The sequence below is a fragment of the Stegostoma tigrinum genome, chromosome 19 (genome assembly GCF_030684315.1).
Source record: "Stegostoma tigrinum isolate sSteTig4 chromosome 19, sSteTig4.hap1, whole genome shotgun sequence".
In the NCBI taxonomy this organism is placed as follows: domain Eukaryota; kingdom Metazoa; phylum Chordata; class Chondrichthyes; order Orectolobiformes; family Stegostomatidae; genus Stegostoma; species Stegostoma tigrinum.
This window is the reverse complement of record NC_081372.1, coordinates 10020645-10092733: the sequence shown is the minus strand read 5'-3', so window position 1 is coordinate 10092733 and position 72089 is coordinate 10020645. Positions and strand designations below refer to the sequence as shown.

At 44.0% G+C, this 72089-nt stretch overlaps 1 protein-coding gene across 4 annotated transcripts; it reads right to left on the bottom strand.

Moving 5' to 3' along the window:
* Nucleotides 1–30522: 30522 nt before the first annotated feature.
* Nucleotides 30523–67547, bottom strand: LOC125461518 (neurensin-1-like). 4 transcript variants are annotated; one of them, XM_048550396.2, is made up of 5 exons: nucleotides 67145–67547; nucleotides 65013–65079; nucleotides 55308–56645; nucleotides 48369–48569; nucleotides 30523–31151 (listed from the first exon to the last, which is right to left on the bottom strand). In XM_048550396.2, the coding sequence occupies exons 4-5, from the start codon at nucleotides 48558–48560 to the stop codon at nucleotides 30756–30758; spliced, it is 588 nt and encodes a 195-aa protein (XP_048406353.1). In that variant the 5' UTR covers nucleotides 48561–48569; nucleotides 55308–56645; nucleotides 65013–65079; nucleotides 67145–67547; the 3' UTR covers nucleotides 30523–30755. The 4 variants fall into 4 exon arrangements, with proteins under 4 accessions (XP_048406353.1, XP_048406355.1, XP_048406356.1 ...); XM_048550398.2 differs by lacking the exon at nucleotides 55308–56645; XM_048550399.2 differs by lacking the exon at nucleotides 65013–65079.
* Nucleotides 67548–72089: the final 4542 nt, after the last annotated feature.

Genomic DNA, 72089 nt, shown 5'->3' with positions numbered 1-72089 from the left:
GAGTTAATATTTCAAGAACTGACGAAGGATCATTAACTCTGTTTCTCCCTGTACAGATGCTATTAGATCTGCTGAGCTTCTCTAGCAATTTATGACCTGTAATTTTCTGCCTGACAGTAAGTGATATTGTAATTTTCAAAAAAACAAAGAATTGAATAAATACTTATAATAGAGGAAGAATAATTGCAACGCTATGGGAAAAGGACAGGAGAAAGTTTAATTAGACAAACCTTACAAATATTCTTTATGCTTCAATCAGAATTGAAGCATTATCACTAACCAATAATACTTCAACTTTGGGCTTGGTTTGGTATTTTAAATTCCTAATAAGTTTAACCAGTGTGGATGACATGTTGAATGAAGCAGGTTACTGATTAACAGGGCTGACTGTGCAACAGTCAACTCTGGAAAACTGACACAGCTCCTCATTCGTTGCCTCATGAGAGAGAGGTTCCTCACATCCTGCCCAGAGGCGACTCAGACCTGTGTACTCGTGGGAAGCTTTGGCAGCTTTCCAAAGGAAGAATCCTTCTCTGGTAAACCGGCATTGTGTCTCTCCACTCTCCCACTCCCTGCACACTCACATCCTCTTCCCAGATTCCAGTCAGCATCTCCCAGGTCACTGCAAGTTGCACAATCTGCAGAATGCCATGATGAAACGTTAACTCTGTGTGCAAACCACACACACAGGCCGTGTTTACTAAGGTGCAGAACCAGAACTTGAGAGCAAAGAGGAGGCTTAAACATAACATTCTTCAAAATCAGGAAGAGGCTTCATCAGAGGCTGCACTGAGGATGTTACCCAGCACGGTAACGAAACGCCTGCGGAGCAACTAAACAGCTCGGCGAGCCAACCAGCCTCAACAGGATCTGTAACAAGAGAAGATAGATTAAATAACAGAGTGAAGGATTTAAGAGAATTTTTTCTGCATGGTCAGTTCTCATATGTAACGCTCAAATTCAAGCAAAATATTTCAGACCTGGAAATCTGAAATAGAAACAGAAATTGCTGGAGAAACTGAGTAGGTCTGGCAGCATCTGTGGATTGAGACATTTAGAATCATAGAGGTCTACAGTGTGCGTTCAATTCCAACACCACCTGAGGTTACCATGAACAGCTGTCCTCAACCTATTCCTTCACCTGGGGCTAAACCTCTATCAGTTGTCTCACTTTAATGACAATCATCATCATCTCTCTCTCTCTCTTTAACAAGAGTGCAGCCCTATGGTCTGGTACAGCTATGGCAATTTTACGTTTTGCAACATAGAGAAAGACCCTTCAACCCATTGAGTCTGTGCTGGTTAAAAATAAGGGTCTAGGCCCGAAACGTCAGCTTTTGTGCTCCTGAGATGCTGCTTGGCCTGCTGTGTTCATCCAGCTCCACACTTTGTTATCTCGGATTTTCCAGCATCTGCAGTTCCCACTATCTCTGATACAACCTAACTATCCTAACCTATACTATTTGATCTACTCTATCCCTGATGAGTTAATGTTTTGAGAACTGAAGAAAGATCATTAACTCTGTTTCTCCGTCCACAGATGCTGCCAGACCTGCTGAGCTTCTCCAGCAATTAATGATCTGAAATTTGCTGCCTAACAGCAGCTTAGATAATAATTGAAAAAAAATTGGGTAAATAATAAGGAGGAGGAACAATTGCAAGGCTATGAGGAAAGGACGGGAAAGTTAGATTAATTGGATAGATCTTGCAAAGGAGCTGAACAGGCACATTGGCCCAATCACTGCCTTTTCCTCCAGGCCAGACTAAGATTCTCAGAGTTCTTAGACTGCACACACAGTGAAACACTTTTTAACATTTATAATGAGGTCCATAAACAATTAAGTTGCACCTAGAATAAATGACATTATTGATAGATATTGCCTCATTTTTGAGGTAAACAACATTCAGCACAGGAGATAAATATCTAGGAGAGTGGTCCCTTTAAGATGTGCTTATACAGGGTCACATGACAATTTTAAAGCAATGGCATAGTGCACAAATAGACACAGCAAAGGGAAATTAAAGGGATCAAAGGTGGCGACAACAATTTGTATCAAATTATTATTGAAGAAAAGAGGCATTTTGTCAAAAGCTTTTATCTTGTACTCATCAGGACATTTTACAAGAATACAAAACCAAGGAGAAATAGAGCTGAAACCTTGTGAGGGTAGAGCGCATATTGCGTGGTAAATGGACTATAGAGGCATTGCCATTGAGAATGCAGCTATCAGTGCTGATTGACAGTTAACTTCCAGGTTTTGTTAGAATTTTAAACCATGCAGATTGACTCTGATTGGACAGGGCATTGCCCTGAGAAATGAACCAATAAAAGGATGCTACCTATTTAACGGAGGTGAAAGAGGTACAATCTGTGTCCATGTTCTTTCTGACCAAATACAACAGGGCCCTGGGTACTAGTACAAGTAGCTACTCAAATTCAGGACACCAGAAACATCACTAACTAAATTCATTGTCAGTGCAATTCCTAACACTTTCAGGATTATCCAGCAAATGCTGACCAATTGCAGAATCACAGAGTGATTAGACACAGTGATGTGAGTTTTGCAAGTGTGTGCTGGTTGGGTGCAGTCAATGCCTCGTTTGTTGTGAACAGCAGAAGGGACAATCTTATGCATTTGTACAGCACCTTTAAATTCAGCGAAACATGCCAAGGAACATCATAGTAATCAACTTGACATTGAGCCAGAGGTAATGCTAAGATAAATGAACAAAGGTTATGTCAAAGAGTTAGGTTCTTGGGGATGAAGTCGAAGTGAGAGAGAGAGTTAGAGAGGCAGAGAGTGTTCGAGTGGGCAGTCAAAGTTCACACCAATTGGCACCTGAAGGCCCAACTGCATGGGTTAGAAACCGTGGGCTGAATGGTACTTTTATCAACCAAGTCTTGAGTTTATTGGAGAGATTTTCATTGCGAGACCCAGCAAGATTTCTCAATGCATCTTATCAACCCTTGCCTCATTACCTACCTTGCTCTTCCTCTGTGATGTCCCTCTTATCTGAATCTAGCTGCGTCTTACCATGTGCCCTTCCCAGAACAACTCACCACTCTGTGGCTGTCTGCCAAAAGACCAGCATCCCTCACTCCAGTTCCACCTGCAGCATGCTCCAGAAATGCACAGTCGCAGACGCTTTCCCTGGATATATTGGGCAGAGGGAATTCGATGCCCTGCTTTGTGAGCAGGGACCTGGATGTCCTAGTGGATGGGGTAGTGCAGATGTGAGACTTCCTCATCCCCTTGAATTAACAGTGAAGGTCATGGCACCAGACCGTGCCAACCCATCCAGAGATCAGCACTCGGGTCAGTGCAGTCTCAGCAGTCTGGGGGAACGCCCAGCTCTGTAGGAAGAAGGTCAATGGTCTTCTCCATTTCAATGTCTTCTCTCCGATATCCCAAACTCACTCTATCCCAGGTACTGTGCCCACGTCCCACCAAGGCTCCTGCTCTACCACTCTCTCTGTTGCCTGCAACATTGACCCCACTTGATATCATGAACCCTGCATACCCTCTACACTGCCTACTCATTTACTTTGGACAACTCCTCTCCATCAGTGCTATCAACTTTCACCCCTGTGACAACTGCCTTGGCCTCATTCCAGGTGGAAGGAAGCCCACAATAGGGCAGAAAGAGTCACATGGGTGGTGTACAGCTCGATAATTTTTTTTTTCCTTTATTCATTCACAGGATGTGGGCATTGCTGGCCAGGCAACATTTATTGCTCATCCGTAATTGCCCAGAGGTCAGTTAAGAGTCAACCACATTGCCGTGGGTCTGGAGTCACATGTAGGCCAAACCAGATGGCAGTTTCCTTCCCTGAAGAAACCAGGTGGGTTTTTCCAACAATTGACAATAAATTCACAGTCATCATTAGACTCATAATTCCAGATATTTATTGAATTCAAATTCCACCATCTGCTGTGGTGGGATTTGAACTCAGGTCCCCAGAACATTATTAGGGTCGCTGGATTAGCGGTCCAGCAACAATACCACTAGGCCATCACCTCTCCTGAGGCCTCATCTCTTATTTCGAAAGGATCCCAGATTCTGACTGTTCCAAGAGCCTCACTGTCTGTATCCAAGCCCCTGGACTGGTGTCAGGAGTTGCCATTGTCTGACTGTGTTGGGTCCCCCTCAGCCAAAGGCTTGGTTTGAATAAGGATTGATGATGACCTTGCCAAAGCTTCCTGGCTTTGTGTCTGTATTCAGTGGCATGGCAGTACAGCAATACTGTGGGTCGGATATCTCTAGCTCAGGGGCAAGGCACACAAAAGCTTGTCAAAGAATATATAAACTGTAGAAGGTGATTCAGCACCTTAAGCCTGTTCCACCATTCAATAGATCATGGCTGATCTGTGGCCTTTGGCCTGTATCCCTTACCACCTTTGCTCAACAAATATTTATCCATCTCGGGTTTAAAAGTAACAACTGATCCAGCGTCCAATGCTCTTTTCCTGTAAATGTCTTGAAGACTTCAATCGGATGACTCCTGAACCTTCTAAATCCCAGACAAAACATGCTTAATTTGCATAATCTCTCCTCATAATGTAACTCCTGAAGGACAGATAACATTCTTGTAAACCTACGTCGTACTCCCTCCAAGGTCAGTATAACCTTCCTGAGGTGAGATACCCAGATCTGCTCACAGTGCTCCAAATGGGGTCTAAACACAGTTTTGTATAACCGTGCATAACTGCTGCATCCTTGGCAGGGAAGCTGTTGTCATGCAGGTTGGCTTAGAGTGAGTGAGCACTGTGAGAGCAATTGAAGAGCCCAGAGAGGCAGCCTGGTCCAGTCCATGAGCTGAGTGTGTGTCCCTGAGTGCACATTCGTCCTTACTGCAGCATTACAATGAGACTTCCCAGTGCGGCCCAATGTAAATGTATCTGAGATTAGATTCCCCACAGTGTGGAAACAGGCCCTTCGGATCATCCCACCCAGACCCATCCCCCTAGAACCCACACACCCCTGAATGCTACGGGCAATTTAGCATCCACCTAGCCTGCACATCTTTGGACTGTGGGAGGAAACCAGAGCACCCGGAGGAAACCCACGCGGACACGGGGAGAATGTGTAAACTCCGCACAGTCAGCCGAGGCTGGAATCGAACCCGGGTCTCTGGCGCTGTGAGGCTGCAGTGCTAACCACTGAGCCACCGTGCCATGTAGATTCCTAGAGACTGGACTGCAATGTGGCTGGTGCCCGTGAAGTGTGCCCCGAGGAGCTGATGGTCAGTCTCACATAGAAGTCCCTTGGAGCAAGTGGTGACCTGTCATTCCCAGTTCCTTGTCAAGGATTCTTGCTGTTGAGCTTGTTTTTTGAGTATTGAGAGCTTGGAAGCTGAGTCATTTCATTAAAAATACAATTAACCATGAAAATTGCCCTTTAATTAGTAACATACTGCTTCCTCGTCAAAAATTTGCCACGCTGCTTGTCAAAGTCAAGATTATGTGAGATAGTCCTAACACTAAGATAGAACTTTGCGAATATCTTGTCTGATTCTGCTACAATTATGACCAGACCCCAGTTCATTCAGACTCTTGTAAGATTCCACCCACGGGGCTGTTGACCGTGGAGGGTCAGTGTCATCTCACAGAATGGAGAGAACTGAGTTACCACAGAAACTCAATTTTTCCAAGGTTGGCCCTGATCTCCAGCTATCCTCTGGCTCATCTCACTTTCTGAGAAGACAGTTGCGAAATCTCATATTCACATGGACAACCAGAGAATAGTGATTTAATGCCCATGCTCTGTAATGGATTACAACAGAAACACCGTTACTCAGGAGGTTAATTTGGTTTCCAATTCCTGAAGCTATTCTGTGATCAAGAGCTTGCATTATTTTGATTTTGCAATCAAATATAGCTTCTTATCATTATGTGAAAATGTTACACAACTAAAAACATTGCAGAAAGTCAGTTCTACAAATGCTACTTGTATCTTAAATAGCAAACTAATTTTTACCACACAAATAATTTGCCATCTATATTCACTAAGTTGTTTATTTGATGCTAGAATTCCAGGTCCCAAAGAGGCCACTTTTAGAAAACTGCGTTCAGTTCTGGTCTCCTTGTTATAGGAAGGATGTTGTGAAACTTGAGAGGGTACAGAAAAGATTCACAAGGATGTTGCAGGGACTGGACGGTTAGAGTTATTGGGAGAAGTTGAATAGGCTGGAGCTTTTTTCCATGGATTGTTGGAGGCTGAGGGGTGACCTTATAGAGGTTTACAAAATCTTGAGGGTCATGGAAAAAACTCGAGGGCATAGTTTAAGGTGACAGAAGAAAGCTTTGAAAAGGACCTGAGGTGTAACTTTTTTCATACAGAGGGTGGTGCACGTATGGAATAAACTGCTAGACAAATTAGTGAAGGCTTGTATTATGACATTTAAAAGGCATCTGAATGGGTATATGAATAGGAAGGTAGGCAAAAAAGAAATGATTGGAATGAAACCCGGTTGGGGAGAGGTGCAAAATATCTTCAAGGTGGGCATGCCTGGAAGAGATGCGACAGTGAGTTAATTACTAAGTAAAAACTGAAAGAACTGAGGAAACTGGCAATCAGACACAAAAACAGAAATTGCTGGAAAAGCTCAGCAGGCCTGGCAGCATCTGTGGAGAGAAATCAGAGTTAACGTTTTGGGTTCAATGAACTTTGCTCAGAATGGATCAGTTCCTGACAGGATGGATGTGGAAATGTTGCTTCTCCTCATGGGAGAGTCTAGGACCAGAGGACATTATCTCAGAATGAAAGGTTGCATATCTAAGAGAGAGATGAGGAATAATTTCTTCTCTCAGAAGATAACAAATCTGCAGAACTTTTTACTGCAGAGTGCAGTTGAGTTTGCATCACTAGAAGTATTCAAGGCTGAGATAGATAGATTTTTAATCGGTAGGGAAATCAAGGATTATGGGGAAAAGTGGAATTGAGGATTATCAAATTAGCCCTGATCTCATTGAATGGCAGTGCAGATTCAATGTGCTGAATGGCCTATTTCTGCTCCAATTTCATGTTGTCTTATGATCTACAAATGGTAGCAATGGACTGCATCAATATGCACGTTCCAAAGGAGTTTATTGCATATCTTTTAAAATATCTGTGTCTGCCTCAGTCCTGAGAGAACTCGCAGTAGGTCCCTGAAGCCATGAATGGATATACAAATGAAGTATGAATGTGGAGGAGTTGGATGTTTGGGGATATCTTACACATCTTCCCTTCCAAAAAAGAGTTTATGCAGAGCTTACCATGGCCATCAAATGTCTCCAGGCACTTCACAATCCAGTGAAATATTTCTGAAGTGTATTGTGAAGGTGACTCAAAACATTAACTCTGTTTCTTTCTCCACAGATGCTGGCAGGCCTGCTGAATTTCTCCAACACTCCTCTCTCTTCATTCGAAGATTAATTACTGCCGTAATGTAGAAAAGGTGGCCGCCAATTCGTAAACAGCAAGCTTCCTCAAACAAATTTAATAATGACCAGATTAATAGGTCTTTGTGATATTGTCTGAGGGTCATGTCTTTTGGCCAGGTGTAACTTCCCTCTATGAAATAGTATCTGTGGGATATAACATTCCCACTTGAGAGGCAGTCGATGGGGAATGATGGGTGGGTTTTCAATTTAATGTCCCATCCAAGAGGTGGTACCTCCATTGAGAACAGTACTCCCTCAGGACAGGATGTGATGCAGAGAAAATCATCAGTATTCCCTATTAATGACATCAGGGACCATCAATGGTGTGTGCTGGCCAACACACACACCTTCCACTATGCCACAGGATATTTCAATACATTTACAGTCAGTGGGCTTTCAGAGCATAATTGCTGATGTCATGCAGGAAAGGAGGCACAGCAAGATCCCACATAAGGGAACGATATAACAAACAAGTCTCCATAGAGTAGAAATCTTTTTCACGTTCGGAGGAGTGGGCACAAGGACCTTCGATTTGATGTCTCATCTGAAAACCTGCAGCTGGAGATGCATTTATAAACCAATAAACAACTTAGGGCTGTTTGTCTTTACTGTCTATGGGTATAAAACTATACATCGTGACTGTCACAGAGCAGCTGATTTCACTGTTTGTTTGCATCTCCCAGCAGTAAAATGGAGAAGCTCAGTTAATCAGGATTACAATGTTTACACTCACTCTCCCCACCCCAGCTCAGCTTGAAACAACAAGTCTTCAAGCTATCATTCTGTGAGTACCCACAGCCCATTTCAGACTGCCTCTAGGTCACCGCACTAGCTAGATGCCCAATGCTCTGCAACTTCGAGTTGTGAAATCCAACATGGTCATTTACATCTACCCAAAGGAGCAGATGGATCCACAGTTTAAAGTCTCATTCAAAAGACAGTATCTCTGACTCTGCGCCAGTGCTCTGGAGGGTCAGCATGAACTCAGTAAAATTCAGTGTTTACCCAGCCATTACCATTTATATATAACCAACCCAGATGAGCAAACCAATGCTAATCCCCAAGTTTGCTGATGACACAAAACTGGGCAGGATTGTGAGTTGCAAGAAGGATGCAAAATGATATGGGTAAGTTGATCGATGGGCTAATACAAGGCAGATGCAGTACAAAGTGGCTACATGTGAAGATATACACTTTGGTCTGAAAACAGAAGGGAAGAGTATTATTTAAATAGAGATATATTGGGAAATGTGGGCATATAAAGGCATCTGGGTGTTGTCATATACCAGTCAGTGATATTAGCAGGCAGATGCAGCAAGCAATCAGGAAGGTAAATGGTCTATTGGCCTTTATTGCAAGAGGAATTGAGTTCAAAAGCACAGACCACGCCTGGAATATTGTGTGCAATTTAAGAAAGAATATACTTGCTGTAGAGGGAGTGCAGCAGAGGTTCATTTGGATGAAACTGGGAATGGCAGCACTGTCCTATGAGGAGAGATTGGTTCAACTAGGTTAGCATACACTAGAACTTAGAAATGTATCAAATTCTAACAAGGATGGACAGACTAGATGCAAAGAGAAGGTTCTCCTGGTGGGGGAGTGTAGAACCAGGGTATGCATCTCAGGATACGGGGAGGACCATTTAGGAATGAGATGGGGAAAACTTTCTTCATTCAAAGAAGAGTGAACTAATAGAATTCTGTACCAGAGAAGGCGTTGGAATCCAAGCAACTAAATATATTCAAGAAAGAAATTGATACATTTTTAGATCTTAAAGGCATTAAGAGGTGTGGGGAGAAAGCAGGAATACAGCATTGAGGCAGAGGATCAGCCATGGTCACAACATTTAAATACTTGAAGAGAACAAATTGTAGGGGAGTAGCTTTTATATGAACACCTCAATCAAGCATAGGAGCAGGCCATTTAAACTTCCCACATCATTCAATAAGATCATAGCTGATCTGACTGCATTCTCACCAACTTCCGATATCGTTTCAACCCCTTGTTCATCAAGGATCCATCTACCTCTGCCTCAAAAATGTGCGAAGACTCAGATCCTACCACCTGCGGAGAAAGAGTTTCAAATATTCATGGCCCTCTGTGAGAAAAAAAAATTCACCTAATCTCTGTCTCAACCGGGCAACAACATACTTTTAAATAATGACCCCCTAATTATAGAAGTTTCATGATGAGCACAGACAAGGTGAATAGCAAAGGTCATTTCCCCAGGGTGGGGGAGTTCAGAACTAGATGGCATAAGTTTAAGGTGAGAGGAGAAAGATTTAAAAGGGACCTGAGGGGTAACTTTTTCACACAAAGGATGATGCATGTATAGAATGAGCTGCCAGCGGAAGTGGGTGCAATTATAACATTTAAAAGACAATTTCACAGGTACCTTATGGGTACATGAATAAGAAAGGTTTAGAGGGATGGGGCCAAACACAGGTAGACGGGGCTATTTTTACTTTGGGAAACTTGGTCGGCATGGATTGCCAATCTCTCCTCAGTTGGATGGAAGGGTCTGTTTCTGTGGTGTATTGCTCAATGGCCAATTCTTGACTCTCCCATAAAAGTTTTCCAAACCCAGCCTATTCAAACCCTTCAGCATCTCTCCACCCTCACCAGCCTTGCCACTTGCTGAGTTCTGGATATTTTCTAATCATCCTGCAAAGAGATTTTAACATATGCCTGTGGTGCAGGTGAGACTTGAACCTGGGCTGCAGGTATGGGCACTGCCACAGTACACAAGTGCCCAACTCCTTGAACCTGAAGTAATTCCTATCTAAACCTTTCCATCTCTCTCCCCTCCTTTAGGATTCTCTTTAAAAAAAATCCCTTTGTCTGGGTCTTTTGTCACTTGTCCCAATCCTTTGTGTTAAAATAATTATTGTTGATATGTTCATCCAATATCTTGAAATATTTGAGGAAGTGTCACTGGATCCGAAACGTTAACTCTGTTTTCTCCTTCACAGATGCTGCCAGACCTGCTGAGCTTTTCCAGCAACTTTGTTTTTGTTCCTGATTTACAGCATCTGGAGTTCTTTAGGCTTCTATCTTGAAACATCTTATGTAAAACCCAACACAAATTCAAGTTGTTGTTAACTTAATAATAACTTTAAACAAAAATCTCAGTATGAATGATGTGGTGTGGTCAGGGTAAGGGCTAGGTGGAAATTCATATTTTCACTTCTTTCTTCACCCGAACTACCCACTGCTTCCCTTCTCTCTTTACTTGCTGTCGTTTTGTGATGTGCTTGTTTCACAGTATGCAAAACAGAGTCAGTGCTCATGGGATAGAACAGGATGCTGCAGAAATCTCACAGATTATCCTCTGGGAACAGATACTTGGTTTCGTGTGAAAGTTCCACGGGAAAGCGAAGTGAAAACAAAGTGGGAAAGGTCACCAACACACCCCATTGCTTAGAACAGAGGTTGAAAGAACCATGCTGAGGACGGAAGAAAACAAACTATGGGCTAACGGCGATTTTTAGAGTCAGCGAAGCAGCTTTTCCTGCAACCGAATTTAAGAATCAATTTTGTTTTTGGCTCTTCGCCTAAAATACTACAGTAAGATGAAAATATTCACATCTTCGGATCAAATGCTGCTTCTGTAACTGTCCCTGCCAGTGGTGGCTCAGTATTGTCTCTTCACCATTAAACCATGGGACTAGCCCACAATATTCATGAAGTTTGTCTGATCTGACTACATTCCTGCCAAGTTCCGATAAATTTTCAACCTCTTACTCATCAAGGATCTATCTACCTATGCCTCAAAAATGTGCAAAGTCTCTAAAGCAGCTACCTTTGGAGGAAGAGAGTTCCAAAGGCTCCCCAGGTTTAAGTCTCACTCCTGAGAGCTGTATCAGTCCTGGAACTCCCTGTGCAGTTCTGAGGCAGGTACCATCTCTCAGTTGCGATGTTGAAATGATGGCTCTGTCTGTCCCGATAGGTGAAGATTAGAAAAAGTCCAACTTCCCACTAGGTTAAAGAAGAGCAATAGAGCTCTTCCTGGGCCATTATTTGTACCCTTCAATAACAGCATTTCATTGTCACACTGCTGTCTGTGAGAGCTTGCTATGCTTAAATTTTCATAGAGTCCCTACAGTATAGAAACAGGTCCTTTGGCCCAACAAGTCCATACTGACCCTCAGAGCATCCCACCCAGACTCATCCCCCTATAACCCATAATGGGTAATTGGGCAATTTAGCACAGCCAATCCACCTACACTGCACTTGTTTGGATTGTGGGAGGAAACGTGCACAAGGAGAACATGCAAACTCCACACAGATAGTCACCTGAGGGTGGAATTGAACCTGGGTCCCCAGTGCTGTGAGGCAGCAGTGCTAGCCACTGAGCCACCAGGCCACCCTCTGCATTTTTGACAACACTGACCACAAACCAAAATGCAATTTCTTTTTCTTTTCCGATCGTAAAAGTAAGGTCAAAGAAATTGCATTTGTATAGCACCTCCTGCAAGCACTCAATGACTCAAAGCCTTCATGGCCAATGAAGTACTGCTGAAATGTATTTACCATTGTTACGTGGCACAACAGTGGATCAAAGCTGTGAACTATTTATGAATATCTTGATCTTTTAATTCTAACAGGTATGTTTCAAGAAGTGCTTTTCTCCAGCCAAAAGCTGACTTCAGATGTAAATTCAGTGACTGGCATGGTCCTGCTTAGAGTCTTGGAATATCACAGCTGTACAACATCAGGGGAAATTCAAACAGAAATAATGAAAATGAAAAGAAAACGAGGGGACAGCTACTTCACCCCTACCTCTCACTCCAACAGGAAGCCATCTCCTGCAGACAGGATTGTGTTTTATCCTTCCAGGGATATCCTGAAATTGTGACTAAAAACTGACTACAACCCATAGTCCGCGTGTTAGTGGCCTAATGTACCAAAGTGTATATTAGTGGGCTGTGAATATCATAACTAGAGAACAGCTACTAAACACCCCTGTACTGCTGGTAAAGAGGAATTACAATATCACGCTGAGTTTTGTCAGCTTGCCACCACCAAAAGAATCTAGGGATAAAAGCATGTCAATTAATATTTAAAGCAAAGTTTCTTGAAATCAACTGCTCAGCAACCAACTTTTTTATTCATTCATGGAATGAGGGCATCACTACGTAGGCCAGCATTTATTGCCCATTCCTAATTGCCCAGATGGTCACTTGAGAGGCAACCACATTGCTGTGAGTATGGAGTCAAATGTAGGTCAGACCAGGCAAGGATGACAGTTTGCTTCCCTATAGGAAAGTAGTAAACCAGATAATAAAATGTGAGGCTGGAAGAACACAGCAGGCCAAGCAGCATCTCAGGAGCACAAAAGCTGACGTTTCGGGCCTAGACCCTTCATCAGAGAGGGGGATGGGGAGAGGGAACTGGAATAAATAGGGAGAGAGGGGGAGGCGGACCGAAGATGGAGAGTAAAGAAGATAGGTGGAGAGAGTATAGGTGGGGAGGTAGGGAGGGGATAGGTCAGTCCAGGGAAGACGGACAGGTCAAGGAGGTGGGATGAGGTTAGTAGGTAGCTGGGGGTGCGGCTTGGGGTGGGAGGAAGGGATGGGTGAGAGGAAGAAACGGTTAGGGAGGCAGAGACAGGTTGGACTGGTTTTGGGATGCAGTGGGTGGGGGGGAAGAGCTGGGCTGGTTTAGGGATGCAGTAGGGGAAGGGGAGATTTTGAAACTGGTGAAGTCCACATTGATACCATATGGCTGCAGGGTTCCCAGGCGGAATATGAGTTGCTGTTCCTGCAACCTTCGGGTGGCAGCTATGCCTGCCTCTTTGTAGGTTACGTGGAACAGTCCCTCTTCCGCACCTACACAGGCCCCAAACCCCACCTCTTCCTCCGGTACATTGATGACTGTATCGGCGCCGCCTCTTGCTCCCCAGAGGAGCTCGAACAGTTCATCCACTTCACCAACACCTTCCACCCCAACCTTCAGTTCACCTGGGCCATCTCCAGCACATCCCTCACCTTCCTGGACCTCTCAGTCTCCATCTCAGGCAACCAGCTTGTAACTGATGTCCATTTCAAGCCCACCGACTCCCACAGCTACCTAGAATACACCTCCTCCCACCCACCCTCCTGCAAAAATTCCATCCCCTATTCCCAATTCCTCCGCCTCCGCCGCATCTGCTCCCACGATAAGACATTCCACTCCCGCACATCCCAGATGTCCAAGTTCTTTAAGGACCGCAACTTTCCCCCCACAGTGATCGAGAACGCCCTTGACCGCGTCTCCCGTATTTCCCGCAACACATCCCTCACACCCCGCCCCCGCCACAACCGCCCCAAGAGGATCCCCCTCGTTCTCACACACCACCCTACCAACCTCCGGATACAACGCATTATCCTCCGACACTTCCGCCATTTACAATCCGACCCCACCACCCAAGACATTTTTCCATCCCCTCCCCTGTCAGCTTTCCGGAGAGACCACTCTCTCCGTGACTCCCTTGTTCGCTCCACACTGCCCTCCAACCCCACCACACCCGGCACCTTCCCCTGCAACCGCAGGAAATGCTACACCTGTCCCCACACCTCCTCCCTCACCCCCATCCCAGGCCCCAAGATGACATTCCACATTAAGCAGAGGTTCACCTGCACATCTGCCAATGTGGTATACTGCATCCACTGTACCCGGTGCGGCTTCCTCTACATTGGAGAAACCAAGCGGAGGCTTGGGGACCGCTTTGCAGAACACCTCCGCTCAGTTCGCAACAAACAACTGCACCTCCCAGTCGCAAACCATTTCCACTCCCCCTCCCATTCTCTAGATGACATGTCCATCATGGGCCTCCTGCACTGCCACAATGATGCCACCCGAAGGTTGCAGGAACAGCAACTCATATTCCGCCTGGGAACCCTGCAGCCCAATGGTATCAATGTGGACTTCACCAGTTTCAAAATCTCCCCTTCCCCTACTGCATCCCTAAACCAGCCCAGTTCGTCCCCTCCCCCCACTGCACCACACAACCAGCCCAGCTCTTCCCCCCCACCCACTGCATCCCAAAACCAGTCCAACCTGTCTCTGCCTCCCTAACCGTTTCTTCCTCTCACCCATCCCTTCCTCCCACCCCAAGCCGCACCCCCAGCTACCTACTAACCTCATCCCACCTCCTTGACCTGTCCGTCTTCCCTGGACTGACCTATCCCCTCCCTACCTCCCCACCTACACTCTCTCCACCTATCTTCTTTACTCTCCATCTTCGGTCCGCCTCCCCCTCTCTCCCTATTTATTCCAGTTCCCTCTCCCCATCCCCCTCTCTGATGAAGGGTCTAGGCCTGAAACGTCAGCTTTTGTGCTCCTGAGATGCTGCTTGGCCTGCTGTGTTCATCCAGCCTCACATTTTATTATCTTGGAATTCTCCAGCATCTGCAGTTCCCATTATCTCTAGTAAACCAGATAGTTTCTTTCCCCCTGGCAACAGCAATGGATACATAGTCATCATTAGATTCTTAAGTCCAGGTTTTTAATAGAATTCAAAATCCAACATCTGCCATAGTGGGATTCAATGCCAGGTCCCCAAAACATTACTTGGGTCTCTCAATTAATGGTCCAATGAGAATGCCATGAAGCTATTGCTTCCCCAAGGTGAATGTTAATGATGCCATCCGATGTAACATTTGCAACATTCTATTACCTGCTCTTCACACAGACTCAGAAGCTAAACAGTATATCTGTCTTCAACCTCTATCTTCTTCTTTGGACTCACTTCTTGCTAAACTCAGATTTTGTCAACACAAGCTGACCTGGTTAAATTGGCATCTTTCACATCATAAATTCATTTGGTCTGGGAGAAAGATATCAACGAGGGAAGGGCTCTTAACTTTGTTAACCTTGTTGTCACCAATGAAGGGGATGTGTGCATGAAGAAGGTGGGTGCAGTTCACCTATCCTCATCTGGGGACTTAACAATTTGACATATCCTGCCTGGACCTGTAACAACTTGTAGATCCTTGCCTGGAGATTGGCTGTAACAGATGTAGGCCACTTGGCACAGAGAAAGATCCCACAAACACCAATATGATAATGACCAGCTGATATGATTTCTGATTGACAGAATTTGACCTTGACACCAAAGAAAACTTGGAACAGGAGCAGATACAAACAAGCTCTCTCAGCACATGCAGCTGGATTTCAAAAACGCCTTTGACTAACTTATCACAGAAGGCCCTTCAAAAAGGTATACCCCTGGGAATGGTGTGTAGACTTTAGGGCTGATTGTCAGTTCATTCTGTTCAAGTCTGAAGATATGCAGGTTAATTGGATTGGCCATGCTAAATTTCCCATAGTGTCTAGGAACGTATAGGTTAGGTGGATTAGCCATGAGAAATGCCGAGTTGGAGGGATAGAGTAAGGGGTAGGTCTTGGTGGGCTGCACTTTGGAAGATTAGTGTGGATTTGATGGGCTGAATGGCCTACTTCCACACGGTAGAGATTCTATGATTCTAAGTGGGTACGGGGTATTTTTTTGACAATGACAGCTCATAAGCTGGAGTTCCACAATGATTAGTGGCAGGCTCATTGCTTTTTCAGGCTCTGTATCAATAATTTGGTTGTATTGAAGGATTAAAAGTTGACATGGTTTCTTTTATTTTTCTTGCAGCACAGAAACAAGTCATTCAGCACTATAGATCAAAGTTTGTGCTGCAGATGACAGTTCTCCCATCTTAATTCATCCGACCCTGTCAACTTGTCTATCTCTTTCTACCTCATTGTAAATTCCTGGTTTCCCTGACAATGTAACGAATCAAAGTAAGAGAAGGCCACTCCATCCCTTGAGCTGACTCCTCAATTCAGTTGGATGCTGGTTGACCTTCCACCTCAACTTTACTATACCACCTGATCCCCATCTATCTCATGCTCCAAACATCAAAAATACCTCCATTGAACATCCATAGTTCTCTGCAATAGGGAATTCAAAAGATTCACCATCTTCTGAGTCAAGAAATTTCTACGTGTTCAATCTCAAAAGGCTAATCCTTCTGCCTGAGGATTTAACCCCTTAGATATAAGCTCTCCAGCCAAGGAAACATCTATACTATTTGTTGTCAGCTACTCTTTGTGTCAGTGAGCTCCATGTTTTAAATGGTAAAACATTGCAGCATGCTGCTGTGCAGAGGGACTCCGGTGTCCTTCTGCATGAATTGCTAGAAGTAGGATTGCAGATGCAGCAGGTAATTAAAAAGGCAAATGGAATTTTGTCTGCCATTGCTCGAGGAATGGAGTTTACAAACAGGGAGCTGCAGCTGTATAGGGTCCTGGTGAGGCCACACCTGGAGTACTGTGCACAGTTTTGGTCTCCTTACTTGAGAAGGGATATACTAGCACTGGAGGGGGTGTAGAGGAGATTCACTCGGTTGATTCCAGAGTTGAGAGGGTTGGATTATGAAGAGAGACTGGGATTATACTCATTGGAATTCAGAAGAAAGAGAGGAGATCTTATAGGAATATATAAGATTATGAAGGGAATAGATAAGGTGGAGGCAGGGAGGTTGTTTCCGCTAGCAGGTTAAACTAGGACTAGGGTGCATTGCCTCAAAATAAAGGGAAGCAGATGTAGGACTGAGGTCAGGAGGAACTTCTTCACCCAAAGGGTTATGAATCTGTGGCATTCCCTGCCCAGTGAAGCAGTTGAGGCTACCTCGCTGAATGTGTTTAAGGCAAGGCTAGATAAATTTTTGAACAGTAAAGGAATTAAGGGTTATGGTGAGTGAGCGGGTAAGTAGATCTGAGTCTCAAAGAGATCAGCCATGATCTTATTAAATGGCGGGGCGGGCTTGAGGGGCCTACTCCTGCTCCCGGTGCTTATGTTCTTATGTTCTCACACTGTCTGAAATTTACACCTGACACAATGGTTTCTGTGAGAACTAGGACATTAACCTAAATAAATAGACTACAAACTGATCTAGATACACTGGGGCAGCAGGTTTATGTACAACAGCTATTTTGCAATATAAATAGCTTCAGCATGATGTATTTAGTTCGGGATCATTGCAAACCTATGTACACCATACTGGGTTATACATTTAAGCTTGGAATTTATAGATCATGAAGCATTGAGCATTCTTTCACACAGAGGGTGGTACGTGTGTGGAATGAAGTGCCAGCAGAAATGGTAGATGCAGGCACAGTTACAACATTTAGATGAAATTTGGACAAGTATATGAATAAGGATTGGGCCAAATGCAAAGAAAACTAGTTTAGCTTGGGCAACCTGGTCTGAAGGGGCTGCTTCCATGCTGTACATCTCTATGACTCTGACTGAAGCTATAGAACAAATGGGTGAGGCAATAGCATGTGAGGCTAGCATAATCCAATAACAAACTGGAATTGCAATCTTCCCATTGCATCATTACAGTAATATTATGTAGCAACTCTTACATGGTCTCAAGGCATTTCACAGAAATTATGAGCAAAGATTGAATAGAAATAGTCAAATTCCAAACACTGGGGTACTGAGAATCAATGCAGAGGTCAACAGTTGCTGAGTTGGGAATTGGTCTGGATTAGGACACAGGTATCCGAATTCTGGAACAGCTGGAAGCTGATGGAATGTGCGAAATGGGAGTCTGACTGGGAGAGCTCACAAATTGTCATCACATACTTGAGGAAATAATTCTTCTTGAATTAGTTCATGGATTGGTTGGCGTCAATTCCAGTAAACAAGAGTTTTCAAATGCAATCTTCTATTCACTTATTTATCGGGAATTTACACCAAAGGATTAGTAAGATCCTTGTGTTGCACAATAATTATGGTGAGTGAGGAGATGACCTAGTGTTACATGCACGAAGCTGCAATCTTCATTCAGAATCTTGTCACTCGCTTCCCCTAGTGGTTTTGTTAGGAAGCGCAGCAAATTGTGAGAGTTATACAAACAGCCTCAAGTTGATTATCAGGAGATGCTGAGTTAGCTGTTAACCAAGACAATGAAAAAAACTTACAACAGCTTCATTCACTTTGCTTGATAAAATGGCAAGTCAACCAGAGCTCAGAACCTGAGTTATGAACAGAAGCATGACAGAAACTCAGCAGGCCTGGCAGCATCTGCGCAGAGAGAAACAGAGTTAACTTTTCGAATCTGTGCTGAACTCAAAACTTTTCTCCAGATTTCAGATTTCCAGCATCCACAGCATTTTGCTTTCATTTGACTTGCATTATTCTGACCCTGTTGTTGGATGCAGAGACTGTGTGTCCTTGGCATTGTAATTCCTTCTTTCATCTTCAGATGACTGTACCCTGATACATAGCGTTTTGCATTGGTTGCTATTTCTTTTTAACCCGATGTTTTTAATCCACACCTTGCTGTTTATCTTTGAAAGTTGCTCGCTAATAACACTACCCTCATGCACTCGCAGTAACTGTGAAGATGAATACACTGAATTGCAGAGGCGACCAATAATTGTACTACACTGCCACCAACTGGCAAAGTACAAATATTACAGCTTACACTCCATTGAGCCTCGATTATTGATCAAAATAAATCAAAAATAAATTAATACAGGAAGTTTTATGCATGAGACGCTGAGCAAACACAGGATGCACTACCTCAGGTTGTGTTTAAAGTTTGTGATTATTGTGTAAAGTCAGATCTTGTTTCCTCCAATCATGAACAGCTGGCGACCTAAGGGATGGTACCACTGTTAATTGATGCAATCTTATTATTTCTGTACATTACACCACTGACAATGCATCGAATTGCACAGATGCCATTGAGAATATGCCAAGTAAAATTCTTCACTAATTGAGCACTGTGAATGCTCCCTGTGTCTGCTCAGAATTTGTAGGGAGTAGCAGGCCAAGCCACATCTCAGGAGCACAAAAGCTGATGTTTCGGGCCTAGATCTTCCATCAGAGAGTCTGAAGGGTCTAGGCCCGAAACGTCAGCTTTTGTGCTCCTGAGATGCTGTTTGGCCTGCTGTGTTCATCCAGCTCCACACTTTGTTATCTCGGATTCTCCGGCATCTGCAGCTCCCATTATCACTGAGCTTCATAAGCATCATCAGTGAGGACATTTGGGGCTTGGTTAGCACAGTTAGCTCGACACCTAGTTGGTAATAGAACTTGATGCCAACCGTGAGGGTTCAGTTCCCACTCTAGCTGAGGCTACCGTGAAGAGTCTCCTTCACAACCTCTCTCCTCACCTGAGGTGTGGTGGCCTTCAGGTTAAATCACCACCAGTTGTGTATGTGTCTGTCTGTAATGCAGCAGTGATTCCCACAGTCTGGAAGGGCTATGCTGACTTTGCCTTTACAAACCTTCCACAAATTAGTGCTGGTCTACAAGTCTGGGCCTAAGTTACCTGAGTGTGCAGCCAGGTGCAGCAATGTGGAAGACATGGCCCTGTCTGTATCAATGGTCCTGAGTTGGAGATGGTTGACAGCATCAAGTTTCTGGGAGTGACTACCACTGCCAATCTGTGTGGGTCCATCCATGTCAATCCTACGGCCAAAAAAGCCGACCAATGCCTCTACTTCCTCAGAATGCTAAGGAAATTCGGCATGTGCATAATGACCCTTACCAACTTTAATAATTGCATGATAAAAAGCATCCTATCTGGATGCATCACGACTTGTTATGGCAACCGCACTGCCCAAGACTGCAAGAAATTATAGAGAATTGTAGGAGCAGCCCAGTCCACCATGAAAACCAGCCGCCCATCCATTGATTCTGCATGTACTTCCCGCTGCTTTGGGAAAGCAGCCAACAACATCGAAGACCCCTCCCAGCCACATGATACACTTTTCTACCCTCATCTATCCAGAAAAGATACAAAAGTTTGAAAATATGTACCAACAGAGATTCAAGAACAGCTTAAAAAAATCCAAAAGAGCTGCAGATGCTGTGAATCAGGAACAAAAGCAAAGTTACTGGCAAAGCTCAGCAGGTCTGGCAGCATCTGTGAAGGAGAAAACAGAGTTACTGTTTCGGGTCCGGTGACCCTTCCTCAGAATTGTTCTGAGGAAGGGTCACTGGACCCGAAATGTTAACTCTGTTTTCTCCTTCATAGATGCTGCCAGATCTGCTGAGCTTTGCCAGTAACTTTGCTTTTGTTCAAGAATAGCTTGCCCCACAAATGGGCCTTTCATATATTAGAGTTTATCTTTCTCTGAACTTGCTGTAGCTATAACACTGTATTCTGAATTCTGTCTTATTACCCTGATGTACTATGTAAAAGATGATTTTCCTGGATAGCACACAAAACAATACTTTTCACTGTATCACAGTACATGTGACAATAATACATCGAGTTTTAAAAAATCAAATGTTCCTAGTAACTCACCATTCTGCCAGGAGAACTGTGCAAAATCATATAATTCATGATTTTTAACAAATGAAGCAAAGGATACTGGAGAAACTCAGCAGGTCTGGCAGTATCCGTGCAGAGAGAAACAGAGTTATACAGGACTCAAAATGTTAACTGTGTTTCTCTCTCTGCAGTTGCTCCCAGACCTACTCAGTTTCTCCAGTGCTGTCTGTTTGTTTCAGATTTCCAACTTCCTGGGTATTTTGCTGTTACTTGATTTTGAAAACGGCTGCCCATGCTCAGAAAAGTAGGGGTAGGCCTGATTTTAACCTTGCAAGGCAGAGATTTTGGGTAAGTTGAGACCTTGACCTGGGCGCTAGCTCTTCCAACATGGAATCCTTCACAATGGAGCTTGATGCTGTGTCCACTCAAGGTGCAGCAAAGTGAAGGGTAGAACTTGCATTTATATAGCACCATTCGGTATATCAAGGCATTGCAAATCTCTTTCTAACCCATGAAGTGCAGTACAGCCAGTACAATTTTGAGAACACAGTCATAAAGTTGTGCACAGCATGGTCCTGCAGATAGCAACGTGACCACGGCCAGATCATCTGATTTGCTGTTTGATTAAAGGGTAAATGATGGCCAGGAAATCAGAGAAAGCTCACACTGCGCCGTTTTGAATAGAGAGCTGTGGGATTTATTAGGTCCAGTGCAGATGGCAGATAGGGCCACAGAGGAACACTGTATTAGGATTGTACTGCTCTGAAGGGCCAACTTGGACTTCATGTTTCCAGAGCAAGACCCTGCCTTTCAGGAAAGAGCAACTGGATTATGGCTGAGTGCAAAGCAGCATTGTAAAGATGATTCTTGACTGAGTTGCCTCTCCTGAGAAGTGCTGAGGACAATCACATCATCCTGATTGTTCTTCGGGCTGAGTCGAAAGGACTCAAACACAGGCTGGCATTGAAGAGGGCACCTTCATGTTTTGCCGGGCTCAGTATCACCCGGGTTGGTATGTCTAACTGCTGAAGCTGAGTGGTGTGGCCACATGTGAACACATCCAAAATAATGCCGACAGCAAACAGGCACATGAGGGCCATGTGACGTTGAAAAGTCCTAGCCAGAGAGTAGATGACTCAGGAATTCCCATGCCAATCATATCCTGATACAGCACAGTTGTAAGTGACAGAGATCTCCTTTCCACCCATTATGGCATATGGTATTATCACGAGACTATTAGTTCCAGTCCCAAGACTCAGGAAATGTTCTGGGGGCCTTAGTCCCACCCCAGCATGGTGGAATTTGAATTCAACAAGAAATATCTGGGAACTAAAGAGTCCAACGCTGAAAGCACCGTCAAAATTGTACTGGGAGTTTACCACTTCATGGGTCTTGCTCTGGAAACAGAGGTCCAAGTTGGCCCTTCAGAGCAGTACAATCCTAATAAAGAGTCTAATGATGAAAGCACCATCAATTGTTGGGGAAAATCCCATATGCTTCACAAATGTCCATTAGGGAAGGAAACCCACACCTGGTCTGGCCTACATGTGACTCCAGGCCCACAGCAATGTGGTTGACTCTTTACTCCCCTCTGGGTGATTAGGGATGGGCAATAAATGCTGCCTGGCTAGTAACGCTGTCAGCTCAGGCATGAATAAGAAAAAATATTCTCCACCAACTGCATTTCATTGGGAAATTTTTCTTCCCTTGTGAGACATTACTGCAGTTTCAGTCACGAGTTCTCTTTCCTATTGTGTCAAAATGGTCTTTTTAAATAGACCCTGTAGACTGTTTTCAGGGTAAATAGACTGTAAAGTCGATCATTTTGTTGGAAATTCGCATCTCTTCAACTCATTAACTGACACATCCTATCCTCTCCATTCTTTCGATCAAATGGACAAGCAAATGGTTCGGTTCCTGTTCCCTGGAAATGAAGTTGTGGGAGGGGAGTGGAGGCTGCAGTCACAATCGCAGGAGGTAATTTTCAAGATTATTCCTGCAGCAAAAATTCAGAGTGGGGAGTAGCTATATAATATTGTGGATGTAAATTGAAACCCACCCACTTACAGCAGAGCTGGGTTGCCCCATGACAGACAGAGTTCCTGTACAGGTGTAACATCTATTGCAACTGCCCTAACAATTCCGCCACACAGCCGTCCACCAAATCCCCCATCACCTGCCTCAAAGCTGAAGGAAAAGATGGAACGACACAGAAGGAAAAGCATGGAAAAGGACCTGAGGACAGGGTCAGGGAGAATCCCAAGATATTTTATAAATAGACCAACGGGAAGAGGTTAACCAGAGAAAGAATAGGGCCCATTAGGCAACATGTGTACGAAGCCACAGGATTTTGCAAGGGTGTTAAATGAATATTTCTCTTTGGACTTTACTCTGGAAACATGGTCAGGAATTCAGGAAAAGGGACTGTGAGGAACTTGCACAGATTGACGTCGGAAATGGGGAGGTATTAGAAGCTTTGTCAGGCTTAAAAATGAAGAAATCTCCTGGCCTGAATGAACTGCCTCCCAGGCTGCTATGGGAAGTAAGGTAGTAAAGAGCAGGGCTCAAACAAAATGTTTTAAATTCCTCTCCGGCCACAGGGAAAGTGCCAGAGGACTGCAGGGCAGCTAATGTGCTTCCACTTCTTAAGAAGAGTGGTAGAGATGACCCAGGAAATTACAGATTGGTGAGTCTCACGTCAGTGGTGGGGAAGCTATTGGAGAAAATTCTGAAGGAGAGAATTAAGGTCCACTTGGAAAGATCTGGTTAATTAAGAAGAGTCAGGATGGCTTTGTCAGTGGGAGGCCATGCCTATCAAATTTGTTAGAATTCTTTGAAAATGTGATCAAGTGTGTAGATGAGGGAAGTTCAATTGATGTACTTTATTTGGATTTTAGCAAAGCTTTTGACAAGGTCCCACTTGGGAGACTGATTGAGAAGGCTAAGGCACATGAAATTCTGGGAAATGTAGTGAGATGGATCAGAAGCTGATTTAGGAATAAGTCACAAACGCTAGTTGGTAGAAGGCTGTCTGAGTGAGTCTGATGTCCAGCAGTGTACCATGAGAATCGATACTGGGACCCTTATTGGTTGTTATGTACATAAATGGCAAAGATGAAAATGTGGGGGTAATGTTAAGGAAGTTTGCAGATGATACCAAGATTGGTAGAGAGGTTAATATTGAAGAAGACGGTTGCAGATTACAGGAAGATGGGTTAAATGAGTCGGTCAGATGGGCAGAGTAGAGACAGATGACATTTAACCCTGAGAAGTGCGAAGTGATGCACTTTAGAAGAAATAAGATGAGAGAGTATTCAATGAATGGCAGAACACTGGGTAGCTTAAAGGAGCAGAGGAATCTTGGGGTAATTATTCACGGTCCACCAGAATGTTGCCTGTGATGGAGAAATAGAGCTTTAAGGAGAGACTAGATAGGCTTGCGCTGTTTTCTTTAGAGCAGAGAAGACTGAGGTTAGATATGATTGAGATGTGTAAGGTTCTGGGGGTGGGTGGTGGACAGACAGCAGCTGTTCCCCTTGGTTGAGGTTGTCAGTCACAAGAGGGCATAGTTTTCGGGTAAAGGGCAGGAGATTCAGAGGGTTTTTGAGAGAAACCTTTTTCACTCAGAGGGTGGTGTGAATCTAGAATGCACTGCCTGGGTAGGGTCATGGAGGCCGGAAACCTTACAACCTTTAAAAGAAGTATTTCAATGAACACTTGAAATATAACATTCGAGGGTATGGGACAAGCGCAGGAAATTAGGATTAGTGCGTCTTTAGTGCTCGTTATGTCAGTACAGACTCAATGGGCTGAAGGGCTTTATTTGTGCTGAATAACTCTGTCTGTATGAAAGCTCAAAAAATAGGTGGAGCAAGGAAAGAGAACTTTGAATAAAGGATTAAATCTCACAATGAAAAAAAAGACTCTGCAGTCGGCAGCAATACATTTATTTTTATTTTTATGTTCATTTCCACGAAGGTATGGCCAAGAATAATTTCAGAATGAAGGTACAGTCTGCTGTGATTCAGTTGTTTAAATACATTGCCCATCAGGCGGTGCGTTATCAATGAACATCTCTCGCTAAGAATCTGTTTCCCTTCATGGAACAGGTCAACTGGTGAACCTTGAAGCAGCTGTTGGGATTGTACATGCTGCATTGATCAGAAACCCATGTTAAGTTCAGGTTGCCTTAACATTTATTAGGCTCGAGGCAGCCCTGAGGTACTTAAGGTCAGCGGGATATGGGATAAAATGCAAAAAAAATGGAGATGAACTAACATTGTGTCTCTAGAGTAACCAACCTTCCAGAATTGTCCTGAGGATGAACGGGGACATTAAAACAAACTAACTAACCCAGAAAAAAAACTCTGAATGTCTTTATTTATTAAATTGTAAAACAGTGGCAATTAATGGCAGTTTGACTGTTTGGTTGAACCCAGAATGATCCAATTAGATAACGAAGAGGCTTCTTTGCTTTCCAATTGGTGTGGGATGGCATGATGTCACAAAGATAGACATGTCAGGCAGCCAATGATGGGACAGAAGGCAAGGCTGTTGGCATCTGGAGATCATATGATGACATCCTCATGAATAAATTCTGACTAAGTTGGCAACCAAAAAGTGCAACTCTTTGTTTTGCAATTATATTGTCTGTCGGTAGATTAATTCTAGAAATAAGGGGTTTGTCTTATGAAGAGAGATCAAGCAGTTTAGACCTACTGTCTCTGAGTATAGAAAAATGAGATGAGTCTAACTGAGATATATATGATGGTAAAGGCAATTGACAAAGTAGATGTAGAGAGGATGTTTCCCCTTGTGGGACAACGAGAAGTCATAGTTTTAGTATAAGAGGTAGTAGTTTGGTGGGTTAAGTACTGACAGAATATTTCCCCTCACGGAAGAGTCAAGTACCAGAAGGGGATACTCTCAGAATAAAGGGGCACTGATTCAAGACTGAAATGAGGAGGAATTTCTTCTCTCTGAGGGTTGTGACTCCTTGGAACTTGTTGCCACAGAGAGCTGTGGGAGCAGAGTCCTTGTGTGTATGCAAGGCTGAGATAGATTCTTGATGGGTCAGGGAATCATTGGGTATGGAGGAAAATGCCGGAAAATGGGAATGTGTGAGGAATGTTGCTGGCTCAGCCATGCCCCTATTGAAAGGTGGACCAGGCTCAAGGGGCTGAATGGCCTACTCATGTTCCTATTTCTTGTGGTCTTAGTTAAAACAGAGATGAGGGGAAATAGCTTCTCTCAAAGGATGACAAATCTGTGGAATTCACTACCCAGAATGTAGTGGATGCTGGAACATTGAGTAAATTTAAGGAGGAAGTAGACAGATTTTTAATTAGTAATGGGTCGAAGGGTGAGAGCGAGCGGACAAGAAAGTGAGATAACAAAGTGTGGAGCTGGATGAACACAGCAGGCCAAGCAGCATCTTAGGAGCACAAAAGCTGACGTTTTGGGCCTAGACCCAGACAGGAAAGTGGAGTTGAGGCCGAGATGAGCTCAGCCAAGATTGTATTAAATGGTGGAGCAGGTTTGAGGGGCTGAATGGCCTACTCCTGCTCCTAGTTCTTATGCTTTTTTAAAAATCCTTTTATCTTTAAAACAGAATCAGAAACTTCACTGAAGTGGAGATGGAAATTCATACAAACGCACTGAGATAGGGGAGCACATAAGAAATAGGAGCAGTAGTAGGTCATTTGACATTTTGAGCCTGCTTTGGTATTTAATAAGATCACAGCTGATTTGATTGTAGCCTTAACTGTCCCTCATAAATTGTGACTCACTTGTACATCAGAAACTTGTCAAACTTGGCCTTGAATATATTCCAAGAGCCACCTCCACTACTATCTGTGATAGAGAATCCCAAGCACACTTGACAGTGTGAGAGAAGGAGTTTGTCATCTCAGTTTAAAAGGGAGATCTCCTATTTTTAAACCATGCCCCCTAGTTGTAGATAAGGGAAACCTCTGCCCTGTCAAGGTCCCTCGGATTCTTACGTGCTTCAACGTGATCACCTCCTGTTCTTCCAAATTCTAATGAGCGTAAGTCCAAACTGCTCGTGATTCCCTCATAAGCCAAGCCCTTCATCTCAGAAATCAGTCTTGCCAACCTTCTCTGAACTGCTTCAAAAGGATTGGGTATGGAGGAGTTGAGAGAGTTTGTAGTCTTCCTGCCTTGACATATTGGATCTCTGAGAACAATGAAGGGACAAACATTGACTGAGAGTAAGGGGCACTAGAAATGGAGCACTCAATTTTGAGGAGTCTGACTTTGCATTCATTTTGGAGACTCAATGGTGAATAGGGAAAGCTATCTGAGATGTTGTGAGTTCCCATTGGAATTCTCCTTGTGTCAAAGACCCTCAGGCTCAGAAGCTGGAAGAAAATGTCTCAGTTTTCACAAACTGATCAACAAGAGATTGCAACCTTGGAGAAAGGGTGCAGAAGAATTAGCCATGAAGGAATGTTGCATGCTGAGACAAGGAAAGCAGGGATTGCTTTCAGAATGGAAAAGTTGGTTAGGCCACAGCTGGGACTGTTGTTCAGTTCTAGAATCCACATTTATGAGAAAGATGTGATAGCACTGCAGAGGAGATTTACCAAGATATTGCCTGGGCTGGAGAATTTTAGTTATGATGAGATATTGTTTTTTTTTTCCTTAGCGCAGAGGAGACTGAGGGGGGATTATGACCGGCATAGATAGGATAAACAGGAAGGAACTTTTCCCATTGATGGAGGGATCAATGACCAGCAGCACAGACGTAAGGTAAGGGGCAGGTGGTTTACAGGGGACATGAGAAATTTTGTTTCACCCTGAAGGTGGTGGGAATCTGGAACTCATTGTCTGTAAAGGTGGTAGAGGCAGAAACCGTTGTAATACTTAAAAATGTGAAGGTGTGCTTCAGATGCCAAGACATACAATGCTAGGGGCTAGAAGATAGGATTGAACAGTTAGGTGGTAGGAACTGCAGATGCTGGAGAATCTGAGATAACAAGGTGTAAAGTCGGATGAAGACAGCAGGCCAAGGAGCATCAGAGGAGCAGGGAAGCTGATGTTTCGGGCCTAGACCTTTCTTCAGAAAATGAACGGTCTAGCCCGAAACATCAGCTTTCCTGCTCCTCTGATGCTGCTTGGCCTGCTGTCTTCATCCAGCTCTACACCTTGTTATCTTGAACAGCTAGGTGTTGGTTTTGGGCAATGGGCTGAAGGGTCTTTTTCTGTGCTGCAGAACTTTATGACTTGCGGGGCGGTGGGGGGGGGGGGGGGGGGGGGTGAAATTCAGAATTGTGTGGGGTTTCTTACAGTGTGTGTACAGAGGTGTTTCCACCAGTGAGAGGTCAGTAATCAAAGCGAGGTTTAAAAAAAAACAAGAGGGACGATGAAGCCTGTATTTTAAGTGATGAGTTGCAATGAACTGCTTGAAAGAATGTCAAAAGCAGCATTTTCAAAGGGAATTTAATGTGCACCCAAAATGGGGAATAAAATCACCTCATAACATCGAGATGGCCTCCAGAACAGGCCTCCGAGCTAACAAGATGTTCTGACCCAATAAAAGACACAGTCAGTGCCAGTCCGATTCTTTTCTCGATAGATCTCCACATGCCTCACACTTTCTTGAGATGAGAGGGTCGCACATGTCTGTTCCTTAGTTCTGGTGTATATCACTGTTGTGTTGCTGGGAGATTCAGCACCCTCAGTAGTCACTCTTGCCAAGGAAGTAAAGTGTCACTCTGATACGGTCCACACAACAGCTTACTGAGGTGGCTAACCATAGCACAAGACACCCCCATGTCCAATCATCTCTCACCTGACACAAGATCTGTAGTAACTTGGATCACAGGCCACACACTTTGAGCTGCAGAATGTGCTCTGAAATGGAAAACTAGTCACTGGATCACGGAAATCTGGAGTCAAGGATGCAGACAATAATAGACAAAGGGAGGCTATTCTATCCATCTTGTCAGTGCTAACACATAAACTCAGAGTAAGGGGATGCCCATTTAATATAGAGATGAAGAGGAACTCCTTCTCTCAGGTGGTAGTGAATCTGTGGAATTCTTTGCTGCAGATGGCAGTCAAGACTAAAACATTAAGGATATCTAAGACTGACACAGGCAGATTTTTTTTTATCAGTAAGGGAATTGAAAGTTGAAGAGAAAAAGCAGGAAAGTGGAGTTGAGAGTAATTGGATCAGGATTGGGTAGAGATTCAGATTTTATGGGCTGAATGTTTTAGGAACAGTTTGATTTGTCCCAAACTCCTGCTGTTATCCCAGAGCCCTGTAAATCTCTCCTTTTAATGGGTATATCCAATTCCTTTTTCCAGAGAAATATATAGAATGGACAGCACAGAAACAGGTCCTATGGTAGATTTTACATTTCACAATTGGATGCAATGCTCTTGAATTCTGAAAAAAGAAATTTATCCAGAATCTTTATTTGCAATTAACATATTTATAGCAATTGAGTTTTTGGTCACCCAACAAAACGAAAATATCTTTGGAAAATTATAAGTGAATCTGCTTCGACTGCTTTTTCAGGCAGTAGAGTCTAGATGCTAACAGGTCTTTTAAGGGCAAGCTTGGCAGTGATCCAGAGCAGTTCTGCATTATCATTCTAAGCCACTTGCTTGCATTATGTTGTGTCTTTCGTGGGGAGTGGAAGAAAAACTTGCAATTGTATTAAAGAATCAAAAGGCTCCCAAGCAAGAATCTGGATATATTTCCTGATCAACTTGTTCAGAGATGCTATTACATACTTTTGAAGCAGGTGGGACTGGAAACTATGCATCCAAGACTCGGAGACAGGGACGCTACCACCATACAACAGCCTGAAGCAAAACCTTGACAATGGCTACAAAATTTCTTTAAGCTAAAAAGTTGTGATTTGCCAATGGATTTAGTTCCCAAATCTGTCTCCTGAATTACCACACGGTCAGCAATTACAATTGGTAATTAGAGTGGCTGGCAGTTTGTTCAAGGCTTAGCTAAGTTACCAAGACACTCATGGAACTTATGGGACATCACGACTCATAACATCATTATATTCTTCTTCTGACTAAAATCATCTCTCTTGAACAATACCGATGATGGAAACTAAGGAAATCAGCAGCAACAACACTAAGTTCTATTATGTATTGTCTTAGCATTGTCAGAAGTCCCAAAGCATTTCAAAGGAATCTGAAACCAACAATATTGAGGCAGATAAAGCATATAAGGACAGGTGATCAAAAACTTAGCTGATGAGGTAGATTCTAAGCAACGCTGAAAAGCAGCTGAGGGAATGTGGAGATAACAAGTGTGTAGCTGGATGAACACAGCAGGCCGAGCAGCATCTCTGGAGTACAAAAGCTTTATAAGGGTTTCGGGCCTAGACCCTTTATAAGGGTCTAGGCCCGAAACGTCAGCTTTTGTGCTCCTGAGATGCTGCTTGGCCTGCTGTGTTCATCCAGCCCCACACTTCGTTATCTTGGATTCTCCAGCATCTGCAGTTCCCATTATCTCTGAGGGAATGTGGAGATGTTTAGGAAGGGAATTTCAGAGTTTGGGGGGAATAAAAGCACAGAGAATGCTGGAGAAACTCAGCGGGTCTGGCAGCATCTGTGGAGAGAGAAACAGAGTTACTGTTTTGCGTTCTGAAGAAGAGACTATCAGACTCAAAATGTTAACTCTGAGTCTTGGTGCACAGATGCTGCCAGACCCGATGGGTTTCTCCAGCAATTTCAGATTTCCAGTGTTCATTCCAGAGTTTAAAGCCCAGGCAGTGGAACGTATGAGTGCCAGTGGTGGTGTCGGAAATTAAGAACGCACAAGAGGCAGATTTTGCTGATAAAGATGTTAAATTGAAACACCATTGGATTAGTGAAATGCAGGATTGGGGATAGGAAAGGGCTGGGGCCCTGAATATTCAGATCAGCCAGAAATCTTTTCACATTAGTAAGGAAACACCTCTTAAAGCCTATCGATGGAAGTGTGACCATTTGATCAAGACTTCACACTGGAATTCACATTGTCAAGGAGACCTGTTTCATAAAGGGCTTGGGCACTGGCCCCTCAGGTTCCTGTCTTGGGTTGGATGCTTTGTACTCTTGACAAACTAAGAGGGATTTGGGTGTCCCCTGGCAACCCAGTTTTTACAGCCATTTTGTGCTTTGTTTCAAGTGGGCCTCCCTTTAAAATGGGTGAAAACTGTCTCTCTTCATCTCTGGGGATGTGCCTGGAAAGGGTCAGAACCAGAATGCACACTGCGATTGCCGTCCCTCCTATGCTGAAGAGAATGGCACCGACCAGCTTGCTGACCTCCAGCGCCTCATTATACTCGATGGCACGCCTGTCCACCACCAGGAAGTCAGCCTCCCCGATACCTTCGATCTTCGGGGGCACCAGGTAACCGGTAGTGACTGTTGCTAGGCCAACGAGTAAGAGGATGGTCCCTGCTGACAGGCCGACCTACAAATGCAAATGCGAAGAAGTCATTGAGCTATCAGATGGCCCAGTTATTCCTGCAACTTAATATTCAAGGAGAAATAATGAGGCTAACTTCCACAAATTCATCTGTCAAGGTGGGGCTTTTCCCAGTGGGGGCACATTGCAGGAAATCATCTCCTTTCTCTCTGCCCATAATGAATGGAAAATGTAGAGGGGAGTGAGTGAGGAATGAGTGAGGCATGACCTCCAACAGGCTCACTTCACTCTGGGAACAGAGGAATGACTTAGTCAATGGATATCCAGGAATGAGCTACAAAAGGATTAAGGGACTTGTGCTTCATGGAGGAATGGCAAGTTGGGATCATTCTCCTTTATACCATAAAGGAAACACAAAACAATTGCTGCAGCCTTCCATTGCCTCTAACACCACTTCAGCATTTGGCTCCTCCCCTCCTGACCTCTCCCCCTCACTCAAGTAATGTGAGAAGTCCCTATTCTTTCTCCAACTGATGGACGGAGGTGGGCAAAGTCTGTAATTCAAAATAAATTCTGGCCATTGGGTGGCTCTTTTGTTTTTAATGAATGCCAGACCATTTGTGTCATCAGAAATGCATCATGGCTGGGTCCACAGTCCAAGAGTCGCAAACTAGTCATCCCTGCACTGTAGGTAAAAGGAGTCTCTTGCTGAGTGCTAGAAGCCAATTAACCACCAAGCAAGTTAGAAACAAACAGGGCAAGGAGGACTCTTACTGTGAACACTGCCAGTCAACTAACATCGAAACAGGACAAATAAATCTTAGCAAACTGCAAAGCCTAGAATCCCAAAATGGACCAGAAGATATCAACATTCCTCTATCTATACTCCCTGACCTCCAAGAAACATATCTACATATCTTTTACCTTTTTTTAATGGACTCAGTCTTATTGCCAATCTGTGAGTATGTGTGTGATGTTCTTAATTCTTCTCACATTTGTAAGTAATAAGTTTGCCCTTTTGTTAATTCAAGAAAACCTTGTGAAAATGGCTCCTTTTAAATTCACTTGACCTGGGAGAAAGTCATCCGCAAAGGAGGGGTCCTTTCTAAATTAATCAAGTTGTGATTAATCAAGTTGAGTGGCGAGCGAGGGGACTGCAGATGAATGAAGAAGGGGAGTCAGTTCATCCCTTCACATCCAGGAGCTTACGGATTTGCTGTAATGATGCTCGTTTGAACAGCCTGAGCAGGCATGATGGGCTGAATGGCCTCCTTCTGGTTGTAACAGTCCTGTGATCCATTTGGAACCATAACAACCTGGGGAACATCAGCCAGGGCCTGGCCATAACACTGTTCCCCACCAGTTCCCTGCAGGTGCCATCTGTCCCGGGCAACCTCTCTCGGCAAAAGAGAAGTGTCAGTGAGTTATAACGTAGTCGGGTTACAGTCCTGTCTTAGCAGCAGCTTGGAAGCATGTGGAAGCTGTGAGATGTGGGTAGGAGGTTGGTGGCAGTGGTAAATGTGCAAGGCTGAGCTTGATTTCTGACTATTGACTGATGAAGTGTAGTGCACAGTGCAGCATGTGAAGATAGTGGTGTGGCAGTGCAAGGTAACATTTGAAGCTACATCCACTGACCCTGATACTGAAGGGAGGTCACTTAAAACTCCTGCAGCACTGCAGACAAGGCCACTAGGTCATAAACATCTCAAACTGATCTTTCAGGCCAATGACTCACATTGTCTTTGCAGTCTGAGTCTTGAGGATCTCCTGGGCTTTTATAGAAACACAATCTCTCTGTGCCTTTCTACCTTACAGACTTAGACCTCGAGTGCCAACTAGTTGTCTTTATTTGGGATTGTGAAGGCAATTTGTTTAGCTGCAATGCCTTTTTGAATTGTTTTAGGTGGCTGTGGATGTAGTAACTTGAAAGGGCTGCCTTGAGTGTGGCCATCAGATAGGTTGCAAACTACCAAGCAATTTAAAGGAAATACTGTCCAATGCCATAGCAAAAATGTGGGAGTTCCCGCTGCACCACTGTCCATCCAAATTGTGCTCTGAAGTAATCAGTTCCAGCACTGACTGCAGCCTGAATACACCCCCTGTTCAAGAGATATGGACTACCTTTAGGAAATATGAGCAAACGCACCTGGATCTCCTGCTGAGCATGCAGCCAGTCAGTACTGCATTTCACACTGGGTCAAACTGTTATCATAAATATTATCAGCAGCTTTGGGCCCCATACCTAAGGAAGGATGTGCTGGTGTTGGAGGGGGTCCAGAGGAGATGAACAAGAATGATTCCAGGGATGAAGGGCTTGTCATATGAGGAGTGGTTGAGGATTCTGGGTCTGTACTCTGTGGAGTTTAGAAGGGTGAGGGGGGGAATCTGATTGAAACTTACAGAATACTGAGCAGTCTGGATAGAGTGGACATGCATAAGATATTTCCACTAGAAAGAGAGACTAGAACCCAAGGGCACAACCTGATTGTGAAGGGACAATCCTTTTGAGCCAAGATGAGGAGGGCAACTCATTGCTACAGAGGGCTGTGGAGGCCAAGTCATTGGGTGCATCTAAGACAGAGGTAGATAGATTCTTTATTAGTAAGGGGATCAAGGTTTATGGGAGGAAGCCAGCATATGGGGTTGAAAAATATATCAGCTATGATCAAACGGCAGAACAGGAACAATGAGACAATTGGGCTGATTATGCTCCTATATCTTATGGTCTTTTGTGATGGGAAGGTGAAGGAGGTGTGTGTGCTGCCTGCATCATGCTAATTGAGCATGCTGCAATTGTGTATTATGATCCCCATGCTGCAGGGAGCTTGATCGAATGGAGGCAGGCTATCCCATGATTCATAGCTGCAGCGAAAGCCCTCTATCACAACTGTAGCCAATCCAATTTTGTGTTGATTCATTTAGCTCCATTCACACAGATTTGATCATTGGGCCACTATGAAGAGACACAGCAAGATACAGAAGGAGGAAGTGAGATATGTGCTGAGGATACATGGAAAAGTCTACAGCCATATAAAATATGCACAGAGAATGCTGGTGAAATTCAGTGCAACTGGCAGCATCTGTGGAGAGAGAAGCAGAGTTAATGTTTCAAGATTCACACAGAAAACCGTTAGTCATCTCTTTTGTCTTGTACACGAATCATGGTGTTTAACTACATGCCCTAAATGTTGCTCAGTTTCCAGGTCCAGCAAAAATAACAGCCATTATGTCAGACATAGAATCATACAATGATTTCAGTGCAAGAGGCCATTTGGCCCATCCTGTCCCTGACCGTTTTCTGTTAGAGTAGCTTTGCGTATTGCATCCTTTGTCCAAAACGCTGCATTTTTCATTTTCTTTTTGGGTGAGTATCCAATTCTCTTCTGAAAGTCCCAATGGAACCTGTCTTCCCGTAAAATCAAGCAGTGCATTCCAGACCCTAACAATTTGCTGCATAAAAGATGTTTTCTCATGTCAACATACTCCTTCTCGTGTCAACATACTCCTTCTGCCAATCACTTTAAATGAATATTGTGAGCTTCTCCATTCTGCTGCCAATGGCAACAATTTTTTTTGTCTCTAAACCGCTCACGTTCATTTTATTTCCTTTATTCCTTCGGGGGCATGTGTCTGTTTAGTAAAGTCAGTATTTATTTTCCATCCCTAATTGTCCTTGAGCTAAGTGACTTGTCAGGCCATTTCTGACACCAGTTGACAGTCAATCACATTGCTGTGCATCTACAGTCATATGTAGGCCAGACGAAGGAAGGATTTCCCTCCGTAAAGGGAATTGGTGAACTAGATGGTTCCAGGGTTAATGTTAGTTCAATGGTCACTATTGCTGAGGCTAGTTTTTAATCCCAGATTTTATTTTTACATTCAATTTGAATTCCACCAGCTAGGGCCCTGGAGCATTAGTCTAGGGACATTACTACTATACCACTGTAATAATAAAATGTGAGGCTGGATGAACACAGCAGGCCAAGCAGCATCTCAGGAGCACAAAAGCTGACGTTTCGGGCCTAGACCCTTCATCAGAGAGGGGGATGGGGAGAGGGAGCTGGAATAAATAGGGAGAGAGGGGGAGGTGGACCGAAGATGGAGAGTAAAGAAGATAGGTGGAGAGAGTATATGTGGGGAGGTAGGGAGGGGATAGGTCAGTCCAGGGAAGACGGACAGGTCAAGGAGGTGGGATGAGGTTAGTAAGTAGATGGGGGTGCGGCTTGGGGTGGGAGGAAGGGATGGGTGAGAGGAAGAACCGGTTAGGGAGGCAGAGACAGGTTGGACTGGTTTTGGGATGCAGTGGGTGGGGGGGAAGAGCTGGGCTGGTTGTGTGGTGCAGTGGGGGGAGGGGACGAACTGGGCTGGTTTAGGGATGCAGTAGGGGAAGGGGAGATTTTGAAACTGGTGAAGTCCACATTGATACCATTGGGCTGCAGGGTTCCCAGGCGGAATATGAGTTGCTGTTCCTGCAACCTTCGGGTGGCATCATTGTGGCAGTGCAGGAGGCCCATGATGGACATGTCATCTAGAGAATGGGAGGGGGAGTGGAAATGGTTTGCGACTGGGAGGTGCAGTTGTTTGTTGCGAACTGAGCGGAGGTGTTCTGCAAAGCGGTCTCCAAGCCTCCGCTTGGTTTCCCCAATGTAGAGGGAGCCACACCGGGTACAATGGATGCAGTATACCACATTGGCAGATGTGCAGGTGAACCTCTGCTTAATGTGGAAAGTCATCTTGGGGCCTGGGATGGGGGTGAGGGAGGAGGTGTGGGGGCAAGTGTAGCATTTCCTGCGGTTGCAGGGGAAGGTGCCGGGTGTGGTGGGGTTGGAGGGCAGTGTGGAGCGAACAAGGGAGTCACGGAGAGAGTGGTCTCTCCGGAAAGCAGACAGGGGAGGGGATGGAAAAATGTCTACTATACCACTGTCTCCCCAAGCAACTTGATCTCCCTTCATCATCTCCTACCTGGCATTGAGAGTTCTCATCCAACAGGATTGTTCTGAAGTCATAGAGCCATAGAATCCCTACAGCATGGAAGCAGGCCATTTGGCCCATGAAGTCCACACTGACCCTCAGAACCACATCCCTACACAATCCCTGCATTTCCCATGTGTAATCCACCTGGCCTGCACATCCCTGCGCACAATGGGTAATTTGGCACAGCCAATCCACCTAGCCTGCACACCTTTGGACTGTGAGAGGAAACAGGAGCACCTGCAGGAATCTCACGCAGTCACGGGAAGAATGTGCTAACTCCACATAGAAAGACACCTGAGGGCGGAATCGAACCTGGGTCCCTGGCACTTTGAGGCAGCAGTGCTGCTGAAGTCCCTGACAATAATTAAAATCCAAAACACTGCTATGAGGGCTGACCTGGGGGGAAATATCATAGTGGTTTAAAATAAATTTGTGCTTTTCAAAAATAAAAATTGGTGAAAACTATTCTCAGTATCACAGAAGTGTTATAGTGCAAAACAAGGCCATCTGGCCTTTGTGCTTGCACTGACTCTTCATAAGTGTCATGATCTAGTTCTAATCTCCTGCATTTTCCCCCTTGCCTTACACACCATTTATATCCACATAACTATCCTTTTGAATGCCTCAAATGAATGTGCCTCCACCACATTTCCAGGCAGTGCATTCCATCCCCTGCCTACTCGCTGGGTGAAAGTATTTTTTTCACATTTTTTCCGTTTGCAAATCACTTTAAATCTATGCCCTCTCATTCTTGTTCCTTTCACCAATGGGAAAAGCATTTCCGTATCTGCTCTGCACAGCCCACCAATGATTTTGAAAACCTCTATCAAATCTCGTCTTAACGGTCTTCTCTCCAGGCCCAACTTCAAACTTCCCTCATCACTGAAGCTTCTCAATCTTGGAACTTTTGTTCCCGATTAATAAAAAAAAATTGGGAATGGTTCAAAGATGTTTAACTGAGAAATCCAATTCGATGATGAAGAGCCTGTTTGTAATCTAGAGTGTGTGGGAAAGTAAGGCAAAGTGAGTGTAGAATTGGGGTGGGAGATAGAAGGAACTGCCGATGCTGGAGAATCTGAGATAACACGGTGTAGAGCTGGATGAACACAGCAGGCCGAGCAGCATCAGAGGAGCAGGAAGGCTGATGTTTCGGGCCTAGGCCCACTTGACTGGTGGAAGTGGAGATGGTGAATCCTTTCGAACGGGAATTGGGTGGGCATTTGAATGAAATAGACTTGCAGATCTGTGGGAATAGGGCAGAAGTATGGGACAGACTGGATAGCTACAGAAGGCTGACACAGAATTGATAGGCTGAATGGCCTTCCCTTGTGAGCAGAGAGCTTTGAAAACACATTGATTGGGTTTCTGTGGAGTGCTGATTTGTTTCAGGTAACTTTGATTCACTCGTAGACAAGTTATGCAAATCAGTACTGCATATTTGACAGACAGTAATTATTCAAGACACATAAATGGAATTAATCAAATGTAACATTTTGAACTATATTATAAAATAATGCTTCCTCATACAATGTAGGTGTGCAATAGATACAAGCTTTTTTATTATACCTGTATAAAAAGACATACAGAAAATAGTGGCAAACAATTTTTTCATGCCCCTGGTGCTATCTACAAAGTGCATGCAGACCTCTGGTGCCGGCTATGCTTTACACTGTTTTGATAAGGGAACCAGAAAAGTGGAGAGAAGGCAGACTGTATCATCAGTCAGGAGGTGACGCTAGTTTGGTACCAGCAGTGCTCTTTTGGAGATCAATACTCTAGTTGATGCCCTACCCCACAGAGTTGAAGATGCAGAAGGAAGGATCCTACAGCACCCCAGCATTGTTTAACTGTTTTATAGATTAGATGTTCATTGATTTCACCTTATCCTTATTGGTTAAGTATTTGGTCATTTGAGTTAGTATTTGAAGTTTGGAGGGAATGGTGTGGCACACACTGACAACCTCAGCCCTGACTTGAAGGACCTGCTCAGTCCTCTTCCTTCCAGGCAAGGATACAGTACTTTATATCTCCTCGGTATAGCAGAGGGGACTGAGGTGGACAAGCAGCTCAAAGAGGGAGAGAAGGGTCCTCAGTAGGAAGCCATATCCTCAGGGTGCAATCTCCTATCTTAGCATCAGTAATGAACAGTGTTTTGGAGGCCTCTGTTTCACCAAGATGTTCACTGAAATGTATTGAGGCCCGAAACGTTAGCCTTCTGGCTCCTCTGATGCTGCTTGGCCGGCCATCTTCATCCAGCCCTACACCTTGTTATCGTAGAATCGAGGTGCTGGAGGAAGCAGGCCACATGAGGAATCCTCTAGGAATACCTCCTGAGCTGAACTGGTTCCACCTGTCCACTTATCACTTTGACTTGCTGACAAATTTCCTTTGACAATTGCTCCTGTAGAATGCCTGGAAAAGTTCGGCTAAATTATCTCTGCTAGATAAATGCACTTGGTTGTTGTACAACTATCTGACTAATGCCAGCGATTTATAGTGACAGCGTCTTTTGGACTCTAAGCTGTTTTTTCAATTCATCGCAAGTACAATCTCTTCAATGATATGAGTCATCGTGGAAAACTGTGCATCTGGAACTAAGGGCCGTGGATTTTGCCCTGTTAAACACCTTTTGGCCCCGGATCTGTTCCCAGCGACATCTGCCCCAACAGCGAGCCGCAAATGGCTTAATCAAATTATAGGCAGACACAGCTTGCCATCTCCCCATCCTCCACTGTATTCACCGCCACCCCTCCCCCAAAACCCTGAGCCTAGACCCTAGCTCTTCCCTTCCCCCAACAGACCTCGAAAGCTCTATTTCCATGACGTTGCCTAGCAGCTGAGCTGCGAGCTGACACATCCCATTACGTGAGTGATTTAATGGCTCTTTCATCTTTCAAAGCGCAAACAATGAATGCGTGACCTGAACGCATCATTTAAGACATCATTTTATTTAACACTCTTATCTGTCCTTGCTGCCACACTCGGACTCCAGGAATCACTGCAACAACACGTAGCGTGTTCTTTCAGAACTGGATATAGAGAAATCTGTAACTTTGTGGTCCATTTTCACTTTTGCTGCCGGGTCTGGAATGCAGATCCACTCATTCAGTAACACAAGTGGTGGAGATTGCCATCAGTTTCAGTGGAGAAACAAAAATTCTGCTGTGTTTTAAGGCAGAAGTAGATAGATTCTTGATGGATAAGGGGATGGAAGATTATCAGGGATAAGCAGAAATGTAGAATTGGGATTAAAATATGACCTTATTGAATGGCAGACCAGGCTGGAGGCACTAAGTGGCCTACGCAAGTTCCAAAGAAGAGTTTTACTGAACTCAAAAGGTTAACTCTATTTATTTTGCTACAGAAGACGCACGGTGGCTCAGTGGTTAGCCCTGCTGCCTCATAGTGCCAGGGGCCTGGGTTCAATTTCCCCCTCAGGGTCTGTGTGGAGTTTGCATGTTCTCCCTGTGTCTACATAGATCTCCTCCGGCAGTCTAAAGGTGTGCAGGCTAGGTGATTGGCCACACTAAATTGTCCCATAGTGTTCAGGAATATATATGTAAGGGGGGCTTGGGGAATGGATCTGGGTGGGGTGCTCTGAAGGTCAGTGTGGGCTTGTTGGGTCGAAGGGCCTGTTTCTACACTGTATGGATTCTGTGGAGGTGCTGCCAGACCTGCTGGGCTTCTGGCAGTGCTTTATGTTTTTCATTTCAGATCTCCAACATCCGTAGTACTTTTTCTTCCAAGGCATTCTTCCTTGCCATATTACGCAGAGTCAACCAAACATTGATCCACTTATAATAACAAGTTTGCCCTTACTCAGGGAGGAGGATCTGGTGCACAGCGGGTTTGTGGTCCTGCTTCTTGGCCAGACCTCTGGGTTTAAGTCCCATTGAAGGACCTAAATAGACTGAGACAGCACAGAAACAGATACTTTGGTCTAAATTGTCCATGCCTATCAGGTTTCGCAAACTAAACTAGTCCCATTTGCCTGCCTTTGGCCCATACCCCTCTAAACCTTTCCTATCCAAATGTCTTTTAAATACTGTATCTGTACTTGCATCTGCTACTTTGCAGGAATCTATGGCATGGATTTGGGAGTCCTCATGCATAAGTTCAGCAGGTAATAGGGAAGGGAAGGAAATGTTGGTCTTTATTTCAAAGGGAATGGAGTATAAAAGAAAATATTTTGCTAACACTATACAAGGTACTAGATAGACCACAGCTGGAATACCATGAACAGATTTGATCTCTCCATCTAAGGAAAGATATACTGGCATTGGAAGCAGTCCAGAGAAGGTTCACGAGGCTGATACCAAGTATGGAAGGACTGCTTTATATGAGGGGTTAAGTAGATTGGCCCCGAACTCATTGGAGTTTAGAAGGATGACAGACAACCTTATTAAAATACACAAGGATCTGACATAGTAGATGCAGAAAGGTTGTTTCGCAGAAAGCAGAGTCTAGGACCAGAGGACATCATCTCCAAATGGGGGGATCACCAATTTAAGACAGAGATGAGGAGGAATTTCTTCTCTCAGTGAATCTGTGTAATTCTGTACTGCATTAGACTGTTGAGGCTGGGTCATTTAATATATTCAAGGCAGCAATAGACAGATTTTAAATCAGTGACAGAATCACGGGTTATAGGAAAAGGAAGGAAAGTAGAGCTGAAGTTTATCAGATCAGCATGATCCCATTAAATGCATGAGCATACTTGAAGGGCTGAATGGCCTACTTTTGCTCCTACATTTTTTTGGACAAAGAACTTGATGATCAAGGAAGGTACATTCATAATGCAGTCAAACAGGTTGAGGATTAAGCTGCAAATCCTTCTATCAGGTGCTTCTGGTAAGTAGTAAGATGGTGAGGGATTCCTGGGATGCAAAGCAACTGGAGCCCCTACCATCCCTATCCACAGCTGTAAGCTACAACATGCAGGTATAAAGTATATATTGCTATAGTGACTTGGTCTTCCCCAGTGAACTGTTACACTCTGTCACCACTTTACACAGCACTGACTGTCATATATAATTGAGACGCGAATTCTGTTACAATGCTCTATATATGAAGGACACAGGTCAGCACTGTCATCTTATCCTTGAGAATGGTCCTAGGTGATGCCAGCTCTTCTGATACAGTTGAGTTTGATTGCTGACCACTAAAATGAGATGTTAATGGAATCATTTCAGTGCAAATTGTGTGAATGACAAATTCACCCTGATAGGAATGGAACTGAATATGGATCTCTATTCTGACCTCACTGAACTGTCTGGTATGATGCCTCAAAAGGAGCTAAATTCAGAATATGCTCCTCTCTCCACAAGAAATAATCCTTCACCTCCATGAGTTGTTTTAAAAAAGATGTCATTTAGGAAATGCCAATACAAAACTCTCTTCAATAAACACAAACAAGGAGCAGGAGTAGGCCACTTAGTGCCTCCAGCCTGGTCTGCCATTCAATAAGGTCATATTTTAATCCTAATTCTACATTCCCACTTATCCCTCATAATCTTTCATCCCTTTGGACATCAAGAATCTATCTACTTCTGCCTTAAAAAATATTTTGAGGAAGGGAATTCCAAAGACTTATAACCCTCTTTGAGGGAAAAAAAAGCTCCCTCTTCTCTGTCTTATTTGGGTGGCCGTTTATTTGTAAATGAAGACTCCCTAGTTCTGGATTCTGCCAATAAAGGGACGCGGCAGCAGCTGCTTAAGTTCCTTTAACAACTGCAATCTCATCAGGTAGCAAATAAAATCACACAAAGAAAGTCCCTCACTTCCGCCCATTGAATGACCTCTCCCCTGATGTGGTTGGTGGGGGGAGGGGGGGGGGGTGGTGGGTGGAGTTTACAATGATGGCAAGGCCCATTGTTGGTTTTCCCACCCCGTTACTAACTGTGGATCTTAAGTGCACCTTATTAATGCCCGTGTAAGGTCCAATCCCACCGCTGCTGGTACTAACCTTGCCGTAGGCCAACTGACTCACCATATGGGAAGCCTGAAGAATAAAGCCTGGTGGGGTTGTTTGTTGTCAAACGGGGTATTGTGGTGGATCACTCCCTTCTTCACAGGCCTATCAAGAGAATGGGGGGGGGGGGGGGGGGAGGGAGGTGTGCTGACTCCCATCCCTTGCCATTGCTGCCAACCACTCTACGATCACCCCTTCACCTCTGCAAACCACCTCCTTACACCCCATTCTGCCATCACTGACCAGTGGTCTGGTTGTAACCTGGTCCTAGGCCTTTAGGTGGGTTTGGTACCAGCAGAATCTTCCCAGTGATACTGTCATTCTATACACCAGCCTTTGATTTGCTCAATTTTCAACTGGAGGGACTTCGACCCCCCCCCAAGGCTCCTTGAACCTGCCACTGATGTGTCAAAGAGCCTGAGTCTTCCCAAAAAGGCTATCTCTGACTCTCACACCTAAAGGCAAGACCCCCATCTCCTCCATGTGGGGAAGTGATGGCTCAGTGGTGTTATCAATGAATTATTAATCCAGAGACCCACATAATATTCAAATCCTACCAGGGCAGATGGTGGAATTTGAATTCAATAAATATCTGGGATTAAGGATCTGATAATGATCATGAAGCCATTGTTGGTTGTCAGGAAATCTGTTATCCTTACATGGTCTGGCCTACATGTGACTCAGACCCATAGTAATGTTATTGACTCTGAACTGCCCTCTGGGTAATTAGAAACGGGCAATAATTACTGGCCTGACTAGCAATGTCCAATGTGAATGAATGTCACTCACAATCAAGACACATAGTCATTCAGACTCAAATCAAAAACATAGACTCACACAGACCCTCTTTTTCACCCAGTCACCCATTCAAATGTGTTCTCCCATCATTGTATTTTCACTGTGTTTGATTATGTGCAACAAGTGAGAATTAATGGAGGATTGGCTTGTGCTCTAATGTGGAAAAAAAAGTGGGAACTCTTGTGAGTGTAGTGATAGTGTCTCTACCTTTGATGTAGGAGGCCAGGTTCAAGTCCAAACCTACTTCAGAGGTGTTTAATAATATCAGTGAATAGGTTGATTACAAAGCATATGTAAAAGAATAGTTTGAAATTAGATTAGCTGGATTTGAAATGTTTGCAATGTGCATGTCAGTGAGTGAATGCTTATAAAAATGTATAAGATTTAACTCCAGTTTATCCTTTACCACCCTGGCTTTCTGGAGTACAACATGCATGAATTCTCACGTGCATTTACTCACACGTGCACACACATTTGCATACTCATCTCCACCTATCTGGACTCCATTTTCTCCCCTTTGGTCCAGGAACTCCCCACCTACGTCCGTGACACCACCCACGCCCTCCACCTCCTCCAGGACTTCCAATTCCCTGGCCCCCAACACCTCATATTCACCATGGACGTCCAGTCCCTGTACACCTGCATTCCGCATGGAGATGGCCTCAAGGCCCTCCGCTTCTTCCTGTCCCGTAGGCCCGACCAGGCCCCCTCCACCGACACTCTCATCCGCCTAGCTGAACTCGTCCTCACACTCAACAACTTCTCTTTTGACTCCTCCCACTTCCTACAGACTAAGGGGGTGGCCATAGGCACCCGCATGGGCCTCAGCTATGCCTGCCTCTTTGTAGGTTACGTGGAACAGTCCCTCTTCCGCACCTACACAGGCCCCAAACCCCACCTCTTCCTCCGGTACATTGATGACTGTATCGGCGCCGCCTCTTGCTCCCCAGAGGAGCTCGAACAGTTCATCCACTTCACCAACACCTTCCACCCCAACCTTCAGTTCACCTGGGCCATCTCCAGCACATCCCTCACCTTCCTGGACCTCTCAGTCTCCATCTCAGGCAACCAGCTTGTAACTGATGTCCATTTCAAGCCCACCGACTCCCACAGCTACCTAGAATACACCTCCTCCCACCCACCCTCCCGCAAAAATTCCATCCCCTATTCCCAATTCCTCCGCCTCCGCCGCATCTGCTCCCACGATAAGACATTCCACTCCCGCACATCCCAGATGTCCAAGTTCTTTAAGGACCGCAACTTTCCCCCCACAGTGATCGAGAACGCCCTTGACCGCGTCTCCCGTATTGCCCGCAACACATCCCTCACACCCCGCCCCCGCCACAACCGCCCTAAGAGGATCCCCCTCGTTCTCACACACCACCCTACCAACCTCCGGATACAACGCATCATCCTCCGACACTTCCGCCATTTACAATCCCACCCCACCACCCAAGACATTTTTCCATCCCCACCTCTGTCTGCTTTCCGGAGAGACCACTCTCTCCGTGACTCCCTTGTTCGCTCCACACTGCCCTCCAACCCCACCACACCCGGCACCTTCCCCTGCAACCGCAGGAAATGCTACACTTGTCCCCACACCTCCTCCCTCACCCCTATCCCAGGCCCCAAGATGACATTCCACATTAAGCAGAGGTTCACCTGCACATCTGCCAATGTGGTATACTGCATCCACTGTACCCAGTGCGGCTTCCTCTACATTGGGGAAACCAAGCGGAGGCTTGGAGACCGCTTTGCAGAACACCTCCGCTCAGTTCGCAACAAACAACTGCACCTCCCAGTCGCAAACCATTACCACTCCCCCTCCCATTCTCTAGATGACATGTCCATCATGGGCCTCCTGCACTGCCACAATGATGTCACCCAAAGGTTGCAGGAACAGCAACTCATATTCCGCCTGGGAACCCTGCAGCCATATGGTATCAATGTGGACTTCACCAGTTTCAAAATTTCCCCTTCCCCTACTGCATCCCTAAACCAGCCCAGTTCGTCCCCTCCCCCCACTGCACCACACAACCAGCCCAGCTCTTCCCCCCCACCCACTGCATCCCAAAACCAGTCCAACCTGTCTCTGCCTCCCTAACCGGTTCTTCCTCTCACCCATCCCTTCCTCCCACCCCAAGCCGCACCCCCATCTACCTACTAACCTCATCCCACCTCCTTGACCTGTCCGTCTTCCCTGGACTGACCTATCCCCTCCCTACCTCCCCACCTATACTCTCTCCACCTATCTTCTTTACTCTCCATCTTCGGTCCGCCTCCCCCTCTCTCCCTATTTATTCCAGTTCCCTCTCCCCATCCCCCTCTCTGATGAAGGGTCTAGGCCCGAAACGTCAGCTTTTGTGCTCCTGAGATGCTGCTTGGCCTGCTGTGTTCATCCAGCCTCACATTTTATTATCTTGGAATTCTCCAGCATCTGCAGTTCCCATTATCTCTTGGAGGAGGGATGTGACAGCACTGGAAAGGATGCAGAGGAGATTTACTAGGAAGTTGCCTGTCCTGGAGAGTTTTAGTTATGTAGCAAGAGAGGACAGACTGGGGTTGTTTTCTCTTGAGCAGAGGAGATAGACAGAAGACATGATTGAGATGTGTAAAATTATTAGGGGCATAGATAGGGTAGACAGGAAGTAACTTCACCACTGATGGAGGGATCAGTGACCAGAGGACATAGATGTAAGGTAAGGGGCAGGTCGCTCACAGGCGATGCGAGGACAAACTAACTTGCCCAGAAGATGCAGGCAATCTGGAACTCTTTGCCTGTAAGGGTGGTTGAGGCAGAAACTCTCATTACATTTAAGAAGAATTTAGATGTGCACTGTGATGTCAAGGCATACAGGTTATAGGTCAAGAGATGGAAAATGGGATTACAATAGTTAGGTGGGTATTTTTGATTGGCACAGTCGTGATGGGCCAAAAGGCTGTAGATATGTGCTGTAGATCTCAATGGTTATGAACACTCTTACGCACAGTACACTTGTACACTCACATATCCACATCCACTCTTTCTCACACACAGATACACTCAGACTCTGGACACGGATGAAGTGTAACTTATGCAGAGACTGGGTCTAATCTAAGCTCTACCAGGCACAACACTCAACTCAGGTCTGGAAATTGATCTAATGAGTGAGAACAAAATAGGGAACATAATTACCCCTTTGGATGGCAATGCTGGCCATAGAAGTAAACAACATAAAATCCTGGAATCTAATAGACTCATTCAACCGGAATAAATAATTTAGAAAATAAATTTCCCAGAATCATGACTGTTACCTGGAATGATAAATGTTGTGGGTTTGTAAACATCCATTTGTATTTTCACATCATATTTTGTTTTCTGAGATAATTTGTCAGACAAGTTGTGCTGATTTAATATTTAGCAGCTGACGTCTGCAGCATTCTAAAATAGAACTGATTGGAAGACAGCTCGGTGTAGTGCATCAGCAGCAAAGCCAAATCGGAATGATAAACAAATCACATTTTACTTTTTATTCCATGGGAATTGGGCATCGCTGGATAGGAAAACATTTATTGCCTATCCCTAATTGTCCAGAGAGCACTTAAGAGCCAATTGCATTGCTGTGGGTTTGGAGTCACATGTAAGCCAGACCAGATAGGACTTCAGAATTTCCTCCCTGAAGGGCTTTAGTGAATCAGATGGATTTTTCTGCCGATAATTGATTCCTTGGGCACCGTTAGATTCTTAACTGCAGTTTATGTTTTAAACATTGAATTCATATTTCATCGTTCTTTTAAAATAAACCTATGTCCCCTGAACATTTTCTGGGGTTCTGAATTATTTATCCAATGACATTATCACTAGGCCTCCTACACCCTACTTTTATATAACACCTTTAGTTTAGAAAAATATTGCCAGGCATTTCACAGAAACAAGTGCTAGTTGGCAAGATTTGACATTGAGGGGCTGCTAACCTGTACCAATCAAGGATCCCATACTCATTGAGATCCACCTGGCTCTTGTTCCAATCATTCCAGGTATCTAGTGAGTTATTAGAGGAGGGGACCATAGGTTAGATTTAAAGGAGGGTCTTACAGAAGGACAGCAAGGACTCAAAAAGCTGATCACCAATGGAGCAGTGATTAAAAATACAGATACTAAAGAGACCCAGAATGGGAAATACACAATGGATAAAGCAAATTACTCTACAATGTTAAAATGCTAATCTATTGCTTACAGGAAATATTTTGGTCATGGTTTGCTAAGTGGGGTGTGGTGCAAGTCTAGATTTTAATGAAGCCCCTTGCTCTTGAGAGGCACTGGTGGGATCCAAGATCTTACCAAACTTAAGAAAAATTGCTCGTGTTTGCACAAGACTTGAAGTGAGGGAGTCTTTTGTCTTTTTTGGGTGCTCCTGGATAGACCTGAATCTCAGTTTGCTCTCACCATTCACATCTCAACCGGTGCAAGGGCGAAATCAAAGTCCGTCAGATTAAATAACATGTTGCCATGTAAATCCAATGCGCAGAAGTGTAGGTATCCTGGCTACAATGCTTCATACTCCATGAAGAGCTAGGTCCAGGGGACATTATTCTACAGATTAAGCCACCAAAATGTCTGGACCACTTCACAGGTTTAATCACTTCTAGGTATCTGCGCAAGGAGCCTCATATAACATCCAGCAGTTTGGTCTGAATGGCCTGTTTCTGCTCTGTTAATGCAATGTAATTATTGACTTCCTTAATCCTGCTGTGACTGTCAGTCTAATGAGCAATGTTCATTATTTCCTGCTGTTCAGAGGGATGCAAAATAGACATGTTCCTCACATCCAGGGGAAACTGTCTGAAAACTCCAATATAAGAGGTCAGGACTTTGAGTATGTGTGTGTCTGTCTGTATGAGTGAGTATCTGCCTGTGTGCGTGTGTATGTGTTTCTGGATCTGTCTGTCTGCCTGTATTAATATATTTCTGTATGTATCTGTCTGCCTATGCTAGTATGTATCTACGTGTGTGTGTGTGTGTGTGTGTGTGTGTGTGTGTGTGTGTGTTTGACTGTCTGTCTATCTGTGCCTGCCTCCATGTGTATGTCTGCCTCTGTGTATGTGTGCTCGTGTCTCAATCCTAGAAGAGTTCTGAGACAGTAACAGCTCTTGTATAATGACAACAGCTTGATTTAATGTGGCACCATTAAAGTGCCTCACCCGGGAGCTGTATCAAAGCACCAGACCTTAGAGGCAGGTGACCACAAACTTGGGCAAGGAGACATGTTTAATTCAGGCTGCTTGCCCATTTCTGAGTTTAGTTATTCAGGCACCCAGGCTTCTGAATCCTTTCAGTCTTGCCCCTTGTCTCTCCTCCTTTCAAAGGCTCTGTAAAATCCACCTCTTTGACCATGATTTTAATGGTTTTCCTAATATCTCCAATGATGTGTCATTTAGATGTGGAAACACCCTGGGAGAGCATTTTACTGTGTTAAAGGCAAATTGTTAAAGATGCTGTACGGAGGTTAGATGGAGAACATTCTAACAAAGCATCTTACCTTCCAGAGGGCTGACCACCAGCCGCCGAAGGAGCGCTGCCTGTTCAGCTCATCTAGCTCATCATCCTCCAGCATTGAGCCAGTGCAGTCCTCATAGAATAAGTGCAGATAGGATCGTACTCCATAGCGCTGCTGCTGCTTCTGCGGTTCCCCTCTCATTTGGGTCATGCACAAATCTCCGCAGCCCGCCATGGAGTTGGTCTGGAAAAAGAAAATAGCAAACAAGCTGTTTGATCTACACAGTAATCGTGGCAGAGTAAAGAAACATCAAGGCCACTCCTTGTGCGCTGTGTCTACCGTTGGCCCCATCATTGACTCTTCTCAACTGGTTTTACTGTGTGAAGTAGCAGGCTGGTGAATTTCTCCTTCATTATGAAAGGAAACCTCCAAGGTGCTCAACCAGGTCCACATCTCCATCAAACACACACACACACACACACACACACACATACACACAGACATCACCATGATCATAAAAATCACTGCCTTTCATGTAGAGTTCAAACGGCTGATTAACCCTAGCCTGAGCTCCATGGTCACACTGATTTCTGTATATGAAGAGTCATAAAATGACACAGTACAGAAGATTCCTTTCAGCCCATCCAGTCTGTACCGCCCAAGATATACTGCCACCTACACTCGTCCCACTTCCCCGCACTGGGACCATAGCCCTGAATGTTATGGCAAGTGCTTATTTCAAGTACTTTTTTAAGACTGTGAGGTTTTCTCAACTGTCCATCCCAGCAGTACATTCCAAATTCTCATCATCCACTGGGTGAAAAAGTTTATTTTGCTCAAATCCCCTCTAACTTAATACCTTTCACTTTAAAATGTTACCCCCTTGTTTTTCCTTTTTCTCTCATTGCCTTTCATCATCTGTCCCTCATCACCTTTGTTGAAACCCACTCAACTATTAGAAGTAATGGGCTCCAATCAATATGGGCCTACCCTTTCATCATGCTTTTACTACATCATCCCACAATGTTGACCCAGTTTATTTCTTTATCCTGGGCAACCTCTCTGCAACTCTGTGTTGTGTCCTCTAAAACTCTCAATATCTTTCTGATAATGTGAAGCTCAATATCTCACACACTATGTATAGGATTCTGTCAACTGCAGGCCTTTCCCAAGCTCATAGCTTTGGCTTTCTCTCTTTCCCACTTTTCCCATTCGAATTAACATTCAATATGCTAGTGGTCTGGCCTATTAAAAGACTCTTCTGTTCAGACAGAAAGGCTTCGCAACAACCTTCCTCCCCAACTCGATTGCCACTAATCTAAGAATTGAAACCACAAAGTTGGCACAGGTATGCTTCAAAATTAATTTTCACTTGTAAGCATTACAATTATTTTATTTTGCTCAGAAGTACACCATCGTTATTTATGAAGACCAGCTTATCCAGGGTGCTAAATGCACTTGGCAAGCCTTGTAGTTGGCATCAATTGATGTTTACAGAAGGGTGAAGGACATTTTCTTTATTGTGGAAGAAACTATATGTTTTTGCATTAACTCTTAATAAAATGTTCATATTAGTATCCAATATTACAGCACCACTCTGTGGGGCAGAACTTGTAGATTCAGGTTGCACTTCCTTCCATGCATTGTAAAACATGGAAAATTGGAGCAGGGGCAGGTCAATCAACCTTTTGAATTTGCCCTACCATTCAATCTGATCATGGCTCAGTCTCCTGTTCTCACTTTCTCCTCAAACACTTTGATCCCTTCAGTCCTAAGAACCATATCTAACTTCTTGAAATCTTTCAATGTTTTGGCTTCAGCTGCTTCCTGGGGCAGAGAATTCCACAGGCTCACCACACTCTAGGCACAGAAATTTCTCCTCACCCTCAGTCCTAAATGGCCTAACTAGTATCCTTGAACTGCGGCTCCTCATTCTGGACTCCCCCCGTCATCGAGATCATCCTTAAAATCCGGGAGGCCAAGTCTCTGGATACTTTCAAGAAAGAGATGGATAGAGCTCTTACAGATAGTGGAATCAAGGTTTATGGGGATAAGGCAGGAACAGGATACTGATTGTGGATGATCAGCCATGATCATAATGAATGGTGGTGCTGGCTCGAAGGGCCGAATGGCCTACTCCTGCACCTATTGTCTATTGTCTATTTTCAGAGTGAAATCTCAGTGAGGGAAATGGAGATACAGATAAACTGGAAGCCCTGTAGACAGAACAGACAGACCCCTTAGGTCCCTTATTCTCGCTCCTTGACTGACTCTTTCTGCCACATTTCCCTTTACCCTCCCAAACATTCCCAGCACCACCAGAACCTTCCTACTCCACTCTTCCATGCACCTGTACCTACTCTACAAGCCCCTGCCCAACCCCAAGCCTCTGCAAGAGACTCCTGGCTCCCCTTCCTTGTGCTTATGGAGCTAAAGAAGGAAAACTCCTGACCTTATTCACAGCCAAGTGGTGCTTGGCTTCTTTAAACAATTATGAATCGGGCTGCTATGAGATTCTTGCATTTGGGTCCCCATGACAATCCCGTGCTCTGACGAAGGATTTTAATTTGTGGTTCTTCCTGCATTTCCGCAGAGCCAGTAGAATCATAGAATCCCTAGTGTGGAGTCTGCACCATCGAGTTCACGCTGACCCTTTGAAGAGAATCCCATCTAAACACAGACCCCACCCCACCCAGGCCTATCCCGGGTAACGCTGCATTTCCCAATGCTAACCCACCTAGCCTACACATCCCTGGACATTATGGGAAATTATCATGGCCAATCCATCTAACCTACAGGTCTTTAGACTGTGGGTGGAAACAGGAGCACCTGGAGGCAACCCATGCAGACACAGGGAGAACATGCAAACTCCACACTGATAGGCCCCTGAAAGTGAAATCAAACGTGCATTCCTGGCACTGTGAGGTGGCAGTGCCCTGCGCCACAATGTTGCCCCAAAATAAGAAATATGGGACTCAGTTAGGGTGGAAGAATTATATAGCAGCAGCAACAATCCCATAGGTACACTCCTGGAGGATTCAGGCCATTATTTCAGCTTGTGCATTACTGAAACCTATATTCATAAATTTGTTGCCTTCAGGCCGACTAATTCCACTGTAATTCTGGTTGGTCTTCCTTCCATAAACCTTTACTCATCCATGTGGCCAGATTTTTAACTTGAACCAAATCTGGTTCAACCAACCCTCTCCTCTCCTCACTGGCTGACCAGTCAGTTTTAAACACATTGGGACAATGCTCTGACATGTGGTGCCAACCCTGTGGGAGGCTAGATTGCAGTTCCACCATTCTGTCCACTCCTTCATCCTGTCCCACACCACCAACTCCACCTGATTTCAACAAATGTGGGTGGGCAGCATCATCTATTACGTTGGCACTGAGCTGCCAGTTTCAGATGCCAAGAAGGGTTTTCTATAGTATCGGTACTTGGAGACACTTAAACGTGAGGCCTGATTTTAAACCATGAACCATGTCTGGGGAATGCAATTGACCCCGCAGAAATCAATTGCCCTGATCATTCTGCAATAGATCACACTACATTAGTCACAGGGATTTTTAAAAAATCTACTCCATTCTCACCTTCCTCCCATCATTGCCTCCAATCATGTTGGATGCCAGAGATGTACCAGGGAGTTTTCTTTAAATTTGCTAAGGTTCAAATAATGGGAGGTGATCTGACAATATTTGGGCAGGCATATTGTATGCCAAGTGGCACTTCAGATGGAAATCCTACATGTGCTTAGATGGGGAGCTCGTTGGAATTGTTTCACGATTAAAAGATGGGCCAGCGAGCTCTCTTGATTTCCTCAGCCCAATATTTTCATCAATCAACATCAAAAACGATTGAAGCTTCACTTGTACCTCAAACTTTGTGAATTGAAAGCTTGATCATAGAAGGGTTGAGACTTTGGGGAGGCAACAGCTCAGTGGTATTATCACAAGATTACTAATCTGGAGACTCGGGTAATGTTCTGGGGACCCAGCTTTGAATCCTGCCAGGGCAGGATGGTGGAATTTGAATTGAGTAAAAGTCTCAAATTAACTGTCTAATGATGATCATTGAAGCCATTGTTGATTGCCAGGAAACTCCATCTAGTCCACTAATGTCCTTGAGGAAAGGTATCTACTGTCCCTACCCAGTCTGGTACACAAGTGACTCTACATCAACAGCAATGGATCTTTCACTTACTTCTGGGCAATTAGGAATGGAGAATAATTGCTGCCCTAGCCAGTGGCACCTACATCGCACATTTGAAGAAAAATGAAATTGGGATTTGAGGTGTGGCAGTTGAAGATTTGAGGTGTCAGGGGATTCAGCAATCTTGGTGTTCTTATACATAAGGATATGGCTCTGACTGATCTGGAAAGATATAACAATGTGCTCTTTTGGGATCTGATGTTCTTTCTGTGGTCTCTTGTTCGATCCCTTGCAGTACTGTGAACCGATCTGGGACAACAATTTAGAAAGGTTTACAAGAACAATTAGAGGCAAAAAACAAACTGGCAGACACTGGAGTCCGAGGTAGACAAACTGGAGGCTGGAAGAACCCAGCAAATCAGGCAGCATCTGGAGGAAAGGAGCCGTCAACATTGTGGGAATGACCTTTCTGCAGGACTGGCAGTCCTGCAGAAAGGTCATTCTCAAAATGCTGATGGCTCCTTTCCCCCAGATGCTGTCTGACTTGCTGGGTTCCTCCAGCCTCCTGTTTGACCAACAATAATGATACCTTGATTTCAGGGGTTAAGTTATGAGGAGAGATTATACAAATTAGGCCTTTTTTCTTTAGAATTAAAAGGTTAAGGGTGGTCTGATGGATATCTTTGAGATATTATGAGGAAAAGACAGGGTGGATAAAGATAAGCCATTTCTGCTGGTTGGGGATTCTAGAACCAGAGGGCAGTGTCTGAAAATTAGGACAGCCTGTTCAGGAGACAAGTCAGGAAGCACTTCTACACACAAACGGTGATAGATGTTTGACACTACTTCTATAAATAACAGTGATTGTAGGATCAGTTGTTCATGTTGAATCTGAGATATTTAATATTTTGTTAAGCAAACATATTAAGGAATATGGGTTGATGTTACAAGGAGTCAGGCCACAGATAAGCCATGTCCTCATTAAATGGTGGAACAGGTTGGAGGGGCTGATAGGTTTACCCCCGTTCCTATGTTCCTGTGCTGCCAGTATCCCTTATTGTAAGATAATGGAGTGTAAGGGGTTAACAGCTATCATGCTGATTTTTGGACTGCATCATTAGTGATGTCAAGTGATGACAAATCATGCGTAGCTGGAAACGTAGATAGAAAGGAATTCCTCCAATAGTCTGTCTTCATGTAATTATTCAATGTTCAACTCCTTGCATGAAAATGAATTACAGAAATCACACAGCGTGACAGCATAGAAGGATGCCATTCAGCCCATCATGTCTGCATCAGAATGGTTTCCAGCTCTCTCCTATCAAAGACACTCCGAGCCCAGTCATGATACTAACACATAACGCTCACTTGTTCATTCAATTTGTTTGTTTTGCAGGCTGCAAATCAAAGAAAATTATATTAATCTCTTTAAATATTAATCACACAGTTGCCACTGTGTACCTACTTCTTTTATATTCGTTAATTCATAGAATATATTTTTTATCAATTAGAAATTCAGTGTTCCTCACTAACAGTTTTTGATATTTCCAACTCTTTGTCTGTCACTTGCAGTTGCCGAACTGTTGGAGATGGTGAAGGTTACAGAAAGGATAGGCAGTATCTGACCTGTGTCTCTAACAGTGTTGTATCATCAGCCATATAAGAAATTGAAACAGAAGTATTTGCCTTTATCAGGTACCTTCTGGGACATCGCAAAGTGCTTCGCATCCAAAGATATATTGTCATTATTGCGTAGTATGAAATATAGCAGGCATTTTGCATGAATATGAATCAAACAGAGAGAGAGACTACAGAATATTACGGTGCAGAAGTATTCCCACCAATTAATTAAAGAGTTAGTGCGCAGTTATGTTTCCTCGGAATTTCTTTTCCTTCTTTAGGACCTCCAAGGTCTGACCATGGCAAAGACTTCCGAAACCAGAAATCAGTGTTGGGAATGGTATCAGCACGCCAATTGGCCATGCACATGCTCTCAGACCAGCTACATAACTGCAGGTAAAGTGGTGCAAATAATACCATTAATCAAGATTTGGAAGCAAGGGTGAGAATTTTAAAATTAAAATTGAGCTGATTGGATCATCAAGCATAGGACCGATGGTGAATGGGGCTTCTTGCGAGTTAATAAGACCAAGAGATCATAAGAAATAGGAACAGGAGTAGACCATTCACCCCCTTGAGCCTGCTCCACTGTTCAACAGGATAATGGCTGATCCAACGTTCCTCACTTTCCCGTACTTTCCCCACAAGCCTCGATTCCCCAACTGATCAAGAATCTATCTATCTATCTCAGCCTTAAATATACAAGGACTCTACCCCCACAGCTCTCTTGTGGCCTTGAGTACCAAAGACTCAACCCTCTGAGCAAAGGAATTCTTCCTTATCTCAGTCTTAAATTGGTGACCAAGACTACACTCTCTGTCCTAGACTTTCCCATGAGGGAAAACATCCTCTTAGCAGTTCCCCTTTCAAGCCCCTTAAGAATCCTACATGTTTCAATAAGGTCACCTCTCAATCATCTAAACTCCAAAAAGAGTTGAGCCCCTTTTTAGTCTTTGTTCATAAGACAATCCCTCCATACCAGAGATCATCCCAGCGAACCTTCTCTGAACTGCCTCCAGTGAAATGGAATTCTTCCTTAAAAAAGTTAGGGTATGGGCTGTGCTTGATGAAGTCATGCTAATGGAAAGAAGCAAAAGGGCAAGTGGCCAGGAGAAAAGTCCAGTGGAATAGTCAACTTTGAAAGTAACAAAGTTTTTGAGAAGATTTGTAGCTCAGATTGTGGATGAGATTGTAGATTTGCTCACCAAGCCGGTGCGGTTGATTGCAGACGTATCATCACCCTGCTCGGTAACATCGTTAGTATGTCTGTGGTGAAGCACTGGTGTTCTGTCCTGCTCGTGGTTTATGTGCTGGGATGGTTGTCATCACTTCCGCTTCTGTTTTTCAGTGGTTTGTGTATCTGGTCCAGTTCAATGTGTTTGATGGAGTTCCAGTTGGATTGCTAGGCATCCAGGAATTCCCTGGCTTGTGCATTATGGATGTGCTGACTCAGTTGAATTTGTGTCCTTCTCTGTCCATGTGTATTGAGACCAGTGAGAGTTGGTTATGTCTCTTGGTGGCTGGTTGGCGTTCATGTATCCTTATTGTCGGTTTTCTTCCAGTTTGGCCTATGTAATGTTTCTGTCAGTCCTTGCATGATATTTTGCATATTATGTTAATTTTATTGGTTGTGGGTATAGGATCCTTTATGTTAGTCAGCAGTTGTCACAGGGTGGTTGTTAGTTTGTATGCCTAGGGGTCTGAGTAGTCCTCTGGCCATCTCTGATACAAATGTGATGTACGGTAGGGTGATTAGTGTGTCTTCTTGTTGTAGTCTGTCACCGGGGTAACAAAGACATGGTCAGGGGTTCCGACAGTAAACGTGAAGAAACAGGGGCTGAGACAAGCAGTCTTGCGGAGGTGTATAGTGACAGTCTTTGTGATGGAGCCTTTGGGTCAAAGCCTGCGGGCTGACTAATTCAACCTCTGTCATTAAGCAGGGAGAGGGAAGTAGTCACTGGTTAGGGGAGAGAAGTGATGGAGACCGGAGACTGTCTTGGAACTGTAGGTCTCTTTCCCTTGCCTTCCAAAATCCTAGTCATGTTCCAAGAGGAAAGCTGCACCAAGGGTGGGTTAGTCACTCAATCCAACATGGAAACAGAGAAAGTGTACTCCTCCAGGATGAATGAAAGATTGCAGCGTCAGGAAAGTTCCCATCTCCCGATGCCTGTTTCTTTGATGGAAGTGTGGTCCAAAGGCTCCACACGGACAGCTTGCATTTATGGAGCAACTTTAACATTCGCAAATCATCCCAATGTAATTCATCAGGCACAAACCTGTCACTGAGTTATGTTAGCAGATGTTAGAAGGGCTGATCAAAATCTTGATCCAATGTAAGTTTTAAGTCGTGGCTTATAAAAGGGTATTTTCTTAGGTGTACAGTTTGACTTGGGACAGGCATAACCTTGATCCATGTTGATACATTGCTTCAATCAGGCCTCAGGGTCATAACAGTATCCCCGTGAGCTGCAGCTGTTATTTATTCATTGGTTCCCTTGACATCGCTTTGATGATAAATTTAGCATTTTAGAGCATTTGTACATCTGCATGGGACATTTGAAAATGAAGAGGTTGAAAATTATTGCAAGTGATGTTAATGCACAAATGCCTAATAAATTAACGTAAGACAACTTTGTCAGTTCTTGGATTCAAGATGCTATGCATTTTATTTTACAATGTGGTTAATAGATTCAAATTGATTTACCAAACAGAACAGCAAAATTAGTCATCGCATCACATTCATTCAAATATCTAATTTTAGCATCAAGGGCAACTAACCATGCTACACGGACTAGAAGGAGAATACTAGCAGCGCTCAAGAATATTCTATATTTTGTAAAGCACTGCAGAATGTGCAGTTGAGATCTGCAAGAATGATACCAGGTATGAGAGGTGCTACTACTTAGTTGGGCTCTTGTGGTACAGTGGCAACGTTCTTACTTCTGTGCTAGACAACCAGAGTTCAAGTCCCATCTGCTCTATGAAACAAGCTGAGAGAGGTTGACTTCTGTAACAGATGCCTATACATTTCAGGGGAAAAAAAACTGAGGCAAAGTGAAAACTTTGGGAGAGGTCAGGACAATTATCAGACATTCATGAACAAATTCAAGAAGTAACATTTCATTGGACAAGCATATGGACGTACATGGAATAGTGTAGGTTAGATGGGATTGAGATTGGTATGGCAGGTCGGCACAACATCGAGGGCCGAAGGGCCTGTACTGTGCTGTAATGTTCTATGTTCTATTTTAACTCAGTAAAATCTTCTTTATAGAGTGATTGGACTGTGGAGTTCGATACCACAAGTTCAGGCGATGCATTTGAACAATAAATGGGTAGGTAGTTTAGGGAGAAAATAAAATGGAAGGAGAATTGTGCGAAACACAAACTTAATGCAGATCTGTTGGGCCAAATGGCCTAATCCTCACTGTAAACTCTAAGCAACAATATCTGATTTCACGACCATTGACATCCTTTAGCTTGTATCTCTCTGAAGCTTCGTCCCTTCTTATCTTTGTACCTTCTCAGCCCTATAGTCTTTTGAGATGGCTACACTCTTACAACTCACAGCTCTCGAACGTACCCCACTTTCTTTGTTCTAGTAGGAACTCTCCAGCCCTTGAAGACACAAGCACTGGAATTCCATCAATAAACCTTTGTCTCCCTCACCTCTTTATAATCCATTTCTTAGAACTTACCTTTGAGTAAATTTTTAGTCACCTCTCTTTGGTAGTTCAGTGATGAATTTTTGTCTGATGGAACAGATTGGGATAATTTCATAACATCAAAAGTGTTATATAAATGCAAACTGTCAGTGCAGAGGCTTTGGGTCAGATTTTTATCAAGTAGATAGATATTAGGAGTCAGGGATTTTCCCAGCCCTGTGATCCTCACTCCATTCTAGAAGAGCCTGCCTGTCATTTTTTTTTCAGGAAAATGACCATGGGTTGGGGACAGGCACAAGTTGGCAAAGGAGGCAGACAGTTGGGCAAAGTGTCAGGTTATATGATTCCATCTCCATTTGTTAGTACATTGGCCCAGTTATTCATTGTTTTGTTATTGATACAGTCGCCATATGGCCTCATCATGAATGTTTGGCTGAGCTTCAAAACTGACTGTTAGGCTTAGCCTTAAAAGTATGTTGCTGCATCTTTCAGGGGAGTGATAGTTTTGTCTGTCTGACATCGTTATTGCCTGGTAATAACTTGTCTTTCTTTGAAGCGTTATTTTTTTCCCAATGCCTCAACGCTTGTGTGGACAAGATTAAGATTTATGAAGTTTAATATATGAAGGCTTTGTTAATAGGTTTTTCATTGCCTGTGAAGGTCAGGGAGATATTCTTCAAAGAGAAACCTATAAGAAGGGTGATAAAACCATGTTTTGTCACACCGATCAGGTTATCATGATTGTGCAAGCAAGCTGTGTGAGCAACTCTTTTGTGCATTAGTAATTCTAAGTCATTCTTGCTGCGCTTCCTATAGCTACAGGTGACTTCAGGAAGGGGGTCACGACACAAGTCATTTTGACTGTGTAATGTCGAATGGAAATGTAAAGTTGAGGCTAGAACCTTACTGCCATGATCTTACTGAATGCTGGAGCAGCACCAGGGGCTGAATGGCCTACTTAACTTTGACTTCTTAACTTTCTTCCTAGCTCTCTATAATCTGCCTTTAGGACCTCAATCCCTCTTTTTTAAAACCTATGTCATTTGTACCAATGTGTACCACGGCCACTGGCTGTTCACCCTCCCCCTGCAGGATGTCCTGTATCTGCTTTGAGACATCCTTCGACCAGAGAGGCAGCATGCCATCCTGGTGTCTCATTTGGGGCCACAGAAATGCCCGTCTATTCCCCTTACAATTGAGTCCCCTATAGACAGGGTGTTGAAGAACGTGTTTGCCATGCTTACCTTCATCAGTCAGAGCACCAAGTAAAGGGATTGGAGCATTATGTTATGGCTGTACAAGGCATTGGTCAGGTCTTGTTTGGAGCACTGAGTACAATTCTGGTCACCCTGCTATATGAAGGATGTTATTAAACCAGAAAGGATACAAAAAAAATTTACAAGGATGCTGCGGAGACTGGAAGGTTTCAATTGTAAGGTGAGGTTGGATACGCCAGGACTTCTTCCCCTCGAGTGTAGGAAGATGAGGGGTCATCTTGTAGAGGTGTATAAAATCATGAGGGATATGGATAGGATGAAAACCCAAGGTCTTTTCCCCCCAAGGGTAAGGGAGTCCAAAACTAGATGGCATAGATTTAAGGTGAGAGAAGAAAGAGTTAGAAGGCAGCTTTTTCACACAGATGGTGGTATGCGTTTGGAATGAATTGCCAGAGGAGGTGGCTGGTGCAATGACAACATTGAAAAGGCCAGGACAGGTGCATGGATAGGAACGATTTAGAGGGATACAGGCCAAATGCAGGCAAAGATGACTGGTTTAGTCTAGGAAAACTGGTTGGCATGGACGATTGGGCTGAATGGCCTGTTTCTGTGCTTTATAACTTTATGACTCCAAGTGCAGCAGCTCTATTTAGATCCAAATTAAATATACCACTACATTAATACACTATACTGAACCTCACCAGATAGACTATAGTGCCTCCAAATGGAGTTCTTGCTGATATTAACATCTATGATGACATGTATTTATGAGATAAGTTGTGAGCTGCTTTGGTCCTCTCTATTTCTCCACCCACTGTATTTGTTGAAACATTAGATGCTACCACTTTAATCAGAGCTGGTCCTATTTTTTATAGTTATTTCACGTTCAAGTTCTGCTCTATCTTTATTTTGGCTTCATGACAAGTAACTAAAAATAAAACTGCAATGTTCTGTGTATTTATTACTCTGGGCTTCAGTTTTTTGCTGAGCTGGAGATAGATCTATCTACGCCATAGTTAATACACAAGAAGTGACTTTAAATTACTACTGCCTGTCTCCATCAACAGCTTAAAATAAAGTGGCAGTAGGAAACGTGATCATATACATTTATGTGGATACATTTGAAGGGAAAGGAGAAGGATATGTGAGGGAGGATGGTAAAAAAGGAAAAGATATATTCACTTGGCTGGGTTAAACGTGCAGAAGCACAGCACAGCAAACCTAGGGCTGACCAGCGGTAAGAGATACCAGATAAATACCTGAAGAACTGGGTCAGTCAGGGCAGGACTGGGGTCAGTCAGGGTGGGAGCAGGGTTCAGTCAGGGTGGGACTAGGGTCAGGGTCGGATTGTGGTCAGTCAGGGCAGGACTGGGGTCAGTCAGGGCGGGAGGAGGGGTCAGTCAGGGTGGGAGGAGGGGTCAGCCAGGGCGGGAGGAGGGGACAGCCAGGGCGGGAGGAGGGGACAGCCAGGGCAGGAGGAGGGTTCAGTCAAAGTGGGGCTGGGATCAGTCAGGGTGGGATTGAGGTCCGTCAGGGCAGAACTGAGGTCCGTCGGGGCAGAACTGAGGTCTGTCGGGGTAGGGGCAAGGGTCAGTCAGGGTAGGGGCAAGGGTCAGTCAGGGTGGGACTGGGGTCAGTCTGAATTGGGAGCATGTCGGGGGTGGAACTGAAATCTAAGGTAGATCTCCAGAGGTGACTTTACGACTCAAAAAGAGATGTCAGCTTGGCTTCTCAAGACCCAGATCTATAGGTGAGTGAGTCGTGTCAGGAGGACAGTAAATTATAACCTACTTACTGTTTCCAATGTGGTTTGGTAGGAATAGAGAGCAAGAGTGAAAAATCTGAGTTCAGTAGTTGACGGTAAGGCTGTACTGTAGATCATATTTCTGTAGTTAGTAAGGTTTATTTAGTCATTAAGGTTCACAATGGCAGGAGAACCTGGCCAGGTGGAATGTTCCTTCTGCAATGTATGGGAAATCAGGGACACTTCCAGTCACCATAGTGACTCTGTATGCAGGAAGTGTGTTCAGCTGCAGCTGCTGTATGGAATGCCTGGAGCTGCCAATGGACTCACATTGGAGCATCCGAGAGAGTGAGAATGTCGTGGATAGTATGTTTAGTGAGCTGGTCACACCAACAGGAAGGGCTACACAGACAGAGAAGAGTTGGGTGGCCACCAGGAAGATGGGTAAGTGTGGGCAGGCAGTGCAGGAGACCCTGAGGTCATTCCCCCGCCCTCAAACAGGAATACTGTTCTGGATATTATTGGGGAAGAATGGCGCCTCTGGGGGAAAGCAGTAGCAGCAATGGTTGGCTCAGTCGTATAGGAGGGATGGTTGAAGTGCAGGCGAACAGTAATAATAGGGACTCGATAGTAAGGGGCACAGATAGGTGTTTCTGTGGCCACAAGCAAGCTTCCAGAATGCTGAGTCACCCCCCCGGTGCTAGGGTGAATGATGTCTCAAAGTGAACAAGGTCAGAAATAACACGACACCAGTTTATAGATTTATTTTAAATTTCAAACAACCCTGTTGGAGTACAACCTGGTGTTGTGTGATTTCTGACCCTGTCCACCCCAGTCCAGCACTGGCATCTCCACATCATGTCTCAAAGTGAGCACAGGATATTTAAAAGGGGAAGGTGAACAGCCAAAGGTTGTGGTCCATATTGATATATATATCATAGGGAGGAAGAGAGATGAGGTCCCACAAAGAGAGTTCAGTGAATTAGGAATAGGAAGATAATACAGTTGAATGTGTGGCTAAAGAGATGGTGTAGGAACGAGAGCTTCAAGAATCACTGGGATCTTTTCAGGCAGGTGGGACCTATACAAGAAGCACATGTTGTACCCAAACTGAAAAGGACACCAATATCCTGGCAGGGGAATTTGCTTGTATCACTCAAGAGGATTTAAACTATTGTGAGAGGGGTTTGGGTACCAGAGCAGTTGGTCAGCATGTGGAGTGTTTGTAGAGAACAGGGTAGCCAAATCAAGGAAACCTAATCAGAAGAACAAGCAGGGCCAGGTTAATGATCACAGCAGGACTAGTGAACTGAAGTGTATTTATTTTAATGCAAAGAGTATAACAGACTTACAGCCTGGATTTGTACATGGGATCACAATGCGGTAGCCATTACAGAAACTTGTTTGAGGCAGCAGGCAGATCAATGTTCCAGGGTTTAGATGTTTCAGGCATGATAGAGAAGGATATAAAAGGGGTGCGGGGGTTGCAGTACTGATGACTGAGGTAGGACATCCTGGAGGGCTCATCCAGCAAGACATTATCTGTACAGCTCTGGAATAAGGAAGATGCAACCACTATGATGGGGTTATGCTATAAGCCTCCCAATAATCAGTGGGGAGATAGAGAAACAGATATGTAAGCAGATCTTGGAAAAATGTAAAACAGCAGGGTTGTTGTAGGGGGATTTTAATTTCCCCAGTATTCACTGAGATTCTTTTAGTATCAGGGTCTTAGATGGCACAGAATTTGATGCACAGGTGCATCCAGGGAGAGTTCTTGAAACAATATGTAGAAAGTCCAATTAGGGCAGGGTCTGTATTAGTCTTTGTATTGAGCAATGAGCCTGGCCAGATGATCAAAATTTCAGTGAGTGAGCATTTTGGGATCAGTGACCATAATTCCATAAGTTTTAGGACAGTCATGGATAAGGGCAAGATTGGTCCTTGGGCGAAAATGCTAAACTAAGGGGAGGCTAATTACATCAGTATTAGGCAGGAACTGGACAAATTGTTCCTGGGCTGTACTGTTCTATGTTCTGAGGCTTTCACGCTTGTGAAAGTGTGAATTAATTGGGAAGATTACCAAACTCAGGCTCCAAATCCAAGCAGTAAAAACTCACTGGACAAATGGATGAGCCAAATAGTGGGGAAAGGATGCTTATGTGGAGTGTAAACAGCAATGTCAACAAGTTGGGCTCAATGGCCTGTTCCTCGGCTGTAAATGCTATGCCATTCTATACAATTCCTTCTTTTATGAAAATAAGCCCATTAAGCTTCACAGACAGATAACTGGGAAGGAGATTTCCATTTGCAGGAGAGATTGGACCCGAGGGCACAGGCTTAGAGTAAAGGGAAGACCCTTTAGAATGGAGATGAGAAGAAAGCTCTTCAGCCAGACAGTGGTGAATCTATGGAATTCATTGCCACAGAAGGTTGTGGAGGCCAAGTCATTGAGTATATTTAAGGCAGACATAGATAGGTTCTTGAATATCAAGGGGATCCAAGGGTTACGGGGAGAAAGTGGGAGAACGAGGTTGGAAAACTTGACAGCCTTGAATGGCAGAGCAGACTCGATGGGTTAAAAGACCTAATTGCTGCTCCTATGTCTTATGGTCTTAGGACTTGCATTGGAAGAAAGACCAAAGGACAGGTTCAAGAGATGGGATTTGATATGACTCCTAAAGGGTATGAGAAACATAGGATTTTAATGTTTGGGTTAGGATGAGAAGGAGACATCTCTACACAGACAGCATTCTGGTCATTTCGGAAATTAGGAGTTTCCAGATATATCGTAGCAAGCTGGTGGGATTCCATGGTAAAAAACAAGTCTGACTTTTCCTTGAGGAAGAGAGATAGGTTTTTATGGCTTGTATATTGCTATAAACCTAATGCTAAAAATGTTCAAGATTGTTGAACTGCCTTCAGTTGACTGTAAATTATTCAGAACATGGGGTGACATGACTCCTGGCCAACACACCACATCCACAAATCTTGACAGTTCTGTCCTATTACCCAGTGTAAAAGAAATGCAATATGTTAGATAGAATTACCACCTGGCCATAATTTAAATTTTATAACTTGACTGATTTATTTTGAAGCAGTTGTGCAGTTTTGACTGTTTTCCTGAATTGACACATATTCTGATATTCAGAGGGGGACTATATACATATCAATATGGTAGTATCCTGCAGACAAAGCCTTTGATTGGCAGATTAGCAAAGAACCTTATGTGCCGTGGACACGCAGATACACACAGCACATTTCAGTTAGAGGTTAACTCTATATGTGCATCAGGCACTGTTGTAGGATTGTGTAGGTCTGACATAACATCACATGCTGGGGAACATGAGGCATGTTGTGTACAGATAACAGCACAGGACAAATGGTTGTAGTGATAGGCGAGTTGCTATTCACCCTGATGTCTACAGAATGTCGACCAGGCATATTGGCAAAACAAAATGACAGAAATTGAACACAATACTTTTCATAACCTCGTGCTTTACAGTGTTCATTTCTGTCACTGCAGGGATCTGTCACACCTACTTACGCACAATCAGCAATTTGTGCACATGCTGAATATTGTTTTGCAAGGAATAAATGTCAGACAGCTTCTCTGCTCTTCTTTCAAGTTGCACTATAGCATGTTTGATGTTCATATGAGATGGGAGCATTTTATCCTATTGGACTGTGAGTGCCACCTGGGGTTCTGTGATAAAGTTGTGACTTGAACCCCCATCCTTCTCACTCCCTGAAATAATATGTTCCCCACAAGCAAAAAATTCTTGTCCAGAATGTGTATGGTGCATTCGGCTCTCTGTATGAGACATGAACCTCCATCAAGTTTAAAAGATTTGTACTGTGCATGCGCACAGAAAGCAAGGGTTAAATAGACAAGACATCATTGAGATTGAGGCAGATTATTGCTGGAAATATTGCTAAAAGGAAAGATTTCGGTTATTGTATCTTTACTGTGAGTTGGTGTCAGGATAAGGTACAATTTTCTGTTTTCTTTTTCTTCCAAAATTATCAAACAGAAGGATTCTCATTGCCAAAATGTTCAATCAAAATGTGTGTGAGCAACTGTGAATGAGTCAGACTTGACAGCCAGAGACAGACAGACTTAGATAGATGTATTGAGTTATAGATACAGACAGACAATTATACTTATATCAAACATCAGTATCGATAAAACACACATATACAAAAACAGACACTATGTTTTATATATATTTATAAACCTGAATTTTGAAGAGTACTTTTTTGAATTTAGTAAACAGTACATACCTGCTTTTCAATATCATTCACAATACTGGCCTCAGTCCACAATGTTCCCTTATATAATTACAAGGAACTGGAGAGAAAGAAAGACGTGGAGGTGAAGTAAGAAGCAAAGCAAAAACAGCTGGTGGGGTCAATTGACATAATTAAAATGGAAATAATGAAGGAGCAAATTAGTGCAATCAAAATCAACAAGAGGCCATTGGAAAGAAGAAATGTAATAGATTATTTGTGAAAAGGTGTCATGTGGAGCTGAATACAGAGGAAGGAGAGATGAGGCATGCACCTGAGTGCAGAACAGAATGTACAAACAGATTTAACTGTTACTGGGATGCATTGAATGCTAAGGCTTGGCTTTGTTAGTTAATTCCTCCCAAACAAATACATCTTGTTCAGCTATTCCAACTCCTTCAGCACATGAATGAAGAGATGCAGGAGTTTGGTGAAAATCATCTTTCACACACCCTGAACTTTAACTTACATAGACACTAGAAGAGGCCATTCAGCCCTCTGAGTTCATTCAGCCATCACTGGGCAGTGCCTGGCTAGTGCTTTGGACACTTGGGTTTGAGCCCACACCATGTCAATTGGTGAAATCTGAATTCAATAAAAATCTGGAATAAAAATCTTAGCTTCATTGCGATCATTTCACCCACTGTTGATTGTCATGCAAAAAGAAAGTTGTACACCACTAGGGAAAGAACTTTGCTCTGGTCTGCATGTGGCTCTAGGCACACATCAATATCGTTGATTCCTAACTGTCCTCTGCGTTATTAAGGATAGGCAATAAAAACTAGCCCAGCTATGACACCCACATCCTAGAACTGAATATTTTCAAAATTCCATTTGATCATGCCTGATCTAACTCCATCAACCTGCCTTTAGAGATCATAGGTCATAGAATCCCTACATTGTGGAAGCAGGCTACTCAGACCATTGAGTCCACACCAATGCTCGGAGAAGCATCCACCCAAACCCATCCCCTACCCTATCCTATAACCCTGTGTTTCCTATGGCTAATGTAACAAACCTGGACACTGGACAATTTAGCATGGCCAATTCACTTAACCTGCGCATTTATGAATTTGGTTCCATATCCCTCAATAGCTGTGCTAAATAAAAATCTATCCACAATCACTTTTGGAATTTTCCACAGACCCAGCCTCGCAATTTATTGGTAGGGAGCATTTTCCAGATTTCTCATTGTGTGTTTAAATACATCACCCATAAACTACCTATCCTAATTTCAAGTGTTACTTTCCCTTGTTCTGGTCTCTTCCAGAAGCAGAGAAAACAGTTTCTCTTTATCCACCCTATCAGCTCCTACATTCATCTTCAGCATCTTGATTAGATCAATGTTCAATCTCCTATCCTTAAGGGAATACAAGCCCAGTCAGAGTGACCTTTCCCTATAATCTAATTCATTTAACCCTGGTTTGATTCTGCTGAGTCTTACGACACAGTTCCATGGAAGGCCTATGCATCCTGGAGATACAGAGGAAAGAATGTGAAGTAAGACAGGGAGAGGCAAGGGGAGGCATGAGAATAAATGGGCAAAAGAGAGTTTGGAGGGACAGAGTTATATTGGGAGAGAAAATGATTTTGGGGAGCGGAGAGATGGCGAGAACTTTAGGTAAAGAATGATGTTAAAAAGGCAAAAGTGTCAAAAAAGCCTCAGGATATTAAACAATTGTAAAAAATAAAAATCAGCTGCAAATGTTGGAAATTTCTGAAACCTTTCAAACAGAATTGAAAAGCCATTACAAGACTGAACAGTGAGTGGGAAGAGCCTGAATTACAGACCGGAATAAATGAGAAACAAAGGGAGAGAAATCTCAGACCTCCATCCAGAAAGATTTGTCCAGCTCTTTCTATAGAAAGCAATATTTTTTTAAAAAATCATTTCAACCACAAGCACAAATCAAAATAAATATAGTTCAGAACTGCATGCCTTTCACGCTGTCTTATTTTTACTGACAGACATCAAAATTAAAACTTCCACGTTTTGACTGGCGCTGCTATGAACTGAGACAGACATGGAGAGAGAGAGGGATCAGGCAGAGAGACAAAGACAAACAAAAGAGAGAATTGAAGAGGGAGCGAGGCGGCTCCTGCTCTCACTCTCCGGCATGCTTTACCTGTTGCAGCACAAGAGCTGTGAAACTGCTGGCTAACACAGCGGCGATTCCATCCACCGGCCCCGAAATGCCAGATGAGGATCAGCCCTGGGCTCTAGCTGGAGATGAATCTTTCTTGTGGCAGACTGCACCTGCAATCTGGCAGCTCCACACTGGGAGAACACATTTGCATCCACACTCACACATCCACACGCTCACAAGCACAAACACATCCACACCACACACACACACTGAGCAGCTGATGTCTGCTGCCCACCTCAACACCGTGCAGACGTACAGGAAGCACCAGAACTAATTAGGTTATGCAATTCCTGTCCCCTCGGCTCTTTCCTTCCAGAAGTGGGCGCGTACATTGGAAAACGATGCCCCCCCTCCATTTATTTTATTCTGAGAGTCGAAGGGAAAATGCATCCTGTTCAAACAAAACGCGACTTCTGGAAGTTAACTAGGGCAGGATTGCAAATTCCCGGATTTCGTTTCCTGCCTGACAGCTGAGATTTCTTCCACAGTGTTGCTCCAAAAACAGGCATCATTCCCCTCACCCGCCTCATGTCACAGAACGACAGATTTGTTAGGGCTAAGGAGACTGTTGGACACATCGTGTCTGCACCAGCTCTGTCAAGGGACATCATGACCTAGTGCCAATCTGCTGCCGTTTCCTGTTACTCTTCCGCACTAATCTTATCCAAGCAATCATCCATTGCCCCTTCGAATGCTTCAACTGAGCATTTACATTACTATCCTGTAAAAGTCAAATGATGCAACAATAATTTATATTGTACCTTAAGACATAGGAGTGAAAGTAGGCCATTCAGCCCATTTAGTCAACTGAGATTATGGTTGATCTGATAATCCTCATCCGCGCTCTCCTGCCCTTTCCCATAACCCTTCATTCCCCAACTGTTCAAAATCTATCAATCTCGCCTTGAACATACTTAATGCACCCCACTGAATCACAAACCTTTGAGGGAAGAAATTCTGCCTTTTCTCTGTTAAATAGGTGACCACTCATTCTGAGATTACACCGTCTGGTCCTAGTCTCTTCCATAAGAGGAAACAATCTCACCAATCTACCCTGTCAAGTCTCCCAAGAATCTTGAATGTTTCAATAAAGTTATGTCTCATTCTTCTAAATTCCAATGAGTACAGGCCCATCTTACTCAACCTCTCTTCACGAGACTGTCTGCTCATGCCATGGATCAGCCAAGGAGTCTTAGAACATAGAACATAGAACAATACAGCGCAGAACAGGCCCTTCGGCCCTCAATGTTGCACTGACATGAACTAATCTAAGCCCCTCCCCCTACATGATCCCATCATTATCCATATGCTTATCCAAGGACTGTTTAAATGCCCCTAATGTGGCTGAGTTAACTACATTGGCAGGCAGGACATTCCACACCCTTACCACTCTCTGAGTAAAGAACCTGCCTCTGACATCTGTCTTAAATCTATCACCCCTCTATTTCTAGCTATGCCCCCTTGTCCAAGCTAAAGTCATCATCCTCGGAAAACTACTCTCACTGTCCACTCTATCTAATCCTCTGATCATCTTGTATGTCTCTATTAAATTCCCTCTTAGCTTCCTTCTCTCCAATGAGAACAGACCCAAGTCCCTCAGCCTTTCTTCATAGGGCCTGCGCTCCAGACCAGGCAACATCCTTTTGCCTGCATCCAATACTGGCATATCTTTCTTCAGTCAAGGGGCCTAAAACAGTTCAAAGTATTCTAGCTGTGCTCTATTCAATGCCTTGTACAGTTTTAGCAATACATCCCTTTCTTTTATACTCCTATCCCTTTGAAATAAACTTAGAAGTAGGAACAGGAGGAGACCAACTTTTCATTTCCCTTCCCTGCAGAACTTGAATACCAGCTTTCCGTGAACTCCCAAAATCCCCTGTCCTGCAGTGTTCTGCTGTTTTTCTCTGTTTACATAATATTCAGCTCCTCTGTTTTTCCTGAAAAGTACATAGCCTCACATTTTTATCTAAGTAATACAGTTTTGCTCAACACTGCACATAGGTGCACCTTTATTTATGAAACAAACCAGTTCAGACATGTTATCATACACCTTTGTGATACTTGGTGCTCAGATCCATTACCACTCCATTACAATTCAAATGTTACCATCCTCCATGCTGGGGATTGAACCCATATCCCCAGAACAGTACCCTGGTTTTCTGGATTACTAGGCCAGTAACAGTACCACTACCACATCACATTTTTCCCTAATGTATATGGCAGTCCAAGGCAATCTCCCCTCCTAGTACTGTATGTCAGCATGTTACTCCATCCAGTTGTATATAATCACTGAAGAAAGAAAAAGACTCACTTTTATATGCCTCCTTTCACAACTTCAACATCCCAAAGTACTCTCCAACCAAAAAGGAAATCCTTTCAAAAGAATTATTGTCGCTCTGGTGTCAGATGCATTGCAGCTAATTTGTCCACAACAAGTGAGCACGATAATTACCCGATAGAACATTGTTGTCCTATTCCAGAAATTATCCAGTTCATCCCCCCAAGACAATTGTCAATTTTATCACATTTTATCTAATTAATATGACTAGCTTAGCATTTGACATGTCAGAATAACATTCATCCAAAATCAGCAACCTCTTACATTTAAGCATTGCCGATAATATAGTAAAACATTTCAAGGCATTGTGTCTGAAAGTTTGGCCGTGAAAGGACGTTTCAAGCAATGCCTTAAGGAAGAAAAGCAAGGTAGAGTGGTGAAAGATGCATGGAAGCAATCCCATAGTTAACCTTAATGACCAGGTAACTGAAAGCACAATGGTGACGATCCTTAAGAGGTCAAACTATACAGAAATAGGAAGGAGGGAGATGTGAATGGATCTGGAAAACAGGTGGAGAATTTTTTAAAAAAAGACGTCGCTTGACCGGAAACCAATGTAGTTCAACGAAGCCAGAAGTGATAGGGAAAAGAGGACTTGGTACCAAGGAAAACACAGGCAGCAGAACTTTTGATAACTATGGGATACCAGCCAGGAGTGCATTGGAATAAATGAGTCCAGGAATAACCGAAGCTGAAATGAGTTTTTCAGCAGTAGGTGAGTGAAGTTGTGTGACATGACTGAGATGCAGATATGTAAGTGGTCTTTGTGTTAGTACAATACAAAGTCAGAAGCTCATCTCAGGGTCAGATGTCACCCCAAGGTTGCAAACAAACTGGCTTAATCTCAGTTTGTTGCTGGGGGTAGGATAGATTAGGTGTTTAACGAATGGAGATTGGAATGGGATCTGAAAACAACAGCTTTGATGTTCCCAATTTTCAACTTGGGGAAGTTTCTGCATATCTAGTCCTGGATATTAGATGAGAAATCTGACACCATTACCCTCTTTGCGATGGCATCGACCCTCATTACAATTGACAGTTTGGTGGTTTTGATTCTTATCCCAGCTGTAGCATTCATTGCACCTGCCGTCCTTTGTCCCATTACATTGTGATGAACCTGCATTACACAGCAAAGGCATATGACATAAGAAATTGGAGCAGGAGTTGACTTGCACCTTGTAAAGCATCAGTGCTTCTGGGACATATTTAAAAGATTCTGGTTTTTCATTGGTTGATGCCAGCCAATTCCCCATGTTGGTTATGGTACGGTGGACCTTTAGCATTAATTAAGAGCACTTTCTCTTAAGTATATGACTGAACTGTCTCACAATTGAGTTGACCAAATTGTTACCCTGGAAACCTGTTCAGTTTAGATGTTTGATGTGAATGCATAAGAGATTGGCCTTTGGCTTAATGGTTAGCATTCCCATGTCCCAATCAAGAGATTGCCACTCCAGACACTCCTGGCGAGTGGCATTTCAAAGCTTCAGCTTAGGGTTGGCACCCTGAGAGATATTAGCTTCTGGTGTAGAAGAGGGTGACCTGTTCTTTGTGGTGTGTTGGTGACTCCAAAACTTTCCGGTGGTATCTATCTTTCTGGTTTCTATCTAGCCCCGTCCTCTCCCAATTATTCTTTAAAAAAAGGGGCTGCAACAAACTATTGTCCTTGTTCATAACATACTGAAATATAGCATGGAGTTGCAGGAATATTTTCAGAAGGCACATGGCCTTTATTGCAAGAGGTTTTGAGAATAGGAGCAAAGAAATCTTCGACATCCAGGGGTTACCATTGATCAGAAGAAGAACTGGAGCAGCCACATACACACACATACACATATAAATATATATACGCATCTACTGTGATGACCAGAGTAGGTCAGAGGCTAGGAAATCTATAGTGTGTAACTCACTTCCTGACTCGCCAGCGCCTATTCACAATGTTCAAGGTAAAAATCCGCAGTATAATGGAATAGTTTCCACTTCCCTCGATGAGTGCAGTTCCAAAAGCAATCCATAAGTTTGACAGCCTTTAAGACAAAGCAGTCCACTTGATTGGCAAACCATCTCTGACCTTCACTCCCTTCATTGTCGATGCATATTGACAACAGTATGTACAATCTAGAAGATGCACCACAGTAATTCATCAAAACTCCTTTGACAGTTCCTTCCAAACTTGCAGTCTCTACCTCTAGAAGGACAAGGGCAGTGGATACATGGGAGGACCACCACCTGCGGGTCCCCTTCATGCCCCAAACTATTGTGACTTGGAAATACATCACTGTCTCTTCATGGTCACTGGACCACCCTCCCTTACATCACTGTGGGTGTCAAGGACCCCAGGGACTACAGCAGTTTAAGAAGACAGTTCACCCCCACCAATCTGAGGGTAATTAAGGATGCGTAACAAATGTTGGCCAAGCCAATGATGCATATTTCTCATAGATGAATAAAAAGAAAGTCTTGCCCCAATTCTACAGGACACTGGTGAGGCTGGATCTGTAGTATTGTGCGCAAATTTGATCCCCTTGCCTAATGACAGATGTACTTGCTATTATAGGAGTGCAGTGGAGGTTCACTAGAGTAGTT

Coding starts and splice junctions, on each gene's coding strand:
- LOC125461518 (XM_048550396.2), bottom strand. CDS start 48,560: ATGGCGGGCTGCGGAGATTTGTGCATGACCCAAATGAGAGGGGAACCG. Junction 31,152..48,368: donor GGTGGTCAGCCCTCTGGAAG/GTAAGATGCTTT, acceptor TTGCATTTGTAG/GTCGGCCTGTCAGCAGGGAC.